At 42.8% G+C, this 72,089-nt stretch overlaps 1 protein-coding gene and 1 long non-coding RNA gene across 2 annotated transcripts; both read left to right on the forward strand.

Annotated features, from left to right (window-relative positions):
• Positions 1-11,143: 11,143 nt before the first annotated feature.
• On the forward strand, positions 11,144-58,525 carry LOC128490063 (hepatoma-derived growth factor-related protein 2-like). Its single transcript, XM_053461791.1, has 8 exons — positions 11,144-11,509; positions 15,561-15,649; positions 15,737-15,804; positions 15,888-15,958; positions 17,116-17,217; positions 55,373-55,504; positions 57,030-57,144; positions 58,278-58,525. The coding sequence occupies exons 1-6, from the start codon at positions 11,480-11,482 to the stop codon at positions 55,463-55,465; spliced, it is 453 nt and encodes a 150-aa protein (XP_053317766.1). The 5' UTR covers positions 11,144-11,479; the 3' UTR covers positions 55,466-55,504; positions 57,030-57,144; positions 58,278-58,525.
• LOC128490075 (uncharacterized) lies at positions 18,136-19,636 on the forward strand. The gene is made up of 2 exons (XR_008353909.1): positions 18,136-18,252; positions 19,389-19,636. It is a non-coding gene; the product is annotated as an uncharacterized LOC128490075 (long non-coding RNA).
• Positions 58,526-72,089: the final 13,564 nt, after the last annotated feature.

Genomic DNA, 72,089 nt, shown 5'->3' on the forward strand with positions numbered 1-72,089 from the left:
AAATGGGGGAGGGAATGATAGAAGAGGAAAATAAAGGAAGTTGTATGGAAGGAAAATGAAAGAAGAGGGAAATGGGGGGTGAAAGAAGAGGAAAATAAAAGAAGATGGAATGGAAAATGGAAGAAGAGGGAAATTAGGGGAGGGTAATGGGGGAGAATACAAGAAGAAGAAAATGGGGGGAGGGAATAGAAGAAGAGAGAAATGGGGACGGGATGCAAGAAGAAGAAAATGGGGAGGGAATGGAAGAAGAGAAAAATGGGGGAAGAAACGCCAGAAAAGGGAAATTGGGCTAGGGAAGATGAGGTGTAAATGGAAGGGAAGAATAGGTAAATGAAATGGAAAAAGAGTAAATAGGAGATTACTGAAATGGAAAAAGGGGACATAGGGTGGGGATCGGAAGAAGAGCAAAATGGGGAGGGAATGCAACAAGGGGAAAATGGAGGAAGGAATGCTAGAATAGGGAAATTGGGCAAGGGAAGATGGGGTGTAAATGCCAGGGAAGAAGAGGTAAATTAGGTGAAGTACCTGAAGAAGATGGAAATAAAGAGAGGGGATGAAAGAAGAGGGAAAGGGGGAATGAACTGAAGAAGATGAAAATGGGAGATGCAAGAAGAGGGAAATGGAGAAGAGAATGCAAGAAGAGGAAAATAGGTAAAATGCAAGAGGAGGGAAATGGGTGGAAGGACCTGAAGAAGATGAAAATTAGGGGAGTGAGTGCAAGAAGTAGAAAATGGGAATGCAAGAAGATTGATATGGGGGAGGGAATGACAGAAGAGGAAAATAAAGGAAGTTGAATGGAAGGGAAATGAAAGAAAAGGCAAATGGGGGGTGAAAGAAGAGGAAAATAAAATAAGATGGAATGGAAAATGGAAGAAGAGGGAAATTAGGGGAGGGAAATGGGGGAGAATACAAGAAGAAGAAAATGGGGTGAGGGAATGGAAGAAGAGGGAAATGGGGACGGGATGAAAGGGAAATATGGGTGGGAATTGGAAGAATATTGAAATGAGCAGGAAATACAAGAAAAGGGAAATAAAAGAAGATGGGGTGTAAGTGAAATGGAAGAAGAGGAAAATTGGGGTAGTTACTTGAAGATATCTGAAATGGAAGAGAAAGTGGGGCAGGAATTAGAAGAAAATGGAAGTGGGGAGGGAAATGGAAGAGGAGGGAAATGGGAGAGGGAATACAAGTAGAAGAAAATGGGGGGAGGGAATATAAGAAGAGGGAAATGGGGACCGGATGCAAGAAGAAGTAAATGGGGGTGCAAGAAGAAGGAAATAAGGAGGGAATAAAAGGGAAATGGAAAAAGGGACATATGGGTGGGAATTGGAAGAATATTGAAATGGGGAGGAAATACAAGAAAAGGGAAATTAGGCAAAGGAATGCCAGAAGAGGGAAATAAAATTAGATGGGGTATAAATGAAAGGGAAGAAGAGGAAAATTGGGGGAGTTACTTGAAGAAGAAGATGAAAATGAAGGATGCAAGAAGAGGGAAAAGGGATTAGGAGCTGGAAAGTAAGAAATGGAAATAGGAGATATCTGAAATGGAAGAGAAAGTGGGGCAGGAATTAGAAGAAAATGGAAATGGGGAAGCAAACGCAAGAAAGGGTAAAATGGTAATGCAAGAAAAGAGAAACGGAAAAAGGAATGCAAGAAGAGGAATATGGGTAAAATGCAAGAAGAAGGAATGGGGAGGGAATGCAAGAAGTGGGAAATTAGAGATAAAATGGAAGGGAAATGGAAGAAGAGAAATGGGTGGAAGGTCCCAACGAAGAAGATAAAAATTAGGGGAGGGAATGCAAGAAGAGGAAAATGGGGGGATGCAAGATGAAGAAGAATATGGGGAGAGGGAAATTGGGGGAGTTACTTGAAGAAGATGAAAATGAAAGATGCAAGAAGAGGGAAAAGAAGTAGAGAATGGGGAAGTTGTATGGAAGGAAAATGAAAGAAGAGGCAAATGGGGGGTGAAAGAAGAGGAAAATAAAAGAAGATGGAATTGAAAATGGAAGAAGAGGGAAATTAGGGGAGAGAAAATTGGGGAGAATACAAGAAGAAGAAAATGGGGGGAGGGAATAGAAGAATAGGGAAATGGGGACGGGATGCAAGAAGAAGTAAAAGGGGGTGCAAGAAGAGGGATATGGGGAGGGAATGAAAGGGAAATGGAAAAAGGGACATATGGGTGGGAGTTGGAAGAATATTGAAATGGGGAGGAAATACAAGAAGAGGGAAATTGGGCAAACGAATGCCAGAAGAGGGAAATAAAAGAAGATGGGGTGTAAATGAAAGGGAAGAAGAGGGAAATTGGGGGTTACTTGAAAAAGATGAAAATGAAAGATGCAAGAAGAGGGAAAAGGGGTTTAAGAAGAGGGAATGGGAAGGGAATGGAAAGAGAGGAAACTGGAAGAAGAAAGAATAGGAGCTGGAAAGGAAGAAAAGGAAATAGGAGATATCTAAAATGGAAGAGAAAGAGGGGCAGGAATTAGAAGAAAATAGAAATGGGGAGGGAAATGGAAGATGAGGGAAATGGGAGAGGAAATGCAAGAAGGGGAAAAGGGGGGATGCAAGAAAAGATTAACGGAGAAGGGAATGCAAGAAGAGGAATATGGGTAAAATGCAAGAAGAGGGAATGGGGAGGGAATGCAAGAAGTGGGAAATTAAAGAAGATAAAATGGAAGGGAAATGGAAGAAGAGAAATGGGTGGAAGGTCCCGACAAAGAAGATAAAAATTAGGGGAGGGAATGGAAGAAGAGGAAAATGGGGGGATGCAAGAAGAAGAAAATGGGGAGAGGGAAATTGGGGGAGTTACTTGAAAAAGATGAAAAAGAAAGATGCAAGAAGAGGGAAAAGAAGTAGAAAATGGGGGAATGCAAGAAGAGGGAAATGGGGGGAGGGAATGACAGAAGAGGAAAATAAAAGAAGTTGTATGGAAGGAAAATGAAAGAAGAGGCAAATGGGGGGTGAAAGAAGAGGAAAATAAAAGAAGATGGAATGGAAAATGGAAGAAGAGGGAAATTAGGGGAGAAAAAATGGGGGAGAATACAAGAAGAAGAAAATGGGGGGAGGGAATAGAAGAAGAGGGAAATGGGGACGGGATGTAAGAAGAAGTAAAAGGGGGTGCAAGAAGAGAGAAATGGGGAGGGAATGAAAGGGAAATGGAAAAAGGAACATATGGGTGGGAATTGGAAGAATATTCAAATGGAGAGGAATTACAAGAAAAGGGAAATTGCGCAAATGAATGCCAGAAGAGGGAAATTAAAGAAGACGGGGTGTAAATGAAAGAGAAGAAGAGGAAAATTGGGGGAGTTACTTGAAGAAGATGAAAATGAAGGATGCAAGAAGAGGGAAAGGGCATTGAAGAAGAGGGAATGGGAAGGGAATGGAAAGAGAGGATAATGGAATAAGAGGGAATAGGAGCTGGAAAGGAAGAAAAGGAAATAGTCGATATCTGAAATGGAAGAGAAAGTGGGGCAGGAATTAGAAGAAATGGAAATTGGGAGGGAAATGGAAGAGGAGGGAAATGGGAGAGGAAATGCAAGAAGGAGAAAAGGGGGGATGCAAGAAAAGAGAAACGGAGAAGGGAATGCAAGAAGAGGAATACGGGTAAAATGCAAGAAGAGGGAATGGGGAGGGAATGCAAGAAGTGGGAAATTAAAGAAGATAAAATGGAAGGGAAATGGAAGAAGAAAAATGGGTGGAAGGTCCTGACGAAGAAGATAAAAATTAGGGGAGGGAATGCAAGAAGAGAAAAATGGGGGGGTGCAAGAAGAAGAAAATGGGGAGAGGGAAATTGGGGGAGTTACTTGAAGAAGATGAAAATGAAAGCTGCAAGAAGAGGGAAAAGAAGTAGAAAATGGGGGAATGCTAGAAGAGGGAAATGGGGGAGGGAATGACAGCAGAGGAAAATAAAGGAAGTTGAATGGAAGGAAAAAGAAAAAAGAGGCAAATGCGGGGTGAAAGAAGAGGAAAATAAAAGAAGATGGAATGGAAAATGGAAGAAGAGGGAAATTAGGGGAGGGAAATGGGGGAGAATAGAAGAAGAAGAAAATGGGGGGAGGGAATGAGAGAAGAGTAAAATAAAGGAAGTTGAATGGAAGGAAAATGAAAGAAGAGGCAAATTGGCGTGCATGTGCCAGCCTGGAGGTCAATTACACTCTCATAAGCGCAGATCTATACATCCAAAGTGGGACCATACACCAGAAAGGAGTCTCATATGCAAGATAATTGCTCCATACATATTGAAATGGAACCAGCCTTGTGAGGAATTTTTAATAATTCAATAAATTATATTTTTACCCTAAAGATTTACACTGTTGCATCTTCATTTTTTTTCTCTTTTGTTACACTCTTCGTAGAGCCATAAACCTTAGGAGGCAAACATCAAACGAATCTCCCTAAGAACCTTTGTTGATTTTTTGGGACCAGTTCTCTTGGACAATTCCTATGAACTGAGTTAATATTAGATTGGACTTTGCTGAACTTAAATATCTTTGTATCTATTAATCAATAATTTATATCTTCTTTATTAAACCTTTCTATATATTTAATGCATATTTTGCACACAGTCACTTTTGATCATACATTATGTTTTTCCATAGATCTTGATATATATATATATATATATATATATATATATATATACATACAGATGTATGTATATAGACAGATAGATCAGCACAAATCTATTTGCACATATTTATATTTTTTTTTACATATATTTGCACACCTTGTTTATTGCCATATGTTTATATTACATTGATTGCATATTGCACTTTAAGCTAGAGCAGGACATATTTCTTTATTACGGTATATATTTGCCACCCTCCCTTCTCCCTATCGACCCCCTCTCCCTCCCTATCTAGGGAATTAAGAGTTTACTTCTTAGAATTTAGAGTTTGTATGACCTGCACTAAGGGGCACTAATATCAGCTTCTGCTCTAGTGATACATATATTGTACTTGCTTCAGCAAAAATGGAGTGGAGTAAACCAATATTTAAATGCAGTTGTTGTAATCCAAGAAAGTAACTACACAAACACTAGATAAAGAAGGTCAATAACTAGCACTGGAGGGTCATTACAGCACAGAGGACAAGTATGACCGACATATTCAATGTGCACCATCCAACCCTGTCCAGAACACATTTACAGAAAATGAATACCGGTACATAGAAAGTCCCCCACAATGGGGCACAGAAAGGATCCAGTCGTGCATGCCTGTCTGGAAGCGTCGCAAATGGAAAATGGGTTAGCAACAACCTATCTACCTCTTCTCACTCCCTATCTACCTCTTCTCACTTCCCACTACCCTCTCCCTCCTTTGAAGTTCACTTACCTTGTACATGTCCAGTGGTGCGATCGCGAGTCCTCCGTCTCCCTGTTCTGCCGCAGTGTGCGCGGCTTCACTGCTGAGCGCTGGATATGACATTATATTCTGGCGCTCAGCTTGAAATACTGGCACCGTGACCAAGGCAGAGGCCTCGCGTGGAACAGTGAGAGGTGCCGAACGGTTGCTGAAAACGTATTCATCAGCGACCGCTCGGCGCCTCTCTCTCCTCCGCCTCCAGGGAAAGGCTGGCAGCCTAAGGCCTGGGGGGCAAGTCTAGTCAACTGGCCCACTGCGCCATCAAAGCGACTGCGAGCGACATTGAAAGCGGCCTCTGTGCGGCAGTGACTCCACCAGCGCTTAATGAAATTAAAGCGGCCGGCGTGCACGCACTGCGCCGACCAATAGCCGTGCCTCAGCTCTTCATCCCACCCCTTTTAAGACGTGGGACGAAGAGCTGAGGCATGGCCATTGGGTCTGACTGCTGCATGATGCAGGGGCGTACCTAGAGTATTTGGCACCTGTGGCAGATCCTGTATGTGGCACCCCCCCACACACACACTTTAAAACTGCATAGTTTCTATGGTTAGGCAAACATTGATGGGGTACAGCATAATTGTTATCATTATATACTTAGGGATTATGCAGTACCACCGTCAATGTGTGCCTATACATTGAGCCAGACACTGACAATACTGCAGTACTACCCCTATCACTATATACTAAGCCAAACATTGATGTGAATTAGGCTTACGACTTTAGTGACTGGCATAGTATATAGTAGGGATGCACCGAAATGAAAATTCTGGACTGAAACTGAAAATTCAGCATTCACTTGGCCAAAACCCAAAAACAAACAAACAAAAAAAACAACAACTTTAAAATACTTTATTAAAAGTAACACCAAAATTAGACAAAAAAATCAATAACAATATTAATATATATATATATATATATATATATACATATATATAACAACAATCACAACCCTACCATGCCCAGGTTCTAGCATGTGCTGGCTGACTTAGCATGATAGGAGTGTGATTGCTGTTTGCAATTATATATATATATATATATATATATATATATATATATTAATAATGTTATTGAATTATTCTGTGCAATAAAAGTGTTAACACACCAAAGTTGGAGCAAAAAAATAATTAATGACAGCAATCACACTCCTATCATGCCTAGGCAGCCACTACATGCTGGAATCTGGGCATGAAAGGAATGTGATTACAGCCTCCCTATGCCATGCTATCCCCCCACACTTACACATCCATGCTATCTCAAACCCTCATTCACAAACATTCAACATAACATCACTCTCACACACTCACTAATCCACTCTCCCTGAATCTTGTCCTACCTTTCCTCTGTCACTGTCACCTTTCCTCCTCCTCTTCATCTTCTGTGCCCCGTCCTTCCGGTGCACTGAGCGCGGAAGTCGGTGGGCGTGGCTTCAGTGTTGTGCGCCAGAATTTGACATCAGGTCCCGACGCACAGCCACAGTTGCCGCGCGCATGGTTTCTGGAGGCGTGCCGGCGTGGTGGCACCCCTCAGATGAGCGGCAGCGGGGGTGGACCCCCCCCGTGTGCCCCCCAGTTGAAATGGCGTTTCAACTGGGGGGCACACGGGAGGGCCCCCTCTGCCCCCCCCTGCCGACGCTACTGCTACTTACACAAGGAGCTCATTACCATGTTTTTTTTTTTCTTCACTTGCCAGAAACCATCACTAACATGTCATTTGAAATATAAAGAACAGGTAAGGAGTTCTGGTTTTGGTAAAATACAATAGTAATGTAATATGTTTAACCCAAGCCCATTGCCTGCTGAACAAACCACTTGGTCATAAATGAAGAAGAAGGTAATATATTACAGGAGGTGTGGGAGGCAAATGACAGTTACATAGAGAGTAAAACTTCTTCTTTTAAAAAGTCTGTTTCTATTATGAAGCACATGGTGCTCAGTTAATGTGCAATACATTTTTGTGTATAGATAAAATGTCTATACAGGTCTATTTAAATTGATCTAAACCTTTTACCTTCTAAGACACCAATCCTGTGCACTACACAAGTAAAGAAGAATGCATAATTAGATATTTCTCCTCAGGATTTTAACCCAGAAAAAAACAAAACACAGAGGAAGACAGGACCTGGAGGAAGAAAAAGCAAGGTTTGAACTCATATGAGCGTTGGTTGGGGTGCATTGGGTCATTTCTATTTTCTTTTTCTTGCTAACACAAAGATATATTTACCCAGGCAGCCGTCAATTCTGGGTCTGACTCAAAATCTGACTCTGAAGATGAAGGGAAGGATGATGTGAAAATGCCATCATCATCGTCGTCTTCTGATTCTGAAAAACCTGTGAGGAAGGCTCCAAGAGGCTGTAAACCAGGTAGGTGCAGGAAGACTTTAGAAGAAGAGCAAATGCTATGAAAAATACCCATATCTTATATTAGAGGTTGTCTTATAATCAGACCTCAAATAGAGGTCCGACTACAAGACTAAGATCCAGATCCCACACAGAACTGCAGGGGACCTGGATCCTACTCTCTGCGATGCACGCAACCTCCACTGCTACCCGACACTTCCGCCGGGGCTTCTATGACGGAGCACCGCCGTGACCTTCTGATGCTCAGTCATAGAATCCCTGGCATGAGGCCCAGATAGCAGCGGAGGTTTTCATCGCGCAAGCGTCCACCTGCTGCCCCCACTTGACACCAGGGAGTCTGGAGCACAGGGGACAATAAAAAACAAAAACGGCATTTTTCTTAATCATAGTTTTTATTAAATCTGAAAAAATAGTTTGCATGTGAATTAATATTAACCAGCAAAACTTTTTTTCCTATGGGGTAGTCTTTTATTCTGGCTTTTTCTCTTTTTTCTAAATTAATATTCAAATTTTGGGGGGTCGTCTTATAATCGGGGTCGAGCAAATACAGTATATAAGGTACGTTTTTCAAAACCATACTTGTGCATCAGTGCATGTTTATCTCTGATATTATGACTCACAGGACTTCTGAAAAATCAAATCAAGCACAGTTAAGTAATTTATACCTAATTGCAAGAGTTGGTTGTATACCTCCCCTTTCCTACAGAGACCATATGTACTGTTCATGTTGTGCTCAGTAGCATACCTAGCGGGGGGGCGGGGGGGGCGGTCCGCACCGGATGCCGCTCATCAGGGGGGTGCCAACTTGCCGGCACCCGGCACCCCTCCAGAGACGGACAGCAATGTCCGCCGCTGAAGGAGAAGGCTCGCAAGGGAGCGGTATCGGAGGTCTTTAACCGGGTTAAAATCACTCAAGGGAGCCGGAGGTCTGTTAAAGACCTCCAATACCGCTCCCTCGCGATCTGCGCGGCAACTGCTGCTGTGCGCCGGGGTTTGTTGTCAGATCCCGGCGCACAACACTGAAGCCACGCCCACCGCCGTCCGTGCCCTCTGAACCAGGAAGAAGACAGAGAAGACAGAAGAAGAGGAGCGAAGAGAAAGAAAAGGAGCTGACTGCTGTAAGATGAAAAGAGGAAAGGTAGGAAATCATTCAGTGAGAGTGACAGTGAGAGTGGATTGGTATGTGTGGATTGGTATGTGTGGAATCTGTGGATTGGTATGTGTGGATTGGTAAATGTGAAATCTGTGGATTGGTAAATGTGGATTGGTATGTGTGGAATCTGTGGATTGGTATGTGTGGAATCTGTGGATTGCTATGTGTGGATTGGTATGTGTGGAATCTGTGGATTGGTAAATGTTGATTGGTATGTGTGGAATCTGTGGATTGGTATGTGTGGAATCTGTGGATTGGTATGTGTGGAATCTGTGGATTGGTATGTGTGGATTGGTAAATGTGAAATCTGTGGATTGGTAAATGTGGATTGGTATGTGTGGAATCTGTGGATTGGTATGTGTGGAATCTGTGGATTGCTATGTGTGGATTGGTATGTGTGGAATCTGTGGATTGGTAAATGTTGATTGGTATGTGTGGAATCTGTGGATTGGTATGTGTGGAATCTGTGGATTGGTATGTGTGGAATCTGTGGATTGGTATGTGTGGATTGGTAAATGTGAAATCTGTGGATTGGTAAATGTGGATTGGTATGTGTGGAATCTGTGGATTGGTATGTGTGGAATCTGTGGATTGGTATGTGTGGATTGGTATGTGTGGAATCTGTGGATTGGTAAGTGTGGATTGGTATGTGTGGTAAGTGTGGATTGGTATGTGTGGTAAGTGTGGATTGGTATATGTGGAATCTGTGGATTTGTATGTGTGGATTGGTAAGTGTGGATTGGTATGTGTGGAATCTGTGGATTGGTAAATGTGGATTGGTATGTGTGGAATGTGTGGATTGGTATGTGTGGTATGTGTGGATTGGTATGTGTGGTATGTGTGGATTGGTATGTGTGGATTGGTAAATGTGGATTGGGATGTGTGAATTGGTAAGTGTGGATTGGTATGTGTGGAATCTGTGGATTGGTATGTGTGGAATGTGTGGATTGGTATGTGTGGATTGGTATGTGTGGTATGTGTGGATTGGTATGTGTGGTATGTGTGGATTGGTAAATGTGGATTGGGATGTGTGGATTGGTATGTGTGGAATCTGTGGATTGGTATGTGTGGAATGTGTGGATTGGTATGTGTGGATTGGTATGTGTGGCATCTGGAATGGTAAGTGTGGATTGGTAAATGTAGATTGGTAAATGTGTGAGAGTGATGGGTGTTATGCTGTACCATTTCCAATGTCTTTTTCACTATATAATTATGCTCTAAAGTACATCATAACTCCCATCACTCTCACACATTTACCAATCCACACTTACCAATCCACACTTACCATTCTGTTCCATACAGTGGCAGAGCTGGGAGACAGAGGCCTTGCACCCCCACCCCAGGACTCCTGAAAGGTAAGTGAACTTCAAAGGGGGGAGAGGGTAGATAGTTAGGGGGGTAGATAGGGAGAAGGGAGTGAGACGGGGGGGATACGGGGTAGATAGGGAGAAGGGAGTGAGAAGGGGTAGATAGGGCAGAAGGGGGTGAGAATGGGTAGATAGGGAGAAAGGAGGGTAGCAAGAATATTGAAATAAAGAGTCAGAATGAGAGAGCGAAAATGAATGGATTAATGTGTGGATGAATTGTGTGAATGAGTGAGAGAATTAATGAATTTCTGAGAATGCATCAATGAATATGTGTAAATAATTTGTGTGAAAGAATAAATTATTGTGTGAATGAAAGTGAATTAGTGAGTGACTGTAAAAGTGTTTGTGTTAATCATAGGTGTACAGCTGATTTGTCAAAAAGGCAAAGATGGTATAAGCAGAGTGTTTATGGGACAAAAACGGCACAGGCAGGGTGTTTGTGGGACAAAGATGGCACAGGTAGCGTGTTTATGGGACAAAGATGGCGTACACTCTGCTGTTTGGGAACAATGCTGACTCATGCTGGGCTGTTTGGGGGCAAATATGGCACGTCCTATGTGTGTGTAATTTGGGTGCTGGTCAGGTTCTATGTGGGCAATGTGGACGCTGTTTTTTTGGAGGGTTATTAAAGAAAGCACTATTATATGTTCAGTAAATGTTATTTAAACGTATTTATTTTACTTATAAGTTATTAATTTATTTTTTCAGATTTCTTGTTGTTTACAGTTGACATACAGTTTACAAATTGGTGCAATAAATATTCTTGCCAACATAATTTTGTAGATGTCTTTACATTTGGGGGGGGGCACTTACAGGATCCGCCCCGGGTGCCAAATACTCTAGATACGCCCCTGGTTGTGCTCAGTTTGGAAATAAACTGCTGGTGACCTGACCTCGCTGCTCTATATTTATAGTGACAGTTCCCCAGACCGGGTTAGTGAATGGAAGAAGCGAGATGAGGAAAGGCGGAGTGCGCTGGAAGAGCGTAGGAGAAAGGAACAAGAGGAGCAGTTGCGCCGACTACGTGAGGAGGAAAAGGAGGAGGATGAGAGAAAAAAGAGAGAGAAGATAGAAAAGGGGGACAAAGGTAAAACTGACAGTGATAGCAGCCAAAGCGATGATGAAGATTTTAAGCAAGAAAAGAGATTTACATCTTCTGACTCTGAAAATGAGAAAAAATCCACAAATGAATCGAAAACTAGTCCAGGAGATGGGAAGAAAGCCCCAAAGAAGGAAAAAGACAGAATGGCCTCAGATTCAGACAGTGACAAGAAGGTGGGTGAAGTTATGTCTGTCATGCATGCCTGCAAATTTGTGGTGTAACTGTGGGTGGGTTTGGGCGCCCCTGGCAAATCTCAAGAAATCATGTAAACACACACAAATTTGGAGAAATGTTAAGTTTTGTTGCACAAATTTTAACTTGTTAATTAACATTTAATGCACAGTTTCTATATATTTGTTCAGTATGATTTAACAGATTTTTTTGTCGGGACTAAATTGGGTGATGGCAATTCCATAAAAAAAATCTTATTCTCTGAGCCTCTTAAACTGTTGGGATCATTCTCAATATCCAAGTGCTCCTTTAACCCTTTAATGACAATCCACATACGATATAGTGTGTTAGTGACCATGCCTGTACATGTACATGGTAGCATTATTTGCCGTTCATCATTCGGCGGCATCGCAGTTTTCCTGGAAGCCTCACAAGTGAGGCTATCCAGGCAAACAAAAAAAATGTTTTTCTGACCTTCCGATTGCCGTAATTCACGGCGATCAGCGGTTTAAACAGACCAGTGATGCAAATCACCGGTCTGTTAAACGCCCCTGAGCCAGATGAAAATCTGGTGAGGGGCATTCCAGGATGCATTTTCATTGAGGCAAGCCTGCAAGCCAGAGGGGGCTTCACAACCTCCTGATCGCCGTGAATCACAGTGAATTCAAAGATACCTCAAATAGCACATGGGGCAGTGACCAGATTTGGGGGGATAAAAGGTTATGAAATAGCAAAATGCTACCTGTACTTATTGCCCTGTAACGTGCAGAAAAAAGCAAACAAAAATATTGGGTATTTGTAAACTCAGGACAAGTAGTAGTATTTTTTATAGTCTTTTGTCCCAAAATGTACTACGAGTAAGAAAGTCTTGTCATTAAGGGGTTAAGTAGCTGAGGGTACAAAAATAAAGACCCTTGATTTGAACAGCATTTAAATAAGCCAGAGGTGATTTATAACCAAGGGAATGTTTAATAAAGAAATTGAGAAGTAGTTTGGGATGGATCTATCATGCTTTTGGGGTCATTTGGCAGGCAGTAGAAACTCGGGAACCTAATGTATAATAAAATAAGGCTTCAAAGTAGGGCTGCAACAACTAATCGATAAAATCGATAATAATCGATAATGAAAATCGTTGCCAACGAATTTCATTATCGATTAGTTGAATCGATTTTTTTGATTATAAAATGAGGGTTTTTTCAGAGCAAACGCTCTGAAAAATACCCCTCATTATATAATCCGTTTGAGTGACAGCAGCAGCTCCTACTTACCAGTCCCTCCCTGTAATCACTAGTGATGGGAAGTTCGGATCATTAAAGTGAATCGGATCATTTCGATTCGTTCACTGAAATGATCCGATTCATGATCCGGATCTTCGGATCACTCAGTGTGTCTGCACGGAGTTACTGTTTTCCAGTAACTCCGTGCAGGCACACTAACGATTGGCCCCGCCCCTTTTATTATGAATCCTCCCCCCTGCCTCCAGTGATGTCAATGAAGGCAGAGAGTCGTTCAAAGATTCGGATCTTACAGGGATCCGAATCTTACAGTGATCCGGATCACTGTAAGATCCAGATCATTGTAAGATCCGGATCATTGTAAGATCCGGATCTTTGAACGACTCTCTGCCTTCATTGGCATTCTAATCATTAAGAGAATGTCACCATACTGTTATAAATAAATATATTAATAATCACTGCCCCCAGGATTTACATTCCCCTTTACCTGCAACTGCACCTTAAGCTAACTTTATTAAATTAATTAAATTAACCCTCACCATTAAATTAACCCTAAACACCCCATCAACCATGACTGCCCTAAAATTAACCCTTAACACACCATCAACCATGACTGCCCCTAAAATTAACCCTTAACACCCCATTAAGCATAACTGCCCCAAATTAACCCTAAACACCCCATTAAGCATAACTGCCCCTAAATTAACCCTAAACACCCCGTTAAGCATAACTGCCCCCAAATTAACCCTAAACACCCCATTAAGCATAACTGCCCCCAAATTAACCCTAAACACCCCATTAAGCATAACTGCCCCCAAATTAACACTAAAGACCCCATTAAGCATAACTGCCCCTAAATTATCCTTAAACACCCCATTAAGCATAACTGCCCCCAAATTAACACTAAAGACCCCATCAACCATACCAATTTATTAGGTAATTTATCTGGAGTACATGCAATTAATTTAGGGGTAGTTATGGTTAATGGAGTATTTAGGGTTAATTTCAGGGGCCGTTATGGTTAATGGGGTCTTTAGGGTTAATTTCAGGGGCCGTTATGGTTAATGGGATCTTTACGGTTAATTCAGGGGCAGTTATGGTTGATGGGGTATAAGGGTTAATTTTATGCTGATGACTGAGGGTTAATTTAATTAATTTAATAAAGTTAACTGTAGGTGCAGTTATAGGTAAAGGGGGGCAAACTCAGGGGAATCTAAATCCTGGGGGCAGTGTGAACATTATTAATGTATTTATTTATAAAAGTATGGTATCAGTAATATTCTCTGAATGATTCGAATCTCTGTAAGATTCGGATCCTTGTAAGATCCGGATCCCTGTAAGATTCGAATCATTCGACTCTTCGGTTCATTCGACTCTTCGGTTCATTCGACTCTTCGGTTCATTCGACTCTTCGGTTCATTCGACTCTTCGGATCATTCGACTCTTTGAACGACTCTCTGACTCTATGAGTCATCGTTCCTATGAGAATTAATGAGCTGTAACCTGACCCCAGAGTGCTCTGCAGATGACTCACAGCTCTAGGATCAGGTTACAGCTGCATGATGATTCACAGACTGAACCGCTACAAACGAATCGTTCAGTCAAGTGAACCGACTCATCCGGATCACTAAAAAGAACCGGATCAAATGAACGATTCGTTCATGATCCGGACATCACTAGTAATTACTGTGACAACTGGCCCCGCCCCTTCCTTCTCCCAGAAGGCCAGAACCACATGGTTGTGACACTCATCTAACTGTAAGTATAAAATTAATATTTGGGCTGCTGAAAGTTAGGGGAGGTGGGGGTTAATTTAGGGGCAGCTATGGTTAATGGGGTGTTTAGGGGCAGCAATGGTTAATGGGGTGTTTAGGGGCAGCTATGGTTAATGGGGTGTTTAGGGTTAATTTAGGGGTAGTTATGGTTAATATGGTGTTTAGGGTTAATATAGGAGCAGCTGTGGTTAATGGGGTCTTTAGGGTTAATTTAGGGGATGCTGTGGTTAATGGGGTGTTTAGTGTTAATTTAGGGTAGTTGTGTTTGATGGGGTATTTCGAGTTAATTTAGGGGGTAGTTATGGTTAATTTAATTAATTTAATAAAGTTAACTTAAGGCGCAGTTAGAGGTAAAGGGGGGCAGACTAGGGGGAATCTAAATCATGGAGGCAGTGAAGATTAACCCAGTACTTATTTATAAAAGTATGGTGTCAGTGTGCTGTGAACAGGTCTGTGACTCTATGAGGGGACTATGAGATATCTGGGGGGGTATAAGGCATATCTGGGGAGGATGGAGTGACATATCTGGGGGTATAAGGAAAATACGGTATATAAGGCATATGTGGGGAGGGCAGCGTGGCATGTCTGAGGAGGATGGAGTGGTGTATCAGGGGGTATAAGGCATATCAGGCACAGTGGCATATGTGGGAGGCAGCGTGGAGTGGCATGTCTGGGAGGCAGCGTGGAGTGGCATGTCTGGGAGGCAGCGTGGAGTGGCATATGTGGGAGGCAGCGTGGCATGTCTGGGAGGCAGCGTGGAGTGACATGTCTGGGAGGCAGCGTGGCAATCCTGGGCTCAAATGCGCCTGGTTGGGAAATAAAGACAAGAAATGCATTTTATCAAAGTTTTTTTTTTTATTCTGCTGTTTATATTTAACATAATTTGTTTATTAAATTATTTTAATAAATGAAAAATGTACATTCATTTTTTTTATCCGATTAATCGAAAAAATAGTCGGCCAACTAATCGATTATGAAAATAATCGTTAGTTGCAGCCCTACTTCAAAGAAAACGAATGCTGGACACCTAGCAATATTTTAAGATTAAGAAGACTGTTAAAAAGACACCAGCTTCACAGTCTGCGAAAAAAACAACTGAGAAGGAAAAACGTGGAGACCGACCAAGAGGAAGGTAAGAAGAGAGTTATAGTAGTTGATAGAATGAACTTTTTGTGGATGTAGGTACAAGTTATTACATTAAAAAAACTCAATTTCCCAGGCCTCCCAAGACTGATAAGGGAAGAAAGAAACCAGAAACAATAAATGACCGGAAAACACAGAAGAAAGGTAAGTAATTTTATAGGCTGCGTGTATTATGTCTGAATATTGTGAAAAGGCAAATGAGGTGTCATGGTATAATCTTTCTACAGAGCCTACAGTAGAAGAAAAACTCCAGAAGCTCCACAGTGAGATCAAGTTTGCATTGAAAGTGGACAATCCTGTAAGTGAAACATTTACTCCGCACGCTGATAATTTCACTTAGACTGCATTTGCACCCGATGTCTCATTTTAACAGGCCATTAAAAAAAAAAATGTTGTGCCATGTACTTAAAACAGAGGATGATTATTGCAGCAACATGAAATGTATATTATGCTCTAGTTGGCACTACCGTTGTGACCTCTGTTTCAGCTCTAGATCTTGCTTATGATTTAGTTTAGGTTACTTTCAACTACATAATGTTTGAGGCATGTACTATAGGTGTAAGTCTCTGATAATGAGCAGCCACTACTAAGTCCTAGAGTTTCCCCACAGACCCAAAGGGATTGTCCTAGCACTCAAAATGCCGTCAGCATAGGTGTATACGCTGACTCACCTCGTACAAGGTACGCCGGGGTGCTTCTCCTGCTCTACACTCGGGTGCAAGATTTTCATACAAGAATTGTTATGCCCACTCCTACTTTTTCATTGTACTGTGAAAATTACACTATATGACCAAAAGTATGTGGCCACCCTCCTGATTGAACTTGGGTGTTTCAATCACATTCCTTGTTCACAGCTATTTAAAATCAAATGCATAGGCAAACATTGAAAGTAGAATAGCCCTGCTAGGTCTGCCCTGATCCACTGCAAGTGCTGTTATTGTGAGAATGGAAATAAAACACTGCCATTCTACACATCTACCCATTTAAGCACACACCTGCCCACGCATATACACATACACTGCCCCTACACACACCTGCCCATAAACACACATACACACACACACACACACACACACACACACAAACATACATTGCACTTATACCCCTTTCTCCCCATCTTTTGCCTTTCTCATCCTTCCTAAGGCCCTGTTTAGGAGTAACAACTTGACTGCTAAGGTGCGTAGCACATACACATAGCCGTTCCTCTATAGCATCAGTTCCTACAGTTCCAAACTGCCTCTGGAAGCAACATCTGTACAAGCACTGTATGTCAAGAGCTTCATAAAACGGGCCCAGTGGCTGCATACAAGCCAAAGATCACTATGTCCACATTCTTGTTGTCGTATAGTGTTTCCTTTGTGAATATTTATGTGTAGCACAGTGATAGTGATAAAAATCTTTCATAGCTTTTATTTGTACATCTCTTTAAAAAAAAACCAAATGTGTTTTACCTAGGACATACAGAAATGTCTGAATGCTCTGGAGGAGCTTGGTGGTCTCCAGGTGACTTCTCATATATTGCAGAAGAATACAGATTTGGTTGCCACGCTCAAAAAGGTGAGTTGCATATCTCTGCACCAGAGAGGACATCTGCACTTGCATCATGAATTTTTTTCTATTCACTCCCAATTCCACATTCTCGCTACCTCCTTCTCAGATACGTTAAGGGGGTTAAAAGGCATTTCATAGAGCACTCTGCCTCCAGAAATGCCTTATGCCCCCGTTTAACACTCCCCCCCCCCTCCTCCTAACTTACCGGTACTGAGTCCTCTGTCATGTAGCCGGTACTGAGTCCTCTGTCATGTAGCCGGTACTGAGTCCTCTGTCATGTAGCCGGGGCAGCGTGCTGCAGCCGGAAGGAGGCGTGGCTAGCAGCGGGGGCTGTCTGCGTCCATCGCGCAGACCTTCCGCGGCTGTCAGAGAACAGAGTTCCCCGTGCCGGTGCCGCACCAGTGCGGGGAACTCTGTTCTCTGACAGTCGGGGAAGGTCTGCGCGATGGACGCAGACAACCCCCGCTGCTAGCCACGACTCCTTCCTGCTGCAGCGGAAGTTGTCTACGCGAATCGCGTAGACATCTACCACGCTGCCCCAGCTACACACCGGGGACTCAGAAGCACCGGTAAGTGGGCCGGGGGGGGGGAGGCAGGAGGATCCAGGTCCCCTGCAGCTGCGGGGGATCTGGATCTTAGTAGTCTCATAGTCAGACCTATTTGAGGTCTGATTATAAGACGAGGGGTATTTTTCAGAGCATTTGCTCTGAAAAAAACCTTGTCTTATAATCAAGCAAATACGGTAATATTGGGTGCTATGGGCACTTAATGGAAAAATGTTTGAGAAACAGGATTGTAGATATCTGTGTGTTTTATTTATAGGTCTCATGGATTTTGTTGTGTCTAACCTTCATAGATTGGTCTTCAGATATGTATAGTATACGTAGAAATACCTATTTTTTATTATCCTAATTACCAAATTTTAGAAACGCCAGTGAATGGAGACTCTACATCCCAAGCAAATGAGGGTAGTGTTGATAAGGAAAGTGAAGAACGTAACCAAGAGTGTGAAACAAGTGATCATGGAAAGGAAGAAGACGGGTGAGAAGGATACCACTATTCCTAAGCTGTTATGAGTAGATGTACATAGTATACATTTGTAATGTACAATCTATTGTGTTTTCTTTATCCTTTCGCGCAATATATGGGGGTATACACACAAATTAATTGCGCTGGTTCATCAAACTTTCTTGCTTTAAAACCTAAGCACCAGCATGCAGCAAATCCTTTTGATTTCAAGATCTGTTATGTCAGATTAAACCTAATCGGCTGTAAGACTGTCCTTGCTATTGAAAGTTTTCTGCTTTCGTGACTGATGCACACCATAACTACTACTCTAAATTCACACTGGCAGTACTATTGGATGGTCTGACCGGTGAGTTTATACCAGACAAAATTGCAAGGAGCCTAATGATGTTGATGTGCTGATTTTGTTCTGTTGTGAACCACGTACAGTGGTAATGGTGAGGTTCTGGTGTATCCAACAGCAAGAGTCTCCAGTTTTTTAGCGTAGGTGACTCTTTTTCAGGACACTTCTGCTGAATTCCATTACAAGGATGAACAATGTTGAGGGAGATTGTAGACCCTGCCTTCTTTGAAAGAGGGTGGAATGTCTGTATCTGTGGTGTGACTGATGTCTGCAGGCTAGATTGGATCAACACTGAAAAATATCCAACTGCAGGAGTATGTGTGGCACAAATTGTAGCCCCCTTAGGGAAGAGCACATCTACAAATGTTCCACCTCTTGAAGCTCTAGCGGCTACCACAGAAGAGGCAAAATGACAAAAATGTAACTGTCCAGGGGAGATGCCTTAGAGGGGTCACAGGTTTTATATCGGTTGGGGATGTAACCGCATCCTACACATCCCCTGGAGCTTTTTAGGAGCAGTTAGGGCAGATGTAGCTTTCTTGTCTGGTAGCACAATGGTTTTGGTGGACTGTAGACTGTTATGTCAGTTTAACTCTGGTTACTAAAATATAGTCGATTTCTTGGCCACCATTACACATCAGGTTGACCTTTCTTATCACACACACACCACAAACTCTGGATTTACTTCTTATGTTATCTTTCAATGTAATGTATGATTTCTTGTGCCTCTTAAAATAATGCTGTTTTCTCAACTGGTGAAAATAAATTAGCTGTTCATTTTTGACAAAGTATGTTTTGTCTTTAACAGTACTAATCTCACAGACGAAACTAGTAATGCTGGCCTGATCCCTGCTGAGACTTCTGGAAGTTGAGGGGCTGTGACACATAGGATTCTACTCCATTATTGCTGAAGACTGTCTTTGTCAGAAGTCCATTTCAAGGGTTGCATCTACTGTGTCCCCCTATGCTCTTAGTGATGTTTGGTTATTTTTTGTTTTGTTTTTCCTAGTTTATTTCTTGTGACATGAAATGAGTATAAAAAGTTTTTATAGATAATCTGTGTATTTTGTCGTCTTTGGGGGGAGGGGTATCTTAATGCTGGGTTGTTTCTGTCCAAAGAACTGTATCTAGCCACATTCTCTAAAAATCAAATTGATTTAAGTAATCTGTATTCTTTTGGTGGGAATTTGAAATGGTTAAAACCAGATAGAGACTCAGAGCTTGGTGTTTCTTACAGCTCGTTTTGTTTGTTTAGAGTGGTCCAAAACATAACGTCCATTTTATCTAGAGTTTAAAAATTGTTGATATATTGTAGTATCTTTTAACACCCTACTTAGAAGATTTTAGGATATTTGTAATAATAATTAACAAAAAAATGTATGCCTATTTGTTGTGAGCCATACTAGTGTGGGTTATTTATGTAATTTTCTAGTTAGCAGACCCGGCTTCACCTTCTGTTCATTTAAATATAGTTTTTACTTATAAACCCCTATTGTAAACTGTTGTGGAATGTGTTTTGGCGCTATGTAAATAAAAGATGCCGTCGTAGCGCAAAACGTGGTGGACCATCTCTCACTTATGTTAGACGGGTATACGTTGGAAGTAAACCAAACCTTGGAAGTTCAGAAATGGAAAGCATTACGGAACGGCTGAAAGAGGCAGAATAAAGAATTATATGACAGGCAACTTCTCCTCCAAATCTACACAATGATATACCAAGTGAAACTGGAATAAACCTACAACATAATGACAAAATGAAAGATCTGGGAACGAGAAACTAATGCACGTTATAGGACTCTCACAAACCCACTCTAAAGGATATATGTGTATGTATAAGCGTGTATATTTATATATACATGTTTATTAGGAAGCCCATGTGTGTATGTGTATATGTGTGTGTACAAACAAATGTTTACAATGCTACTTGACCCACATAGGTAACTCAGTAATTTATTAGCTCTACAGGGGTGTGGAGATTTTTAAAACCTCCACTTGTCCAAGGGACTAAAATGGTAGTCCCAATCTACCTGTCCTTTATGACAATCTATTTGTGCCGATTCTAAAATGAGTTTTAATCAAAACTGTATTTATGGGAGGGTCTATGTATTGACACACCCTGCTCCCTGCCCATTTTCCCTTTAAATGGGGCTATTTCCTGCTGGCATCAGTGGGAACGCCCCCAACATCAGTGGGAACTCTCTCTGACGTCAGTGGGCAGTCCTGGCCGTGTCCCACAAGGGAAGGCTCCAGGTAGCCAGAGTGAAGAAGTTCACAGGTATGTCCGTCATAGAGCAGACGTTCAACTGGCAGCCAGAGAGGAGGATCCTGGTCCCCTGCAGCGCTGCAGTTGGACCTGGATCCTTGCCCTGCTGCTTGCCCACATCATGGCTAAATGGGGGAAAAAACCACCTGCCCAGCGCCCGGAACTGCATGTCCCAGGCGTCGGGCGATACAGGTTGTGCATCCCTGCATTACATTTTTAGGATATATAATTAGGTAAAAAAACTCCTGTTTATTTAACATCAATATTTGTTGTACTATTCACTAATTTAAATATTAATTCTAATTTATTGCAATATTACTAAGTTCAAAATTTGTTAAGCTATTATAATCAGGTCTCTTCTATAATTGTGGTTCTTAAATGTAACTGTTTCTTAGATTACTAATTAATTCTAATTAGTCATGTTCACTGCCTTACTTAAACTATTCCTCCATAGATTTATACTTTCTTTGCTAATCTGTTTTTAACATATTTGTCATTCTCGTGTTTTGTCTGTTTATCTCTATCTGTATTATGAATTGAGCTTATTTATTTAATTAGTAACTAATAGGTGAGCTTATACTGTTAAAAGTCTATATAAATTATAGTTAGTGAAACAAATGGTTGATTGATCTTTTTATTAGCACTTTAATTACTGAGTCATTTACATTTTGTGCCATACGCCTGAGGAAGCCCTATTGGTGAAATGCATTTGGTGGACGGAGTTACGCCACATACGTTGTGACGTATAGACTGAGACCTGCTATTGCTTGCGTGACCTGGTCTTGCTGAGAGCCTGCTTGTTGGTTGGATGTGCCAGCCAGGGTGAACTGCTCTGCATCCTCTAGCCAGCAAATGCAGAAACACACGTGCATGCGCCAGCCTGGAGGTCAATTACATTCTCATAAGCGCAGATCTATACATCCAAAGTGGGACCATACACCAGAAAGGAGTCTCATACGCAAGATAATTGCTCCATACATATTGAAGCGGAGCCAGCCTTGTGAGGAATATTTAATAATTCAATAAATAATATTTTTACCCTACGGATTTACACTGTTGCATCTTCATTTTTTCTCTTTTGTTACTCCCTTCGTAGAGCCATTAACCGTAAGAGGGAAACATCAAACGAATCTCCCTAAGAACCTTCGTTGATTTTTTTGGGACCAGTTCTCTTGGACAATTCCTATGAACTGAGTTAATATTAGATTGGACTTTGCTGAACTAAAGTATCTTTGTATCTATTAATCAATAATTTAGATCTTCTTTATAAACCATTCTATACATTCAATGCATATTTTGCACACGGTCACTTTTGATATCATACATTATGTTTTTCCATAGATCTTTGATATATATATATATATATATATATATATATATATATATATATATATATATATATGTATGTATGTATATAGACAGATAGATCAGCACAAATCTATTTGCACATATTTATAATGTTTTTATATAAGTTATTTGCACACCTTGTTTATTGCCATATGTTTATATTACATTGATTGCATATTGCACTTTAAGCTAGAGCAGGACATATTTCTTTATTACGGTATATATATTTAAGAGTTAGACTTTTGGTGGATCTCCTGTCTTTGCTACTTACACAAGGAGCTCATTACTATATATTTTTTTTTTTTTTTGCACTTGCCAGAACCCATCACTAACATGTCATTTGAAATTTAAAGGTAAACAGGTATGGAGTAACAGATCGTTTTGGTAAAATATAATAGTAATGTAATATGTTTAACCCAAGCCCATTAACACCCTAGCCTGCTGAACAGACCGCTTGGCCATAAATGAAGAAGGTAATGTATTACAGGAGGTGTGGGGAGGCAAATGACAGTTACATAGAGAGTAAAACTTCAGTTATACCCAGAAACTGACTCGGGTAATTGAGGCAAACTGTCATATTTGTGGAAAAATACCAGCAGAAAATATGGGACTACACCTTTAAAATCATCTAGGACAGTTAGCATCGGTATTGAGGCAATGCTGTTATGTCACAATGGCATGCACTGGTAACTGATGCAACATTTCATCAACCCCAAGACACATCTGAGACTTCACCGGCACGAAGACCTGGAGCTTTAATGCAGCCTCTCAATCCAGAAGTTAAAGGTAAGATATTCTTATAAACTATGTGTTTGCCTCTTAACCCCTTAATGACAAGACTGTTTGTAACTGGTAGTACACTTTGGGACACAGGCTTTTTAAACATTTTTCCAGTGTTGCTGTTTAGCTGTAATTTTATTCAATCTCATTTAGTGCACCCACACACATTATATATTGTAATTCTTTTTCAGGACAAGCAGGGCTTCCTTTAGATACCATTTTTTTTTATCATATCGTCTAATTTACTATAAAAAATGTATAAAATATGGTTTTCTAAGTCTTATTTGAAAAATCTTTTACTCATCTGCAAAATCTAATGAAAAAACCCTGCTAAATAGATTCTACTATTGTCCTGAGTTTACAAAATACCCAATGTTTTTAGGTTTTTGGGGTTTTTTTTGCAAGTTATTAGACCATAATTGCAAGTAGCCTTTTGCTATTTTAAAACCATTTTTTCCTCAAATCTGGTCATTCTGCAGTGCTTGGGGCATCTTTGAAGCCGGCCAATTCAATTTACCCCATCGAAACCATATATTTTTGAAACCTGGATACCTCAGGGTATTTCAAATGCTGGTATTTTAACTCTTTCCATGCACTAATTCTACCACCAGCCTTTGTCAAACTTTATGGTAGTCATTTTTTTTCTCACATACATTGTACTTCAGGTATGAATTTACCGCTCCTGGTATATGCCGCAGCCAAACACCCCCCAATATGTGTTCAGCAACATCTCCTGAGCACAGTGCATGTGTTTGTTGGTCTGACTAAAAGGCCACATTTGGGCGGTATGCATTTTTCAAATTCGAATTTTCACATGTTAAAAATTCTGCCCTCATATCCTATTTGGGATATCTTTGAACCCGGCCCATTCAAGTTACCCATCAAATCATATATTTTTGAAAAATATGCACCCCTGGCAATTTCAAATGCTGGTATTTCACTAGTAATAGAGGGAAATGGAAGAAGATGGAATAGGAGGTGGGAATTGGAAGAAGAGGAAAATGAGGGAGTGCAAGAAAATGGGAAAAGGGAAATGGGAAGAGGGAATGCAAGAAGAGGAAAATGGAGGAAAGGAATGACAGAAAATGGAAAGACAAAGTAAATGAAATGGAAGTGAAATAAAGGAAAATGGAGCTGAAGAATATATAAATGGGGATAGGGAATAGAAGAAGAGGAAACTGGGGAAGGGAATAAAAGAAGAGAGAAACAGGAAGAATAATGGAAGAAGAAGAAAATGGGGGGTGTAAGAAATAGGACTAGGGGAAACAAGAAGAGCAGGATAAAATGGAGGAAGGAATGCCACAAGAGGGAAATTGGGCAAGGGAATGACACAAGAGGGAAACAAAAAATAAGTGACTGAAAGGGAAGAAGAGGAACATACCTGAAGAAGATGGAAATGTAAGAATAAGGACATGAGGGGAGGTAATAGAAGACGAGGGAAATGGGAGGACTGAATTAAAGAACAGGAAAATAAAAGAAGATGGAATGGAAGAGAAAATGAGGAAGAGGGAAACGGGGATGGGATGCAAGAAGAGGTAAATGGGGGTGCAAGAAGAGGGAAATGGGGAGGGAATGAAAGGGAAATGGAAAAAGGGACATATGGTGGGAATTGGAAGAATAGTGAAATGGGGAGGAAATGCAAGAAAAGGGAAACTGGGCAAAGGAATGCAAGAACGGGGAAAAGGGATTGAATAAGAGGGAATGGGAAGGGAATGGACACAGAGGAAAATGGAAGAAGAGGGAATAGGAGCTGGAAAGGAAGAAAAGGAAATAGGAGATATCTGAAATGGAAGAGAAAGTGGGGTAGGAATTAGAAGAAAATGGAAATGGGGAGGGAAAGGGAAGAGGAGGGAAATGGGAGAGGAAATGCAAGAAGAGGGAAATAGGGGGGAGGGAATGACAGAAGAGGAAAATAAAGGAAGTTGAATGGAAGGAAAATGAAAGAAGAGGCAAATGGGGCGTGAAAGAAGAGGAAAATAAAAGAAGATGGAATGGAAAATGGAAGAAGAGGGAAATTAGGGGAGTTAAATGGGGGAGAATACAAGAAGAAGAAAATGGTGGGAGGGAATAGAAGAAGAGGGAAATGGGGACGGGATGCAAGAAGGAGTATATGGGGGTGCAAGAAGATGGAAATGGGGAGGGAATGAAAGGGAAATGGAAAAAGGGACATATGGGTGGGAATTGGAAGAATATTGAAATGGGGAGGAAATACAAGAAAAGGGAAATTGGGCAAAGGAATGCCAGAAGAGGGAAGTAAAAGAAGATGGGGTGTAAATGAAAGGGAAGAAGAGGGAAATTGGGGGGTTACTTGAAGAAGATGAAAATGAAAGATGCAAGAAGAGGGAAAAGGGGTTTAAGAAGAGGGAATGGGAAGGGAATGGAAAGAGAGGAAAAAGGAAGAAGAGGGAATAGGAGCTGGAAAGGAAGAAAAGGAAATAGGAGATATCTGAAATGTAAGAGAAAGTGGGGCAGGAATTAGAAGAAAATGCAAATGGGGAGGGAAAGGGAAGAGGATGGAAATGGGAGAGGAAATGCAAGAAGAGGGAAATAGGGGAGAGGGAATGACAGAAGAGGAAAATAAAGGAAGTTGGATGGAAGGAAAATGAAAGAAGAGGCAAATGGGGGGTGAAAGAAGAGGAAAATAAAAGAAGATGGAATGGAAAATGGAAGAAGAGGGAAATTAGGGGAGTTAAATGGGGGAGAATACAAGAAGAAGAAAATGGTGGGAGGGAATAGAAGAAGAGGAAAATGGGGACGGGATGCAAGAAGGAGTAAATGGGGGTGCAAGAAAAGGGAAACGGGGAGGGAATGAAAGGGAAATGGAAAAAGGGACATATGGGTGGGAATTGGAAGAATATTGACATGGGGAGGAAATACAAGAAGAGGGAAATTGGGCAAAGGAATGTCAGAAGAGGGAAATAAAAGAAGATGGGGTGTAAATGAAAGGTAGGAAGAGGGAAATTGGGGGGGTTACTTGAAGTATATGAAAATGAAAGATGCAAGAAGAGGGAAAAGGGGTTTAAGAAGAGGGAATGGGAAGGGAATGGAAAGAGAGGAAAATGGAAGAAGAGTGAATAGGAGCTAGAAAGGAAGAAAAGGAAATAGGAGATATCTGAAATGGAAGAGAAAGTGGGGCAGGAATTAGAAGAAAATGGAAATGGGGAGGGAAATGGAAGATGAGGGAAATGGGAGAGGAAATGCAAGAAGGGGAAAAGGGGGGATGCAAGAAAAAAGAAACGGAGAAGGGAATGCAAGAAGAGAAATATGGGTAAAATGCAAGAAGAGGGAATGGGGAGGGAATGCAAGAAGTGGGAAATTAAAGAAGATAAAATGGAAGGGAAATGGAAGAAGAGAAATGGTTGGAAGCTCCCGACAAAGAAGATACAAATTAGGGGAGGGAATGAAAGAAGAGGATAATGGGGGATGCAAGAAGAAGAAAATGGGGAGAGGGAAATTGGGGGAGTTACTTGAAGAAGATGAAAATAAAAGATGCAAGAAGAGGGAAAAGAAGTAGAAAATTGGGGAATGCAAGAAGAGGGAAATGGGGGAGGGAATGACAGAATAAAAGATGCAAGAAGAGGGAAAAGAAGTGGAAAATGGGGGAATGCAAGAAGAGGGAAATGGGGAGGGAATGACAGAAGAAGAAAATAAAGGAAGTTGAATGGAAGGAAAATGAAAGAAGAGGCAAATGGAGGGTGAAAGAAGAGGAAAATAAAAGAAGATGGAATGGAAAATGGAAGAAGAGGGAAATTAGGGGAGGGAAATGGGGAGAATGCAAGAAGAAGAAAATGGGGGGGAGGGAAAAGAAGAAGAGGGAAATGGGGACGGGATGCAAGAAGACGTAAATGGGGGTGTAAGAAGACGGAAATGGGGAGGGAATGAAAGGGAAATGGAAAAAGGGACATACGGGTGGGAATAGGAAGAATATTGAAATGGGGAGGAAATACAAGAAAAAGGGAAATTGGGCAAAGGAATGTCAGAAGAGGGAAATAAAAGAAGATGGGGTGTAAATGAAAGGTAGGAAGAGGGAAATTGGGGGGGGTTACTTGAAGTATATGAAAATGAAAGATGCAAGAAGAGGGAAAAGGGGTTTAAGAAGAGGGAATGGGAAGGGAATGGAAAGAGAGGAAAATGGAAGAAGAGTGAATAGGAGCTAGAAAGGAAGAAAAGGAAATAGGAGATATCTGAAATGGAAGAGAAAGTGGGGCAGGAATTAGAAGAAAATGGAAATGGGGAGGGAAATGGAAGATGAGGGAAATGGGAGAGGAAATGCAAGAAGGGGAAAAGGGGGGATGCAAGAAAAAAGAAACGGAGAAGGGAATGCAAGAAGAGAAATATGGGTAAAATGCAAGAAGAGGGAATGGGGAGGGAATGCAAGAAGTGGGAAATTAAAGAAGATAAAATGGAAGGGAAATGGAAGAAGAGAAATGGTTAGAAGCTCCCGACAAAGAAGATACAAATTAGGGGAGGGAATGAAAGAAGAGGATAATGGGGGATGCAAGAAGAAGAAAATGGGGAGAGGGAAATTGGGGGAGTTACTTGAAGAAGATGAAAATAAAAGATGCAAGAAGAGGGAAAAGAAGTAGAAAATTGGGGAATGCAAGAAGAGGGAAATGGGGGAGGGAATGACAGAATAAAAGATGCAAGAAGAGGGAAAAGAAGTGGAAAATGGGGGAATGCAAGAAGAGGGGATGGGAAGGGAATGCAAGAAGTGGGAAATTAAAGAAGATAAAATGGAAGGGAAATGGAAGAAGAGAAATGGTTGGAAGCTCCCGACAAAGAAGATACAAATTAGGGGAGGGAATGAAAGAAGAGGATAATGGGGGATGCAAGAAGAAGAAAATGGGGAGAGGGAAATTGGGGGAGATACTTGAAGAAGATGAAAATAAAAGATGCAAGAAGAGGGAAAAGAAGTAGAAAATTGGGGAATGCAAGAAGAGGGAAATGGGGGAGGGAATGACAGAATAAAAGATGCAAGAAGAGGGAAAAGAAGTGGAAAATGGGGGAATGCAAGAAGAGGGAAATGGGGAGGGAATGACAGAAGAGGAAAATAAAGGAAGTTGAATGGAAGGAAAATGAAAGAAGAGGCAAATGGAGGGTGAAAGAAGAGGAAAATAAAAGAAGATGGAATGGAAAATGGAAGAAGAGGGAAATTAGGGGAGGGAAATGGGAGAGAATACAAGAAGAAGAAAATGGGGGGGAGGGAAAAGAAGAAGAGGGAAATGGGGACGGGATGCAAGAAGACGTAAATGGGGGTGTAAGAAGACGGAAATGGGGAGGGAATGAAAGGGAAATGGAAAAAGGGACATACGGGTGGGAATAGGAAGAATATTGAAATGGGGAGGAAATACAAGAAAAAGGGAAATTGGACAAAGGAATGCCAGAAGAGGGAAATAAAAGAAGATGGGGTGTAAATGAAAGGGAAGAAGAGGGAAATTGGGGGGTTACATGAAGAAGATGAAAATGAAAGATGCAAGAAGAGGGAAAAGGGGTTTAAGAAGAGGGAATGGGAAGGGAATGGAAAGAGAGGAAAAAGGAAGAAGAGGGAATAGGAGCTGGAAAGGAAGAAAAGGAAATAGGAGATATCTGAAATGTAAGAGAAAGTGGGGCAGGAATTAGAAGAAAATGCAAATGGGGAGGGAAATGGAAGAGGAAATGCAAGAAGGGGAAAAGGGGGGATGCAAGAAAAGAGAAACGGAGAAGGGAATGCAAGAAGAGGAATATGGGTAAAATGCAAGAAGAGGGAACGGGGAGGGAATGCAAGAAGTGGGAAATTAAAGAAGATAAAATGGAAGGGAAATGGAAGAAGAGAAATGGGTAGAAGGTCCAGACAATAAAGATAAAAATTAGGGGAGGGAATGGAAGAAGAGGAAAATGGGGGGATGCAAGAAGAAGAAAATGGGGAGAGGGAAATTGGGGGAGTTAATTGAAGAAGATGAAAACGAAAGATGCAAGAAGAGGGAAAAGAAGTAGAAAATGGGGGAATGCAAGAAGAGGGAAATGGGGGGAGGGAATGATAGAAGAGGAAAATAAAGGAAGTTGAATGGAAGGAAAATGAAAGAAGAGGCAAATGGGGGGTGAAAGAAGAGGAAAATAAAAGAAGATGGAATGGAATATGGAAGAAGAGGGAAATTAGGGGAGGGAAATGGGGGAGAATACAAGAAGAAGAAAATGGGGGAGGGAATAGAAGAAGAGGGAAATGGGGACGGGATGCATGAAGATATAAATGGGGGTGCAAGAAGAGGGGAATGGGGAGGGAATGAAAGGGAAACATGGGTGGGAATTGGAAGAATATTGAAATGGGGAGGAAATACAAGAAAAGGTAAATAAAAGAAGATGGGGCGTAAATGAAAGGGAAGAAGAGGAAAATTGGGGGAGTTACTTGAGGAAGATGAAAATGAAGTATGCAAGAAGAGGGAAAATGGATTGAAAAAGAGGGAATGGGAAGGGAATGGAAGAGGAGGGAAATGGGAGAAGAAATGCAAGAAGGGGAAAAGGGGGATGCAAGAAAAGAGAAACGGAGAAGAGAATGCAAGAAGAGGAATATGGTTAAAATGCAAGAAGAGGGGATGGGAAGGGAATGCAAGAAGTGGGAAATTAAAGAAGATAAAATGGAAGGGAAATGGAAGAAGAGAAATAGGTGGAAGGTCCCGACAAAGAAGAGAAAAATTAGGGGAGGGAATGCAAGAAGAGAAAAATGGGGGGATGCAAGAAGAAGAAAAATGGGGAGAGGGAAATTGGGGGAGTTACTTGAAGAAGATGAAAATGAAAGATGCAGGAAGAGGGAAAAGAAGTAGAAAATGGGGGAATGCAAGAAGTGGGAAATGGGGGAGGGAATGATAGAAGAGGAAAATAAAGGAAGTTGAATAGAAGGAAAATGAAAGAAGAGGCAAATGGGGGGTGAAAGAAGAGGAAAATAAAAGAAGATGGAATGGAAAATGGAAGAAGAGGGAAATTAGGGGAGAAAAAAATGGGGGAGAATACAAGAAGAAGAAAATGGGGGGAGGGAATAGAAGAAGACGGAAATGGGGACGGGATGCAAGAAGAAGTAAAAGGGGGTGCAAGAAGAGGGATATGGGGAGGGAATGAAAGGGAAATGGAAAAAGGAACATATGGGTGGGAATTGGAAGAATATTGAAATGGGGAGGAAATACAAGAAGAGGGAAATTGGGCAAAGGAATGCCAGAAGAGGGAAATAAAAGAAGATGGGGTGTAAATGAAAGGGAAGAAGAGGGAAATTGGGGGAGTTACTTGAAAAAGATGAAAATGAAAGATGCAAGAAGAGGGAAAAGGGGTTTAAGAAGAGGGAATGGGAAGGGAGTGGAAAGAGAGGAAAATGGAAGAAGAGTGAATAGGAGTAGGGAAGGAAGAAAAGGAAAAAGGAGATATCTGAAATGGAAGAGAAAGTGGGGCAGGAATTAGAAGAAAATGGAAATGGGGAGAGAAATGGAAGAGGAGGGAAATGGGAGAAGAAATGGAAGAAGGGGAAAAGGGGGGATGCAAGAAAAGAGAAACTGAGAAGGGAATGCAAGAAGAGGAATATGGGTAAAATGCAAGAAGAGGGAACGGGGAGGGAAGAATGAAAGGGAAATGGAAAAAGGAACATATGGGTGGGAATTGGAAGAATATTGAAATGGGGAGGAAATACAAGAAGAGGGAAATTGGGCAAAGGAATGCCAGAAGAGGGAAATAAAAGAAGATGGGGTGTAAATGAAAGGGAAGAAGAGGGAAATTGGGGGAGTTACTTGAAAAAGATGAAAATGAAAGATGCAAGAAGAGGGAAAAGGGGTTTAAGAAGAGGGAATGGGAAGGGAGTGGAAAGAGAGGAAAATGGAAGAAGAGTGAATAGGAGTAGGGAAGGAAGAAAAGGAAAAAGGAGATATCTGAAATGGAAGAGAAAGTGGGGCAGGAATTAGAAGAAAATGGAAATGGGGAGAGAAATGGAAGAGGAGGGAAATGGGAGAAGAAATGGAAGAAGGGGAAAAGGGGGGATGCAAGAAAAGAGAAACTGAGAAGGGAATGCAAGAAGAGGAATATGGGTAAAATGCAAGAAGAGGGAACGGGGAGGGAATGCAAGAAGTGGGAAATTAAAGAAGATAAAATGGAATGGAAATGGAAGAAGAGAAATGGGTGGAAGGTCCCAACGAAGAAGATAAAAATTAGGGGAGGGAATGCAAGAAGAGGAAAATGGGGGGATGCAAGAAGAAGAAAATGGGGAGAGGGAAATTGGGGGAGTTACTTGAAGAAGATGAAAATGAAAGATGCACGAAGAGCGAAAAGAAGTAGAAAATGGGAGAATGCAAGAAGAGGGAAATGGGGGGAGGGAATGACAGAAGAGTAAAATAAAGGAAGTTGAATGGAAGGAAAATGAAAGAAGAGGCAAATTGGGGGTGAAAGAAGAGGAAAATAAAAGAAGATGGAATGGAATATGGAAGAAAAGGGAAATTAGGGGAGGGAAATGGGGAGAATACAAGAAGAAGAAAATGGGGGGAGGGAATAGAAGAAGAGGGAAATGGGGACGAGATGCAAGAAGAAGTAAATGGGGGTGCAAGAAGAGGGAAAGGGGGAATGAACTGAAGAAAATGAAAATGGGAGATGCAAGAAGAGGGAAATGGAGAAGAGAATGCAAGAAGAGGAAAACAGGTAAAATGCAAGAAGAGGGAAATGGGTGGAAGGACCTGAAGAAGATGAAAATTAGGGGAGTGAGTGCAAGAAGTAGAAAATGGGAATGCAAGAAGATTGATATGGGGGGAGGGAATAACAGAAGAGGAAAATAAAGGAAGTTGAATGGAAGGGAAATGAAGGAAGAGGCAAATGGGGGGTGAAAGAAGAGGAAAATAAAATAAGATGGAATGGAAAATGGAAGAAGAGGGAAATTAGGGGAGGGAAATGGGGGAGAATACAAGAAGAAGAAAATGGGGTGAGGGAATGGAAGAAGAGGGAAATGGGGACGGGATGAAAGGGAAATATGGGTGGGAATTGGAAGAATATTGAAATGAGGAGGAAATACAAGAAAATGGAAATAAAAGAAGATGGGGTGTAAGTGAAATGGAAGAAGAGGAAAATTGGGGGAGTTACTTGAAGATATCTGAAATGGAAGAGAAAATGGGGCAGGAATTAGAAGAAAATGGAAATGGGGAGGGAAATGGAAGAGGAGGGAAATGGGAGAGGGAATACAAGAAGAAGAAAATGGGGGGAGGGAATAGAAGAAGAGGGAAATGGGGACGGGATGAAAGCGAAAAATGGGTGGGAATTGGAAGAATATTGAAATGAGGAGGAAATACAAGAAAAGGGAAATAAAAGAAGATGGGGTGTAAGTGAAATGGAAGAAGAGGAAAATTGGGGGAGTTACTTGAAGATATCTGAAATGGAAGAGAAAGTGGGGCAGGAATTAGAAGAAAATGGAAGTGGGGAGGGAAATCGAAGAGGAGGGAAATGGGAGAGGGAATACAAGAAGAAGAAAATGGGGGGAGGGAATAGAAGAAGAGGAAAATGGGGACGGGATGCAAGAAGAAGTAAATGGGGGTGCAAGAAGAGGGAAATGAGGAGGGAATAAAAGGGAAATGGAAATAGGGACATATGGGTGGGAATTGGAAGAATATTAAAATGGGGAGGAAATACAAGAAAAGGGAAATTAGGCAAAGGAATGCCAGAAGAGGGAAATAAAAGAAGATGGGGTATAAATGAAATGGAAGAAGAGGAAAATTGGGGGAGTTACTTGAAGAAGAAGATGAAAATGAAGGATGCAAGAAGAGGGAAAGGGGATTAGGAGCTGGAAAGTAAGAAATGGAAATAGGAGATATCTGAAATGGAAGAGAAAGTGGGGCAGGAATTAGAAGAAAATGGAAATGGGGAAGCAAACGCAAGAAAGGGTAAAATGGGGATGCAAGAAAAGAGAAACGGAAAAAGGAATGCAAGAAGAGGAATATGGGTAAAATGCAAGAAGAGGGAATGGGGAGGGAATGCAAGAAGTGGGAAATTAGAGATAAAATGGAAGGGAAATGGAAGAAGAGAAATGGGTGGAAGGTCCCAACGAAGAAGATAAAAATTAGGGGAGGGAATGCAAGAAGAGGAAAATGGGGGGATGCAAGATGAAGAATATGGGGAGAGGGAAATTGGGGGAGTTACTTGAAGAAGATGAAAATGAAAGATGCAAGAAGAGGGAAAAGAAGTAGAAAATGGGGAATGCAAGAAGAGGGAAATGGGGGGAGGGAATGACAGAAGAGGAAAATAAAGGAAGTTGTATGGAAGGAAAATGAAAGAAGAGGCAAATGGGGGGTGAAAGAAGAGGAAAATAAAAGAAGATGGAATGGAAAATGGAAGAAGAGGGAAATTAGGGGAGAGAAAATGGGGGAGAATACAAGAAGAAGAAAATGGGGGGAAGGAATAGAAGAAGAGGGAAATGGGGACGGGATGCAAGAAGAAGTAACAGGGGGTGCAAGAAGAGGGATATGGGGAGGGAATGAAAGGGAAATGGAAAAAGGGACATATGGGTGGGAGTTGGAAGAATATTGAAATGGGGAGGAAATACAATAAGAAGGAAATTGGGCAAATGAATGCCAGAAGAGGGAAATAAAAGAAGATGGGGTGTAAATGAAAGAGAAGAAGAGGAAAATTGGGGGAGTTACTTGAAGAAGATGAAAATGAAAGATGCAAGAAGAGGGAAAATGGATTGAAGAAGAGGGAATGGGAAGGGAATGGAAAGAGAGGAAAATGGAAGAAGAGGGAATAGGAGCTGGAAAGGAAGAAAAGGAAATAGTCAAAATCTGAAATGGAAGAGAAAGTGGGGCAGGAATTAGAAAAAAATTAAAATGGGGAGAGAAATGGAAGAGGAAGGAAATGGGAGAGGAAATGCAAGAAGGGGAAAAGGGGGATTCAAGAAAAAAGAAACTGAGAAGGGAATGCAAGAAGAGGAATATGGTTAAAATGGAAGAAGAGGGAATGGGGAGGGAATGCAAGAAGTGGGAAATTAAAGACGATAAATGGAAGGAAAATGGAAGAATAGAAATGGTTGGAAGGTCCTGACGACGAAGATAAAAAATAGGGGAGGGAATGCAAGAAGAGGAAAATGGGGGAATGAAAGAAGAAGAAAATGGGGAGAGGGAAATTGGGGGAGTTACTTGAAGAAGATGAAAATGAAAGATGTAAGAAAAGGGAAAAGAAGTAGAAAATGGGGGAATGCAAGAAGAGGGAAATGGGGGAGGGAATGACAGAAGAGGAAAATAAAGGAAGTTGAATGGAAGGAAAATGAAAGAAGAGGCAAATGGGGGTGAAAGAAGAGGAAAATAAAGGAAGATGGAATGGAAAATGGAAGAAGAGTGAAATTAGGGGAGGGAAATGGGGGAGAATACAAGAAGAAGAAAATGGGGGGAGGGAATAGAAGAAGATGGAAATGGGGACGGGATGCAAGAAGAAGTAAATGGGGGTGCAAGAAGAGGGAAATGGGGAGGGAATGAAAGGGAAATGGAAAAAGGAACATATGGGTGGGAATTGGAAGAATATTGAAATGGGGAGGAAATACAAGAAGAGGGAAATTGGGCAAAGGAATGCCAGAAGAGGGAAATAAAAGAAGATGGGGTGTAAATGAAAGGGAAGAAGAGGGAAATTGGGGAGAGTTACTTGAAAAAGATGAAAATAAAAGATGCAAGAAGAGGGAAAAGGGGTTTAAGAAGAGGGAATGGGAAGGGAATGGAAAGAGAGGAAAATGGAAGAAGAGTGAATAGGAGTTGGAAAGGAAGAAAAGGAAAAAAGAGATATCTGAAATGGAAGAGAAAGTGGGACAGGAATTAGAAGAAAATGGAAATGGGGAGGGAAATGGAAGAGGAGGGAAATGGGAGAAGAAATGCAAGAAGGGGAAAAGGGGGGATGCAAGAAAAGAGAAACTGAGAAGGGAATGCAAGAAGAGGAATATGGTTAAAATGCAAGAAGAGGGGATGGGAAGGGAATGCAAGAAGTGGGAAATTAAAGAAGGTAAAATGGAATAGAAATGGAAGAAGAGAAATGGGTGGAAGGTCCCAACGAAGAAGATAAAAATTAGGAGAGGGAATGCAAGAAGAGGAAAATGGGGGATGCAAGAAGAAGAAAATGGGGAGAGGGAAATTGGGGGAGTTACTTGAAGAAGATGAAAATGAAAGATGCACGAAGAGCGAAAAGTAGTAGAAAATGGGAGAATGCAAGAAGAGGGAAATGGGGGGAGGGAATGACAGAAGAGTAAAATAAAGGAAGTTGAATGGAAGGAAAATGAAAGAAGAGGTAAATTGGGGGTGAAAGAAGAGAAAAATAAAAGAAGATGGAATGAAAAATGGAAGAAAAGGGAAATTAGGGGAGGGAAATGGGGAGAATACAAGAAGAAGAAAATGGGGGGAGGGAATAGAAGAAGAGGGAAATGGGGACGGGATGCAAGAAGAAATAAATGGGGGTGCAAGAAGAGGGAAAGGGGGAATGAACTGAAGAAAATAAAAATGGGAGATGCAAGAAGAGGGAAATGGAGACGAGAATGGAAGAAGAGGAAAATAGTTAAAATGCAAGAAGAGGGAAATGGGTGGAAGGACCTGAAGAAGATGAAAATTAGGGGAGTGAGTGCAAGAAGTAGAAAATGGGAATGCAAGAAGATTGATATGGGGGGAGGGAATAACAGAAGAGGAAAATAAAGGAAGTTGAATGGAAGGGAAATGAAAGAAGAGGCAAATGGGGGGTGAAAGAAGAGGAAAATAAAATAAGATGGAATGGAAAATGGAAGAAGAGGGAAATTAGGGGAGGGAAATGGGGGAGAATACAAGAAGAAGAAAATGGGGTGAGGGAATGGAAGAAGAGGGAAATGGGGACGGGATGAAAGGGAAATATGGGTGGGAATTGGAAGAATATTGAAATGAGGAGGAAATACAAGAAAATGGAAATAAAAGAAGATGAGGTGTAAGTGAAATGGAAGAAGAGGAAAATTGGGGGAGTTACTTGAAGATATCTGAAATGGAAGAGAAAGTGGGGCAGGAATTAGAAGAAAATGGAAATGGGGAGGGAAATGGAAGATGAGGGAAATGGGAGAGGGAATATAAGAAGAAGAAAATGGGGGGAGGGAATAGAAGAAGAGGGAAATGGGGACGGGATGAAAGCGAAATATGGGTGGGAATTGGAAGAATATTGAAATGAGGAGGAAATACAAGAAAAGGGAAATAAAAGAAGATGGGGTGTAAGTGAAATGGAAGAAGAGGAAACTTGGGGGAGTTACTTCAAGATATCTGAAATGGAAGAGAAAGTGGGCAGGAATTAGAAGAAAATGGAAGTGGGGAGGGAAATGGAAGAGGAGGGAAATGGGAGAGGGAATACAAGAAGAAGAAAATGGGGGGAGAGAATAGAAGAAGAGGGAAATGGGGACAGGATGCAAGAAGAAGTAAATGGGGGTGCAAGAAGAGGGAAATGAGGAGGGAGTAAAAGGGAAATGGAAAAAGGGACATATGGGTGGGAATTGGAAGAATATTGAAATGGGGAGGAAATACAAGAAAAGGGAAATTAGGCAAAGGAATGCCAGAAGAGGGAAATAAAAGAAGATGGGGTATAAATGAAAGGGAAGAAGATGAAAATTGGGGGAGTTACTTGAAGAAGAAGATGAAAATGAAGGATGCAAGAAGAGGGAAAGGGGATTAGGAGCTGGGAAGTAAGAAATGGAAATAGGAGATATCTGAAATGGAAGAGAAAGTGGGGCAGGAATTAGAAGAAAATGGAAATGGGGAAGCAAACGCAAGAAAGGGTAAAATGGGGATGCAAGAAAAGAGAAACGGAGAAGGGAATGCAATAAGAGGAATATGGGTAAAATGCAAGAAGAAGAAATGGGGAGGGAATGCAAGAAGAGGAAAATTAAAGAAGATAAAATGGAAGGGAAATGGAAGAAGAGAAATGGGTGGAAGGTCCCAACGAAGAAGATAAAAATTAGGGGAGGCAATGCAAGAAGAGGAAAATGGGGGGATGCAAGAAGAAGAATATGGGGAGAGGGAAATTGGGGGAGTTACTTGAAGAAGATGAAAATGAAAGATGCAAGAAGAGGGAAAAGAAGTAGAAAATGGGGAATGTAAGAAGAAGAAAATAAAGGAAGTTGTATGGAAGGAAAATGAAAGAAGAGGCAAATGGGGGGTGAAAGAAGAGGAAAATAAAAGAAGATGGAATGGAAAATGGAAGAAGAGGGAAATTAGGGGAGAGAAAATGGGGGAGAATACAAGAAGAAGAAAATGGGGGGAAGGAATAGAAGAAGAGGGAAATGGGGACGGGATGCAAGAAGAAGTAAAAGGGGGTGCAAGAAGAGGGATATGGGGAGGGAATGAATGGGAAATGGAAAAAGGGACACATGGGTGGGAGTTGGAAGAATATTGAAATGGGGAGGAAATACAAGAAGAGGGAAATTGGGAAAATGAATGCCAGAAGAGGGAAATAAAAGAAGATGGGGTGTAAATGAAAGGGAAGAAGAGGAAAATTGGGGGAGTTACTTGAAAAAGATGAAAATGAAAGATGCAAGAAGAGGGAAAAGGGGTTTAAGAAGAGGGAATGGGAAGGGAATGGAAAGAGAGGAAAATGGAAGAAGAGTGAATAGGAGTTGGAAAGGAAGAAAAGGAAAAAGGAGATATCTGAAATGGAAGAGAAAGTGGGGCAGGAATTAGAAGAAAATGGAAATGGGGAGGGAAATGGAAGAGGAGGGAAATGGGAGAAGAAATGCAAGAAGGGGAAAAGGGGGGATGCAAGAAAAGAGAAACGGAGAAGAGAATGCAAGAAGAGGAATATGGTTAAAATGCAAGAAGAGGGGATGGGAAGGGAATGCAAGAAGTGGGAAATTAAAGAAGATAAAATGGAATGGAAATGGAAGAAGAGAAATGGGTGGAAGGTCCCAACGAAGAAGATAAAAATTGGGGGAGGGAATGCAAGAAGAGAAAAATGGGGGGTGCAAGAAGAAGAAAATGGGGAGAGGGAAATTGGGGGAGTTACTTGAAGAAGATGAAAATGAAAGATGCAAGAAGAGGGAAAAGAAGTAGAAAATGGGGGAATGCAAGAAGAGGGAAATGGGGGAGGGAATGACAGCAGAGGAAAATAAAGGAAGTTGAATGGAAGGAAAAAGAAAGAAGAGGCAAATTGGCGTGCATGCGCCAGCCTGGAGGTCAATTACACTCTCATAAGCGCAGATCTATACATCCAAAGTGGGACCATACACCAGAAAGGAGTCTCATATGCAAGATAATTGCTCCATACATATTGAAATGGAACCAGCCTTGTGAGGAATTTTTAATAATTCAATAAATTATATTTTTACCCTAAAGATTTACACTGTTGCATCTTCATTTTTTTCTCTTTTGTTACACTCTTCGTAGAGCCATAAACCTTAGGAGGCAACATCAAGCGAATCTCCCTAAGAACCTTTGTTGATTTTTTGGGACCAGTTCTCTTGGACAATTCCTATGAACTGAGTTAATATTAGATTGGACTTTGCTGAACTTAAGTATCTTTGTATCTATTAATCAATAATTTATATCTTCTTTATTAAACCTTTCTATATATTTAATGCATATTTTGCACACAGTCACTTTTGATCATACATTATGTTTTTCCATAGATCTTGATATATATATATATATATATATATATATATACATATGTATGTATATAGACAGATAGATCAGCACAAATCTATTTGCACATATTTATAATTTTTTTATATAACTTATTTGCACACCTTGTTTATTGCCATATGTTTATATTATATTGATTGCATATTGCACTTTAAGCTAGAGAAGGACATATTTCTTTATTACGGTATATATTTAAGAGTTAGACTTTTGGTGGATCTCCTGTCTTTGCTACTTACCAGTGGCGTCTCCGGCTTTCATATTTAGGGGGGGCACATGGGGGGCCAGGGTCCAAAGTAGGAGGTCCGATTATAAAACAGTACATATACACTATATATATAAAATATAATATATATATACACACGCACACGTTAGACGTGCATTTTTAACTACATAATATGTACTTAGTTATTTTTCATTCTTTAATATTAGCCCGTGTTGACAATATATATATATATATACAGGCCCGGCCCAAGGCAAAATGCCGCCTGTGGCGAATTTTAAAATTAGCCCCTACTGCCGATATATATTACTAGTCCCTGCAGCCAATATATTCAAATATTAGCCCCTGCAGCCAATATATATTAATATTAGCCCCTGCAGCCAATATATATTAATATTAGCCCCTGCTGCTGATATATATATAAATATTAGCCCCTGCTGCCAATATGAATATAAATACTAGGCCCTGCTGCAAATAAATATTATTAGCCCCTACTGCCAATATATGTTAATATTAGCTCCTGCTGCCTAATTATTTATATATATATATATATTAGCCCCTGCTGCCGATATATATTAATATTATCACCTGCTGCCGATATATATTAATATTGTCACCTGCTGCCAATACATAAAATGCTGCCAATATATATAAATATTAGACCCTGTTGCATGCAATCACTCCCTCCGCTACCACACCAAAAAAAAAATATTTGCCAAAGTGACTGCAGATCAGGGGAAGACTGTGAGAGTCAGTCCTCCACCGAGAGGTCCTCTCCCCTGTAATCATCCCCAGAGTCCCTTTGTCCCCTCATTCACTAAACCATACCGCTCTTTTACTTACACCCTGTAGTTCAGGTATAGATCAAATAAACAACACATGGAAACAGCACATGCAACTAAATAAGATTAAAAAAAAATTGTATTTGCAGGTATACATAATGTATGGAAACATAGCATTGCAGGTATAAACCAACAGAACACACAAACCCAGCATTGCAGGTATAGATCAACTGGAAATCACATGTACACTCAGCACTGAAGGTATAAATCAAAAAAACAACACATGGAAATAGCACTCAAGGTATTGATCAACTGAATAAGACATACAAATCCTATATTTGCAGGCAAACATAAATAATGTATGGAAACATAGCCGATACAGATCAACAGAATAACACAAAACCCAGCTTTGCAGGTATAGATCAATTGGAAATTACATATAAACTCTGCATTAAAGGTATAGCTAAAACCCACCTAAATTACAGGCATAGATCACTGGTCGCACACCCCAAAGACAACCCTGGCGTCCACATTGCCCACATAGAACCTGACCAGGACCTAAATTACACACACATAGGACGTGCCATCTTTGACGCCAAACAGCCCAGCATGAGTCAACATTGTCCACAAACAGCTGAACGTACGTCATGTTTGTCCCATGAACACACTACCTGTGCCATCTTTGTCCCCAGTGCTTAAACACCCTGCTTATACCATCTTTGCTTTTTTGACAAATCAATAATACACCTATGATTCACACAAACACTTTTACAGTCACTCACTAATTCACTTTCATTCAATCATTTATTCTTTCACACAAATTATTTACACATATTCATTAATGCATCCACACATTAATCCATTCATTCTCTCTCTCCTTCTGACTCTTTATTTCAATATTCTTGCCACCCTCCCTTCTCCCTATCTACCCCCTCTCCCTCCCTATCGACCCCCTCTCCCTCCCTATCTAGGGAATTTAGAGAAGGCTCACAAGGGAACGGTATCGGAGGTCTTTAACCGGCTTAAAATCACTCAAGGGAGCCGAAGGTCTGTTAAAGACCTCCGATACCGCTCCCTCGCGATCTGCGCGGCAACTGCTGCTGTGCGCCGGGGTTTGTTGTCAGATCCCGGCGCACAACACTGAAGCCGCGCCCACCGCCCTCCGTGCCCTCTGAACCAGGAAGAAGACAGAGAAGACAGAAGAAGAGGAGCGAAGAGAAAGAAAAGGAGCTGACTGCTGTAAGAAGAAAAGAGGAAAGGTAGGAAATCATTCAGTGAGAGTGACAGTGAGAGTGGATTGGTATGTGTGGATTGGTATGTGTGGAATCTGTGGATTGGAATGTGTGGATTGGTAAATGTGAAATCTGTGGATTGGTAAATGTGGATTGGTATGTGTGGAATCTGTGGATTGGTATGTGTGGAATCTGTGGATTGGTATGTGTGGATTGGTATGTGTGGAATCTGTGGATTGGTAAGTGTGGATTGGTATGTGTGGAATCTGTGGATTGGTATGTGTGGATTGGTAAATGTGGATTGGTATGTGTGGAATCTGTGGATTGGTATGTGTGGATTGGTATGTGTGGAATCTGTGGATTGGTAAGTGTGGATTGGTATGTGTGGAATCTGTGGATTTGTATGTGTGGATTGGTAAGTGTGGATTGGTATGTGTGGAATCTGTGGATTGGTAAATGTGGATTGGTATGTGTGGAATCTGTGGATTGGTATGTGTGGTATGTGTGGATTGGTATGTGTGGATTGGTATGTGTGGATTGGTATGTGTGGATTGGTATGTGTGGATTGGTAAATGTGGATTGGGATGTGTGAATTGGTAAGTGTGGATTGGTATGTGTGGAATCTGTGGATTGGTATGTGTGGAATGTGTGGATTGGTATGTGTGGATTGGTATGTGTGGCATCTGGAATGGTAAGTGTGGATTGCTAAGTGTGGATTGGTAAATGTGTGAGAGTGATGGGTGTTATGCTGTACCATTTCCAATGTCTTTTTCATTATATGATTATGCTCTAAAGTACATCATAACTCCCATCACTCTCACACATTTACCAATCCACACTTACCAATCCACACTTACCATGCTGTTCCATACAGTGGCAGAGCTGGGAGACAGAGGCCTTGCACCCCCACCCCAGGACTCCTGAAAGGTAAGTGAACTTCAAAGTGGGGAGAGGGTAGATAGTTAGGGGGGTAGATAGGGAGAAGGGAGGGAGACGGGGGGGATAGGGGGTAGATAGGGAGAAGGGAGTGAGAAGGGCTAGATAGGGCAGAAGGGGGTGAGAATGGGTAGATAGGGAGAAAGGAGGGTAGCAAGAATATTGAAATAAAGAGTCAGAATGAGAGAGCGAAAATGAATGGATTAATGTGTGGATGAATTGTGTGAATGAGTGAGAGAATTAATGAATTTGTGAGAATGCATCAATGAATATGTGTAAATAATTTGTGTGAAAGAATAAATTATTGTGTGAATGAAAGTGAATTAGTGAGTGACTGTAAAAGTGTTTGTGTTAATCATAGGTGTATAGTTGATTTGTCAAAAAGGCAAAGATGGTATAAGCAGGGTGTTTATGGGACAAAAATGGCACAGGCAGGGTGTTTGTGGGACAAAGATGGCACAGGTAGCGTGTTTATGGGACAAAGATGGCGTACACTCTGCTGTTTGGGAACAATGCTGACTCATGCTGGGCTGTTTGGGGGCAAATATGGCACGTCCTATGTGTGTGTAATTTGGGTGCTGGTCAGGTTCTATGTGGGCAATGTGGACGCTGTTTTTTTGGAGGGTTATTAAAGAAAGCACTATTATAAGTTCAGTAAATGTTATTTAAACGTGTTTATTTTACTTATAAGTTATTAATTTATTTTTTCAGATTTCTTGTTGTTTACAGTTGACATGCAGTTTACAAATTGGTGCAATAAATATTCTTGCCAACATAATTTTGTAGATGTCTTTACATTTTGGGGGGGGGCACTTACAGGATCCGCCCCGGGTGGCAAATACTCTAGGTACGCCCCTGGTTGTGCTCAGTTTGGAAATAAACTGCTGGTGACCTGACCTCGCTGTCCTATATTTATAGTGACAGTTCCCCAGACCGGGTTAGTGAATAGAAGAAGCTAGATGAGGAAAGGCGGAGTGCGCTGGAAGAGCGGAGGAGAAAGGAACAAGAGGAGCAGTTGCGCCGACTACGTGAGGAGGAAAAGGAGGAGGATGGGAGAAAAAAGAGAGAGAAGATAGAAAAGGGGGACAAAGGTAAAACTGACAGTGACAGCAGCCAAAGCGATGATGAAGATTTTAAGCAAGAAAAGAGATTTACATCTTCTGACTCTGAAAATGAGAAAAAATCCACAAAGGAATCGAAAACTAGTCCAGGAGATGGGAAGAAAGCCCCAAAGAAGGAAAAAGACAGAATGGCCTCAGATTCAGACAGTGACAAGAAGGTGGGTGAAGTTATGTCTATCATGCATGCCTGCAAATTTGTGGTGTAACTGTGGGTGGGTTTGGGCACCCCTGGCAAATCTCAAGAAATCATGTAAACACACACAAATTCGGAGAAATGTTAAGTTTTGTTGCACAAATTTTAACTTGTTAATTAACATTTAATGCACAGTTCCTATATATTTGTTCAGTATGATTTAACAGATTTTTTTGTCGGGACTAAATTGGGTGATGGCAATTCCATTAAAAAAATATTATTCTCTGAGCCTCTTAATTCAAATCTCCGTTTATTAAAGGTAAGCATGAAGACAAGGTACAGAATGTACATATAACAATGTTGAGGGAGCACACCAGGGTCCAGAGGACACAAAAGACAATATGTGTACATCGCGTAACGAGGAGAAATGAGAAAATACAGAACAATTCGCACACATGCAAGTCAGTACCGTATGACAAGAACACATGAGCATGTATAAGATGTCAGGCATGAGCACAATGAAACAAAATAGAAATAAAAAACAAATGAAATACATAACTCGAACAAACAACTCCAGGATGTCTGTGTAGCTAAGTCAGAGTGTGTATGAGTAAGTGAAGGCTAACGAGTGATACCTCCCAGTGAGAGGCCATGAGACTGCCTATACCTATCCCGAGCCCGGCTCGTCACCGGTCCCGGGGGGGAAAATACCTAAAAATCTAGGAGAGGCCACAAACATGGACCAAGGAAGCCACTTGAGGCCATTCTTATATTCTTGCCCCTTAGAAGACGCCACCAAATCTTCCAGTTGTGCAATAAAGTTAACTCTAGACACCCAAGCCCTGATAGGAGGGGGCCCCACTTTCCTCCAGTACCTTGGGATAACAGTTTTTGCCGCCTGGATGAGATGGATCAACAACGATCTTTTGTAGGAGCCCAGAGAGGATTGCGTATGATGCAGCAAGAGCGCCTCCGGCGAGGCCACAAAATCCGGCTCAACCGCCTCCTTGATCACCCCAATCACCGTCTGCCAGAACGCTTGAATATCACAACAGTCCCACCACAGATGGAGGTAGGAGCCCTCCCCCATCCCGCACCTCCAGCACAACGGCGAGATTTGTGGGAGATAATTGTGTAGCTCCACTGGTACCTTGTACCAACGGGAGAGCAACTTAAAGGAGCATTCCTGTACTCTGGCGGAAATAGAGCCCTTATGTGTGAGGCATATCATCTTATCCCATTCGGGGTCTGTGAAGGTCGAGGTTAGATCCCTTTCCCAAAGACTAAGATAAAACGGCTTGGTTGGGCTTTGAGCATCAGTCAACAGGGCATAGAGCCAAGAGAGGAGGTGGGCAGGTTCCGAATTAGCAACACATAGCCGCTCAAATTTAGTAAGCGGTCTACTAAGATGCGAGTCCGGTAACATAGTGTCTAAATAATGCTTAAGGCGATGATATAGAAAAACCAGCCGAAAGGGGTGGTTCCCCTGCGGAGGAGTCACCAAATCATCCAGAGGCCGAAAATCAGTACCCCGAAGAACCCGGCAAACTCGGACGATCTCCGAGGGCTCAGACGCTAACGACCGGAGAAGGGCAGCGGGGATGTGGGAAGTGAGATCCGGGTTATGTGACAACGGAAAAAGCGGGCCTGGAATAGAAGTTAAAACCCGTTTATTGGCCAACCTGCGCAGAACCTTCATTGAGGCAGATATAGTAGGGTGAGGACCGTCAAACAATTTCCCATAACGGGGAGGCAACCAGGGGGCCGTCGCTATGTGATAGCGGAAAAAGGAACCCTCAAGGCGAACCCATTGCTTAGGCGCCCCAATTGACCACTCCACCACCCTACGAAGGTGGGAAGCCATCCAGTACCCCTCAAGACTAGGTAAGCCCAAACCCCCCCTATTTTTATGTCTGATAAGGTGTTGGTAAGCAAGTCTCGGGGCACGAGCCCCCCAAACATATGCCGTGAAAAGTCTACGACAGGCGGCAAAATAAGAACGAGGCAGAAAAATGGGTAAGGACTGAAAAAGATAGAGGAACCTAGGGAGAACGTTCATTTTGAGAACCCCCACACGGCCAAACCAGGAGACATGAGGCATCGCCCACCTACGAAGATCAGCGGTCACGGAGGACAAAAGCGTATCATAATTCAACGAGGCAAGTTTGGAGAGATCCGCAGGAATCCACAAGCCGAGATATTTAATGGCCTGCGTTTGCCACCGAAATGGGAAAGCACCAGTAATCAGTGCCCTCAAGCGCGCTGGTATATTCACCCCCAAAATTTCTGATTTTTGGATGTTTATTGTAAAGTTAGAGAGGTCACCAAAAGCCCCCAATTCTCTAGTAACATGATGGAGGGAGTGAAAAGGATTCGTGAGTACAAAAAGTAAATCGTCAGCATAAGCTGCCAGCTTATGAGTAACCCGCGAGACCTCACAACCTGTGATGTCCTCATTGGCCCGAATCGCATTGGCAAGCGGTTCCAACGCTATGATAAAGAGGAGGGGGGACAGGGGGCAACCTTGACGGGTACCGTTTTCAAGACAAAACGGATCCGAGAGGATCCCATTCACCCTGACCTGAGCAGAGGGGTTAGCATAAAGGGCCTTAATTTGATTCAGGAAGTTACCCCCAATGCCCACGGCCTCCAAGACCCGAAACAGATAAGGCCAGGCCACCCTATCAAACGCCTTTTCGGCATCCATGGAGACAAGCGTCAAGGGGAGTTTATGATTGCGGGCATACGTCAATAAATTAAGGATCCGAATTGTGTTATCCCGGGCCTCCCTGCCGGGGACAAAACCAACCTGATCCCCATGGATCAACGAGGGGATGTAAATCTGAAGGCGCATGGCCATGACCTTCGCCAAAAGCTTAACATCCGAATTAATCAGGGAAATCGGACGGTAACTGGAACATTGTTCCGGATCTTTTCCAGGTTTGGGAAGGACCGTGATATAGGCCAGATTAGATTGCGGGGCCAGTCCCGTATCCGAAGCCAGGGAATTAAAAAGTGACACCAATTGTGGACTCAAAACAGGCAACAAACGCTTATAATAACCAACGGTGAAGCCGTCTGGTCCCGGGGACTTGCCGCTTGGGGTAAGTTTAAGAGCATTTGCAACGTCCTCCTCAGAGACAGGAGCATTTAACAACTCCCTAGCCTCCGGAGTCAGCCGCCGCGGAGCGTGTTTCGTTAAATACGCCTCTAAAGCATCACGATACATGGGGGTGGCCTGCTCAGGCGGGGGGAGATTGTACAGGGACTTATAATAGGCATGGAAACACTTGGCAATCTGTCTAGACTCATAGTGAACTGAGCCAGCCTGGTCCCTCACTTTGGGAATATAGGTGGCCGCCCGTTGTGCCCTAAGAGCTCTGGCCAGCATTTTACCGGGTTTATCGCCCATCTCATAAAACGCCTTCCTGGTCAATAAGAAATGGCGTTTCGTAGTGGAGTCCAAAAGCGAGGCTAGCCGCTCCCGAAGGGAGTGCAGCTGTTCTAGCACTGCTGGGGCCAAAGAGGATTTATGGGTTTGTTCCAACTGATGAATCTGCCTGGTCAGCGAAACGACCTCAGCCAGACGTAAGTTCTTAAGTACGGACCCCATCTTTATTAGGTGACCCCTGATGACCGCTTTGTGGGCTTCCCAGACCGTAGGGAACGGAACTTCCTCCGAAATGTTTTCCGTGAAATAGTTACGTATGTGTTGCGATAAATCTGACAAGCAGGAGGGATTGTCTAAGATATTTTCATTAAGTCGCCAACACCACGGTCGGGGCGGGGAGGAGGCGAGTTTCAACGTGAAGTGCACCGGAGCATGGTCGCTTAACGATTGAATGCCTATGGCCGAGGAGTGTAAATGCAACAAGTGATGGTGTGAGAGGAATAAAGCATCAATCCTGGTATATCTAGCATGTAAGTGAGAATAAAAAGTATAATCCCTAACCGTCGGGTGTTGCGACCTCCAAACATCAACCAACTGGTTGAGATGTAGCCATTTCCTAACCTTCTTGATTTTGGTAAAGGGGATGTGGGAAGACCGCGCTGACGAATCTCTCACGGGATCAAGTATCATGTTAAGATCCCCACCAAAGACCGTCAACCCTTCACGGAAATCAGCGAGCTTGGCCAACACACCACACAGAAAGGCAGATTGGTTACAGTTTGGAGAGTAAACATTGCCGAGAGTAACCTTTTGGTTACCTATATAACCCTTCAGAAAAATAGCCCGTCCCTCCGAATCCCTCCAGATGTCCAGGGGACGAAAGGGAATCGATTTGTGAAGGAGGATAGCGACGCCTTTAGTTTTGGAGTTGGGGGAGCTGGAAAAAAAGGCGTGCGTATAGTACTTGTTAGTGAGTTTAAATTCCTTGGAATGTATAAAGTGCGTTTCTTGCAAAAAGGCAATATGTGTGTGGAGGGACTGCAAAGTGTATAGGACTTTAGAACGGTGTTGGGGCTTATTTAAGCCTCTAACATTCAGAGAGGTCACTCGAATCAAATCAGGTGTCATGTAACGGACATCCGGAGAAACTCGCCACAACTCAGACCATCCCGGAGAAACAACAATCCACACAAAAACAACTGAAAATTGAAAACATGTAAACAAAACAAAAGTAAGGACACTGGATGCCTAGGCATCGAATAATGAGCCAAGGACCTCAGAGAGGTCCGAAAACTACAACTTCACCCCTCAAAGAGAGGGAAGTGAGTGGGCTCCGGGGGCGTTATGCAAACTAGAAACACACAGAGTTGTGCAACAGAAAAATAGAGGATGACTAAAATGAACATGGAGCTAACGGTGAATGCCAGGGGACCACACACCCCACCCGTAGCAATGAGGAAAGGTCACCAACCCAACGCTCTGCAACCCATCTGCGGTCATTACAAGCCCAGTAGAGGCATAGCAACTTGACTAAAAGACCCCACCGACCATAGCGGAGCAATATAAAACAAAAACAAAACCGCCTCCCCGACACAAATAACGTAAAACCGACGCATATCTCCAACCTTCGGCGCAAAAAAGAAAAAATAAGAAGAAAAAACAAATGACGAACGTGTCCGTGTAATCCAAAGGCAGCTGAGACGTCCGTAACGCGGCAGGCAGCTTGTCAGACGAACGGAGGCAAGACGGCACCAAGGTCCCAGGTAAGTCCTCACGTCTCCCAGGACACGCGCAGGCACCGTCCAAGAAGCAGGAGGAGTGAAGCGGTCCAGGTAACCCACAGGGAGCACGTAGACGCAGGAGCCTCACTAGGAGAAGGCCTTTGTGGAGTGAAAGCCTATGTACTTGCGTCGCCCCGTTGTCGATTCCGCTTACGCCGCTGCGGTCTCGGGGTCCAATCACCGGAAGGATCAGTCGCTAGGACCGGAGCAAGAAATGCAGGTTCCCAGTCCTCCACCGTGCAGGTCGGAAGCTCCAGCGCTTCGAGAAAGGGCTGAACATCGCTCAGATGTCGAATGACGTGAGAATTAGGGCCCTGTCTCACTATTAGTGCGAATGGAAAACCCCACTGGTAGGGGATATGTGCCGCACGTAGAGCCAAAGTGACGGGCCGCAGGAAGCGTCGGGCCCGTAAAGTCGCAGGTGAGAGGTCCTGGAAGATAGCAATATCGTGGGAGTCCCATTTAAGCGCAGCGTTACCTCGACACTGGCGAAGAATATCTTCCTTTTGAGAGTAACGGGTAAGACAGCAGACCACATCTCTCGGCGGGGCCGTTCCCGTCGGTTTTTGACGTAAAGCCCTGTGGGCCCTGTCAAATTCGATGATGGCGTCAGGAGGTCGTTGCAGAATCTGGTTAAAGATCTCTCGCAAGGTCGGGATAAGATCAGCGTGCGGGAGAGATTCCGGGAGGCCTCGAATTCTCAGATTATTGCGTCTGCCCCTGTTGTCGAGATCCTCAACCTTTCGGGAGAGTTGGGTCAGCATAGTAGATTGGTCCCGTAGCTGCGTAGAGAGGGCATCTACATGCCGGCTAAGTTTCGGCTGTTCGTCTTCTAATGCGGCCACGCGGTCGCCAACATGGCGGATGTCCGCCTGGATAGCGGTAAGACTGGAACGGATACCTTGCGTGGCGCGATCAATAATAGCTGATATGTCCTCCTTCGTAGGGAGCAAATCCAACTTCTTCCGCCACGAGTGCTCCGTAGGGGCCAAGGCAGCAGCATTCAAAGCCCGCGTGTCATCACTCGTCACCACGCTGCCCGGGCTGGCCGGAGGTGAAGTAGGCCGAGAAAGAGAGTCCCGAGAGTCCTGGTCAGAAGACGCCTGAAAAAACGCCCGTACCGAGGTGAGTGACCTCTCTTTCGATCCAGCAGGTTTTGGTGTTGCAGGTAGCTTGTTATGTTTGCCCATGTTGGTGGAGTACAGTACAACCGAAGCGTTTTTTCGGGCAGGGTGCACGGGAGCTCGACACTCACACGTCCATGTTGGTTGGAGTCCGACCACGCCCCCCTTCTCTGAGCCTCTTACACTGTTGGGATCATTCTCAATATCCATGTGCTCCTTTAACCCTTTAATGACAATCCACATACGATACAGTGTTAGTGACCATGCCCGTACATGTACATGGTAGCATTATTTGCCGTTCATCATTCGGCGGCATCGCAGTTTTCCTGGAAGCCTCACAAGTGAGGCTATCCAGGCAAACAAAAAAATGTTTTTCTGACCTTCCGATTGCCATAATTCACGGCCATCAGCGGTTTAAACAGACCAGTGATGCAAATCACTGGTCTGTTAAACACGCCCCTGAGCCAGATGCAAATCTGGTGAGGGGCATTCCAGGATGCCTTTTCATTGAGGCAAGCCTGCAAGCCAGAGGGGGCTTCACAACCTCCTGATCGCCGTGAATCACAGTGAATTCAAAGATACCTCAAATAGCACATGGGGCAGTGACCAGATTTGGGGGGATAAAAGGTTATGAAATAGCAAAATGCTACCTGTACTTATTGCCCTGTAACGTGCAGAAAAAAGCAAAAAAAAAATATTGGGTATTTGTAAACTCAGGACAAGTAGTAGTATTTTTTATAGTCTTTTGTCCCAAAATGTACTACGAGTAAGAAAGTCTTGTCATTAAGGGGTTAAGTAGCTGAGGGTACAAAAATAAAGACCCTTGATTTGAACAAAGCAAGAGGAATGCTATAATAAGCTATCTAAACACCTCCTGTCTGCAAGGTTCAACATGTAATTTAGGGAATTCAAAGGGGAACTTTTGAAAGACCTCAGGACTGTTTGTGGACTTGTTGGGAATGCAGAGCAAAACCGTTATCCTTAAAGAAGGATGGTTAGGCGAGTACAGGAGTAGTGGTGCACCAGTCCACCTCTGAAGTATACATCACAGCATTTAAATAAGCCAGAGGTTATTTATAACCAAAGGAATGTTTAAGAAAGAAATTGAGAAGTAGTTTGGGATGGATCTATCATGCTTTTGGGGTCATTTGGCAGGCAGTAGAAACTCGGGAACCTAATGTATAATAAAGTAAGGCTTCAAAGTAGGGCTGCAACAACTAATCAATAATATCGATAATAATCGATAATGAAAATCGTTGCCAACGAATTTCATTATCGATTAGTTGAATCGATTTTGATTTGCTCTGAAAAATACCCCTCATATAATCCATTTAGTCTGACTTAGTGATGTCCGGATCATGAACGAATCGTTCATTTGATCCGGTTCTTTTTAGTGATCCGGATGAATCGGTTCACTAGACTGAACTATTCATTTGTAGCGGTTCAGTCTGTGAATCATGCAGCTGTAACCTGATCCTAGAGCTGTGAGTCATCTGCAGAGCACTCAGACACAGACTCTGGGGTCAGGTTACAGCTCATTAATTCACACAGGAACGATGACTCATAGAGTCAGAGAGTCGTTCAAAGAGTTGAATGATCCGAAGAGTCAAATGATCCGAAGAGTCGAATGATTCAAATGATTCGAATCTTACAGGGATCCGGATCTTACAAGGATCCGAATCTTACAGAGATTCGAATCATTCAGAGAATATTACTGATACCATACTTTTATAAATAAATACATTAATAATGTTCACACTGCCCCCAGGATTTAGATTCCCCTGAGTTTGCCCCCCTTTACCTATAACTGCACCTACAGTTAACTTTAATTAACCCTCAGTCATCAGCATAAAATTAACCCTTATACCCCATCAACCATAACTGCCCCTGAAATTAACCGTAAAGATCCCATTAACCATAACGGCCCATGAAATTAACCCTAAAGACCCCATTAACCATAACGGCCCCTGAAATTAACCCTAAATACTCCATTAACCATAACTGCCCCTAAATTAATTGCATGTACTCCAGATAAATTACCTAATAAATTGGTATGGTTGATGGGGTGTTAATTTAGGGGCAGTTATGCTTAATGGGGTGTTTAGGGATAATTTAGGGGCAGTTATGCTTAATGGGGTCTTTAGTGTTAATTTAGGGGCAGTTATGCTTAATGAGGTGTTTAGGGTTAATTTGGGGGCAGTTATGCTTAATGGGGTCTTTAGTGTTAATTTAGGGGCAGTTATGCTTAATGAGGTGTTTAGGGTTAATTTGGGGGCAGTTATGCTTAATGGGGTCTTTAGTGTTAATTTAGGGGCAGTTATGCTTAATGAGGTGTTTAGTGTTAATTTGGGGGCAGTTATGCTTAATGGGGTCTTTAGTGTTGATTTAGGGGCATTTATGCTTAATGAGGTGTTTAGGGTTAATTTGGGGGCAGTTATGCTTAATGGGGTGTTTAGGGTTAATTTGGGGGCAGTTATGCTTAATGAGGTCTTTAGTGTTAATTTGGGGGCAGTTATGCTTAATGGGGTGTTTAGGGTTAATTTGGGGGCAGTTATGTTTAATGGGGTGTTTAGGGTTAATTTGGGGGCAGTTATGGTTAATGGGGTGTTAAGGGTTAATTTTAGGGGCAGTCATGGTTCATGGGGTGTTAAGGGTTAATTTTAGGGGCAGTCATGGTTGATGGGGTGTTTAGGGTTAATTTAATGGTGAGGGTTGATTTAATTAATTTAATAAAGTTAGCTTAAGGTGCAGTTGCAGGTAAAGGGGAATGTAAATCCTGGGGGCAGTGATTATTAATGTATTATTTATAACAGTATGGTGATATTCTCTGAATGATTAGAATGCCAATGAAGGCAGAGAGTCGTTCAAAGATCCGGATCTTACAGTGATCCGGAACTTACAGTGATCCGGAACTTACAGTGATCCGGATCACTGTAAGATTTGGATCCCTGTAAGATCCGAATCTTTGAACTACTCTCTGCCTTCATTGACATCACTGGAGGCAGGGGGGAGGATTCATAATGAAAGGGGCGGGGCCAATCGTTAGTGTGCCTGCACGGAGTTACTGGAAAACAGTAACTCCTGTGAGTCACACTGAGTGATCCGAAGATTCGGATCATGAATCGGATCATTTCAGTGAACGAATCGAAATGATCCGATTCACTTTAATGATCCGAACTTCCCATCACTAGTCTGACTCACAGCAGCAGCTCTTACTTACCAGTCCCTCCCTGTAATCACTGTGACAACTGGCCCCGCCCCTTCCTTCTCCCAGAAGGCCAGAACCACATGGCTGTGACACTCATCTAACTGTAAGTATAAAATTAATATTTGGGCTGCTGAAAGTTAGGGGAGGTGGGGGTTAATTTAGGGGCAGCTATGGTTAATGGGGTGTTTAAGGTTAATTTAGGGGTAGTTATGGTTAATATGGTGTTTAGGGTTAATATAGGAGCAGCTGGTGTCAGTGTGCTGTGAACAGGTCTGTGACTCTATGAGGGGACTATGAGATATCTGGGGGGGGGTATAAGGCATATCTGGGGAGGATGGAGTGACATATCTGGGGGTATAAGGCATATACGGTATATAAGGCATATGTGGGGAGGGCAGCATGGCATGTCTGGGGAGGATGGAGTGGTGTATCAGGGGGGTATAAGGCATATCAGGCACAGTGGCATATGTGGGAGGCAGCGTGGCATATGTGGGAGGCAGCGTGGAGTGGCATATGTGGGAGGCAGCGTGGAGTGGCAGATGTGGGAGGCAGCGTGGAGTGGCATGTCTGGGAGGCAGCGTGGCAAGCCTGGGCTCAAATGTGCATAAATTGGGGCGCCTGGTTGGGAAATAAAGACAAGAAATGCATTTTATCAAAGCTTTTTTTTATTCTGCTGTTTGTATTTAACATAATTTGTTTATTAAATTATTTTAATAAGTGAAAAATGTACATTCATTTTTTTTTATCCGATTAATCGAAAAAATAATCGGCCAACTAATCGATTATGAAAATAATCATTAGTTGCAGCCCTACTTCAAAGAAAAAAAATGAATGCTGGACACCTAGCAATTGCCTTTACAGTCCCTGAAATTGAAAAATATTCAAAATCTCAAACATATTGTGTCTGTAAGATGACCTAGGGATGTCTCTACTAGAAGCATCTTGCAAGGAAGAATTGGAAAAAACCTAAACTAAAAGAAATACATTTAGCCGACAACAGATGCTGTCACTTCTGCATACAAATATTATTTGTAAAGCAAATGTTTCACTGTGTGGCATTATTACACGCAAATAGACTGACATGGTATTATTATGCTATTAATATTTTTAGATTAAGAAGACTGTTAAAAAGACACCAGCTTCACAGTCTGCGAAAAAAACAACTGAGAAGGAAAAACATGGAGACCGACCAAGAGGAAGGTAAGAAGAGAGTTATAGTAGTTGACAGAATGAACTTTTTGTGGATGTAGGTACAAGTTATTACATTAAAAAAAACTCAATTTTCCAGGCCTCCCAAGACTGATAAGGGAAGAAAGAAACCAGAAACAATAAATGGCCGGAAAACACAGAAGAAAGGTAAGTAATTTTATAGGCTGCGTGTATTATGTCTGAATATTGTGAAAAGGCAAATGAGGTGTCATGGTATAATCTTTCTACAGAGCCTACAGTAGAAGAAAAACTCCAGAAGCTCCACACTGAGATCAAGTTTGAAAGTGGACAATCCTGTAAGTGAAACATTTACTCCGCACGCTGATAATTTCACTTAGACTGCATTTGCACCCGATGTCTCATTTTAACAGGCCATTAAAAAAAAATGTTGTGCCATGTACTTAAAACAAACAGAGAATGGTTATTGCAGCAACATGAAATGTATATTATGCTCTAGTTGGCACTACCGTTGTGACCTCTGTTTCAGCTCTAGATCTTGCTTATGATCTATATGTTACCCACTATTCTACCTGTATGAGTTTAGGTTCCTTTCAACTACATAATGTTTGAGGCATGTACTATAGGTGTAAGTCTCTGATAATGAGCAGCCACTACTAAGTCCTAGAGTTTCCCCACAGACCCAAAGGGATTGTCCTAGCACTTAAAATGCCGACAGCATAGGTGTATACGCTGACTCACCTCGTGCAAGGTACGCCGGGGTGCTTCTCCGGCTCTACACTCGGGTGCAAGATTTTCATACAAGAATTGTTATCCCCACTCCTACTTTTTCATTGTACTGTGAAAATTACACTATATGACCAAAAGTATGTGGCCACCCTCCTGATTGAGCTTAGGTGTTTCAATCACACTCCTTGTTCACAGCTGCTTAAAATCAAATGCATAGGCAAACATTGAAAGTAGAATAGCCCTGCTAGGTCTGCCCTGATCCACTGCAAGTGCTGTTATTGTGAGAATGGAAATAACACACTGCCTTTCTACACATCTACCCATTTAAGCACACAACTGCCCACGCATATACACATACACTGCCCCTACACACACCTGCCCATAAACACACATACACACACAAACCTACATTGCACTTATACCCCTTTCTCCCCATCTCTTACCTTTCTCATCCTTCCTAAGGCCCTGTTTAGGAGTAACAACTTGACTGCTAAGGTGCGTAGCGCATACACATAGCCGTTCCTCTATAGCATCAGTTCCTACAGTTCCAAACTGCCTCTGGAAGCAACATCCGTACAAGCACTGTATGTCAAGAGCTTCATAAAACGGGCCCAGTGGCTGCATACAAGCCAAAGATCACTATGTCCGCATTCTTGTTGTCGTATAGTGTTTCCTTTGTGAATATTTATGTGTAGCACAGTGATAGTGATAAAAAGCTTTCAAAGCTTTTATTTGTACATCTCTTTAAAAAAAAAACAAATGTGTTTTACCTAGGACATACAGAAATGTCTGAATGCTCTGGAGGAGCTTGGTGGTCTCCAGGTGACTTCTCATATACTGCAGAAGAATACAGATTTAGTTGCCACGCTCAAAAAGGTGAGTTGCATATCTCTGCACCAGAGAAGACATCTGCACTTGCATCATGAATTTTTCTATTCACTCCAATTCCACATTCTCGCTACCTCCTTCTCAGATACGCCGGTACAAGGCCAATCAATCTGTAATGGACAAGGCTACAGTCGAATCAAGGCTCGTATTCTGGGTCCCAAATCTGAGTCTCAACTGAAAGACAGCCAGAAAGATAGCATCGGGGAAAAAGATAAAGGTGAGGCAATGCATAGCAAGGGACCTATAATCAGTAAGCTCCCATAGGATAGTATGGGTACTAGTTGATCTCAGAAATTTCAAAACCTATTACATTTAAAACTTTAATAGTATTTTGCAGCAGACTGTTATGATGGCATCCTTCATTAAGAAATTTTTACTCTAAGGGTAAATTGTTAATACCGTATTTGCTCGATTATAAGACGACCCCCCAAATCTGAATATTAATTTAAGAAAAAAAAGAAAAAGCCTGAATATAAGACGACCCTATAGGAAAAAAGTTTTACCAGTAAATGTTAATTCATGTAATCTATTTTTTTAATAAAAGCTATGATTGAGAAAAATATTTTGGTTTTATTTCCTTCTATTTTCCAACCTGCCCCCAGTTATGCACATCTGCCCCAGAAATACCTTATACCCCCTATATGCCACTGTGCCCCATGATATGCCTTTTAACCCTCTAAATGCCACTGTGCCCCATGATATGCCTTTTGACCCTATATGCCACTGTGCCCCCTGATATGCTTTTTGACCCCCTATGTGCCACTCTGCCTCCAGAATTGCCTTATGCCCCTATATGTCACTCTGGCATTTAGAGGGTTAAAAGGCATATTATGGGGAAGAGTGGCATATAGGGAGGTTTAAGGCATTTCAAGAGGCAGAGTGGCGTATAGAGGGTTAAAAAGGCATTTCTGGAGGCAGAATGGCATTAAGGGGGTTAAAAGGCATTTCATAGAGCACTCTGCCTCCAGAAATGCCTTATGCCCCCGTTTAACACTCCCCCCCCTCCTCCTAACTTACCGGTACTTAAGTCCTCCGTCATGTAGCCGGTACTGAGTCCTCTGTCATGTAGCCGGTACTGAGTCCTCTGTCATGTAGCCGGGGCAGCGTGCTGCAGCCGGAAGGAGGCGTGGCTAGCAGCGGGGGCTGTCTGCGTCCATCGCGCAGACCTTCCGCGGCTGTCAGAGAAAAGAGTTCCCCGTGCCGGTGCCGCACCAGTGCGGGGAACTCTGTTCTCTGACAGTCGGGGAAGGTCTGCGCGATGGACGCAGACAACCCCCGCTGCTAGCCACGACTCCTTCCTGCTGCAGCGGAAGTTGTCTACGCGAATCGCGTAGACATCTACCACGCTGCCCCAGCTACACACCGGGGACTCAGAAGCACCGTTAAGTGGGCCGGGGGGGGGGGGGAGGCAGGAGGATCCAGGTCCCCTGCAGCTGCGGGGGATCTGGATCTTAGTAGTCTCATAGTCAGACCTATTTGAGGTCTGATTATAAGACGAGGGGTATTTTTCAGAGCATTTGCTCTGAAAAAAACCTTGTCTTATAATCAAGCAAATACGGTAATATTGGGTGCTATGGGCACTTAATGGAAAAATGTTTGAGAAACAGGATTGTAGATATCTGTGTGTTTTATTTATAGGTCTCATGGATTTTGTTGTGTCTAACATTCATAGATTGGTCTTCAGATATGTATAGTATACGTAGAAATACCTATTTTTTATTATCCTAATTACCAAATTTTAGAAACGCCAGTGAATGGAGACTCTACATCCCAAGCAAATGAGGGTAGTGTTGATAAGGAAAGTGAACAACGTAACCAAGAGTGTGAAACAAGTGATCATGGAAAGGAAGAAGACGGGTGAGAAGGATACCACTATTCCTAAGCTGTTATGAGTAGATGTACATAGTATACATTTGTAATGTACAATCTATTGTGTTTTCTTTATCCTTTCGCGCAATATATGGGGGTATACACACAAATTAATTGCCCTGGTTCATCAAACTTTCTTGCTTTAAAACCTAAGCACCAGCATGCAGTAAATCCTTTTGATTTCAAGATCTGTTATGTCAGATTAAACCTAATCGGCTGTAAAACTGTCTTTGCTATTGAAAGTTTTCTGCTTTCGTGACTGATGCACACCATAACTACTACTCTAAATTCACACTGGCAGTACTATTGGATGGTCTGACCGGTGAGTTTATACCAGACAAAATTGCAAGGAGCCTAATGATGTTGATGTGCAGATTTTGTTCTGTTGTGAATCACGTACAGTGGTAATGGTGAGGTTCTGGTGTATCCAACAGCAAGAGTATCCATTTTTTAGCGTAGGTGACTCTTTTTCAGGACACTTCTGCTGAATTCCATTACAAGGATGAACAATGTTGAGGGAGATTGTGGACCCTGCCTTCTTTGAAAGAGGGTGGAATGTCTATATCTGTGGTGTGACTGATGTCTGCAGGCTAGATTGGATCAACACTGAAAAATATCCAACTGCAGGAGTATGTGTGGCACAAATTGTAGCCCCCTTAGGGAAGAGCACATCTACAAATGTTCCACCTCTTGAAGCTCTAGCGGCTACCACAGAAGAGGCAAAATGACAAAAATGTAACTGTCCAGGGGAGATGCCTTAGAGGGGTCACAGGCTTTATATCGGTTGGGGATGTAACCGCATCCTACACATCCTCTGGAGCTTTTTAGGAGCAGTTAGGGCTGATGTAGCTTTCTTGTCTGGTAGCACAATGGTTTTGGTGGACTGTAGACTGTTATGTCAGTTTAACTCTGGTTACTAAAATATACTCGATTTCTTGGCCACCATTACACATCAGGTTGACCTTTCTTATCACACACACCACAAACTCTGGAGTTACTTCTTATGTTATCTTTCAATGTAATGTATGATTTCTTGTGCCTCTTAAAATAATGCTGTTTTCTCAACTGGTGAAAATAAATTAGCTGTTCATTTTTGACAAAGTATGTTTTGTCTTTAACAGTACTAATCTCACAGACGAAACTAGTAATGCTGGCCTGATCCCTGCTGAGACTTCTGGAAGTTGAGGGGCTGTGACACATAGGATTCTACTCCATTATTGCTGAAGACTGTCTTTGTCAGAAGTCCATTTCAAGGGTTGCATCTACTGTGTCCCCCTATGCTCTTAGTGATGTTTGGTTATTTTTTGTTTTGTTTTTCCTAGTTTATTTCTTGTGACATGAAATGAGTATAAAAAGTTTTTATAGATAATCTGTGTATTTTGTCGTCTTTGGGGGGGAGGGGTATCTTAATGCTGGGTTGTTTCTGTCCAAAGAACTGTATCTAGCCACATTCTCTAAAAATCAAATTGATTTAAGTAATCTGTATTCTTTTGGTGGGAATTTGAAATGGTTAAAACCAGATAGAGACTCAGAGCTTGGTGTTTCTTACAGCTCGTTTTGTTTGTTTAGAGTGGTCCAAAACATAACGTCCATTTTATCTAGAGTTTAAAAATTGTTGATATATTGTGGTATCTTTTAACACCCTACTTAGAAGATTTTAGGATATTTGTAATAATAATTAAAAAAAAATGAATGCCTATTTGTTGTGAGCCATACTAGTGTGGGTTATTTATGTAATTTTCTAGTTAGCAGACCCGGCTTCACCTTCTGTTCATTTAAATATAGTTTTTACTTATAAACCCCTATTGTAAACTGTTGTGGAATGTGTTTTGGCGCTATGTAAATAAAATATGCCGTCGTAGCGCAAAACGTGGTGGACCATCTCTCACTTATGTTAGACGGGTATACGTTGGAAGTAAACCAAACCTTGGAAGCTCAGAAATGGAAAGCATTACGGAACGGCTGAAAGAGGCAGAATAAAGAATTATATGACAGGCAACTTCTCCACCAAATCTACACAATGATATTCCAAGTGAAACTGGAATAAACCTGCAACATAATGACAAAATGAAAGATCTGGGAACGAGAAACTAATGCACCTTATAGGCCTCTCACAAACCCACTCTAAAGGATATATGTGTATGTATAAGTGTGTATATTTATATATACATGTTTATTAGGAAGCCCATGTGTGTATATGTAATGTGTGTGTACAAACAAATGTTTACAATGCTACCTGACCCACATAGGTAACTCAGTAATTTATTAGCTCTACAGGGGTGTGGAGATTTTTAAAACCTCCACTTGTCCAAGGGACTAAAATGGTAGTCCCAATCTACCTGTCCTTTATGACAATCTATTTGTGCCGATACAAAAATCAGTTTTAATCAAAACTGTATTTATGGGAGGGTCTATGTATTGACACACCCTGCTCCCTGCCCATTTTCCCTTTAAATGGGGGTATTTCCTGCTGGCATCAGTGGGAACGCCCCCAACATCAGTGGGAACTCTCTCTGACGTCAGTGGGCAGTTCTGGCCGTGTCCCACAAGGGAAGGCTCCAGGTAGCCAGAGTGAAGAAGTTCCCAGGTATGTCCGTCATAGAGCAGACGTTCAACTGGCTGCCAGAGAGGAGGATCCTGGTCCCCTGCAGCGCTGCAGTTGGACCTGGATCCTTGCCCTGCTGCTTGCCCACAGCATGGCTAAATGGGGAAAAAAAACACCTGCCCAGCGCCCGGAACTGCATGTCCCAGACGTCGGGCGATACAGGTTGTGCATCCCTGCATTACATTTTTAGGATATATAATTAGGTAAAAAAAACTCCTGTTTATTTAACATCACTATTTGTTGTACTATTCACTAATTTAAATATTAATTCTAATTTATTGCTATATTACTAAGTTCAAAATTTGTTAAGCTATTATAATCAGGTCTCTTCTATAATTGTGGTTCTTAAATGTAACTATGTTTCTTAGATTACTAATTAATTCTAATTAGTCATGTTCACTGCCTTACTTAAACTATTCCTCCATAGATTTATACTTTCTTTGCTAATCTGTTTTTAACATATTTGTCATTCTCGTGTTTTGTCTGTTTATCTCTATCTGTATTATGAATTGAGCTTATTTATTTAATTAGTAACTAATAGGTGAGCTTATACTGTTAAAAGTCTATATAAATTATAATTATTGAAACAAATGGTTGATTGATCTTTTTATTAGCACTTTAAATACTGAGTCATTTACATTTGGTGCCATACGCCTGAGGAAGCCCTATTGGTGAAATGCATTTGGTGGACGGAGTTACGCCACATACGTTGTGACGTAGAGACTGAGACCTGCTATTGCTTGCGTGACCTGGTCTTGCTGAGAGCCTGCTTGTTGGTTGGATGTGCCAGCCAGGGTGAACTGCTCTGCATCCTCTAGCCAGCAAATGCAGAAACACACGTGCATGCGCCAGCCTGGAGGTCAATTACATTCTCATAAGCGCAGATCTATACATCCAAAGTGGGACCATACACAAGAAAGGAGTCTCATACGCAAGATAATTGCTCCATACATATTGAAGCGGAGCCAGCCTTGTGAGGAATATTTAATAATTCAATAAATAATATTTTTACCCTACGGATTTACACTGTTGCATCTTCATTTTTTCTCTTTTGTTACTCCCTTCGTAGAGCCATTAACCGTAAGAGGGAAACATCAAACGAATCTCCCTAAGAACCTTCGTTGATTTTTTTGGGACCAGTTCTCTTGGACAATTCCTATGAACTGAGTTAATATTAGATTGTACTTTGCTGAACTTAAATATCTTTGTATCTATGTCACGCGCGCCGCTGTACCTACCTCTGACGCCAGGGCTGCCTCGCCTGGTCCCGACTCCTCCGTCGCTGCGGTTCCCGCCGTGCGCACACGGCGGTGTCGCGGTCCCGCATCTTCTACCTCTGCTGGGACCGCGTCTGCTCGCCGTGGGCGCGTCAGTGCGTCTCCCTCGCGTACCGAAGGGGACGCGGGTATGACGCGGCGCAGGTCCGCATCGGGCGTACCGCTGCGTACACTGCGTACGCGGCGTACGCAATCTACGCAGCGTACGCAGTCTACGCAGCGTACGCAATCTATGCAGCGTACTCAGCCTGTGCAGCGTACGCGACGTACGCAACGTACGTAGCGTACGCTACACAGCTGTTTGCAATTACTCTCCTATTTAAACGCCACTTTTCTCTCCTGTCTTCACCCGTTCAAAGTGTAATACTTTTTGGGTGTGCTGATTGCGTTATATTATCTTGAATTCCTTGTGTACCGACCTTTGCCTGTTTTTTGACTACGATTCTCGCTACCTGCCTACGACCTCGGATCTGTTTACCCGTTTTGCTCCTATTCTGCCTGCCTCGACCTCGGACACGTTTGACCTCGCTGCCTGCCTTTGCCCTTTTGATTACGGACTGTATACTGGACTTCTCTACAGTACTTATCTGCATAGTAGGATCCTTCCTCTCTCCCTGACCCCGTGACAGTTTTGAACGGGTCATAACATGGATCCCGCGGATATGGCGCGGTTGCAAGCCCGCCAAGACCTACAGGACCAGCGTCTGGCGGCGCAAGCCACCCAGCTACAGTCCCTGGAACAGAAGGTGGATGCCATGACGGACTTGTTGCGTTCTTTGACGTCTCTCCCAACTGTGGGAACACCCCATCACAGAGACGCTCATCACGAGGACACAGGTGCTGTTGCCAGGCTCCCTCTGCCAGACAAATATTCTGGAGATCCGAAGGAATGCCGTGGCTTCCTTAATCAATGCATGCTCCACTTCCGAAATCACCCCCAGGCGTTCCAGACATCCTCCAAGAGGGTCTCGTTCATCATTTCGCTGCTCAAAGGTGATGCCTTACTGTGGGCTTCTCCCCTCGTGGAGCAAGATTCCTATCTCCTCGAGGACTGCCCCGCTTTCATGGAAGCCGTACGGACTGTTTTCGATGCGCCAGGTCGTAAAGAAACAGCGGAGTCTTCACTGCTTGACATCCAACAAGGCCGCAAAACCTTGGCTCAGTATACGGTGGAATTCCGCACCCTGGCCCATGAAACCAACTGGGAAGAGGGCGCTCTCAAAGCAGCCTTCCGACGAGGCCTCAATGAGAAGATCAAAGACGCCCTCGTCTTCCATGATACCCCTGCGGATCTTGAGGATCTCATAGCCCTTTGTCTCAGAGTGGATAAACGTATCCAAGAAAGGGCGAACGAACACTCCCGTGGGAAAAGACCAGTACCGCTCGCCTCCGGCTACACAAGGCCTTCGGCTGCCACATCTTCCTCCTTCGTGGTCGACGAACCCATGGAAATAGGGACAGTGCGCCACCTCACTGAGGCCGAAAAGAAACACAGACGGACACAGGGGCTCTGTCTATACTGCGGCCGAGCTGATCACCTGTTGTCCTCCTGTCCCAGCAAACCAGTAAAAGACAACGCTTAGGTTGCACCGGAGAAGGCAACCTAAGCACACGTCCTTTTTCTTCTCCTCCCACTACACGCCTGACGGTGCCCGTCTCCATCCGTTGGGAGGAACACGTTGTAGCCACCCGCGCATTCATAGATTCCGGGGCTGCGGGCATATTCATGGATCACCAGTGGGCGAAGGAGCAGCACATACCGCTTCGTACCAAGACAGCTCCCTCACTGGTCGCTTCCGTTGATGGCTCACTTCTGGGATCAGGACTCGTGACACAGGAAACCGTACCTCTGACCCTACTGGTAGGGGTAACCCACCAGGAACAGCTCACGTTTGAGATAATCAAGTCTCCTCATGCCCCTCTAATCTTGGGACATCCCTGGCTGCGACAGCACAACCCACACATTGATTGGGTAAAAGGAGACATACTAGCGTGGAGCAATTACTGTCAAGAGTCCTGTGTCATGCCTTGTCGACGACTCAATCTCGTCCTCGAGATCACACCCACAGATCCCAAAACCATAGTACCTAGACACTACTGGGATTATCTGGATGTATTCTCCAAAAAAGATGCGGAGAGGCTACCACCACACCGTTCCTACGATTGTGCTATCGATCTGTTGCCTGGAACCGATCCGCCACGGGGACGTACTTATCCCCTCTCCGAACCGGAGAACAAAGCTCTGGAACGTTATATCCAAGAAAGCCTGGACAAAGGCTTCATCCGCCCATCCTCTTCTCCTGCTGGAGCTGGATTTTTCTTCGTGGCCAAGAAAGAGGGTTCCCTACGGCCATGCATCGATTATAGGGGGTTAAACCGTATCACCATAAAAAACCGGTACCCCCTTCCTCTCATCACAGAGATTTACGACCTCCTGAAAGGAGCCAAATACTTCACAAAGCTAGACCTCAGGGGTGCTTACAATCTGATCCGTATCAAGTCCGGGCATGAATGGAAAACGGCCTTCAACACCCGCTTCGGGCACTATGAATATAAAGTCATGCCCTTCGGGTTATGCAACGCTCCTGCAGTATTTCAGTCCTTCATAAATGACGTCTTCAGGGACATGCTCTTATCTCATGTCATCGTGTATTTGGACGATATTCTCGTTTATTCTCCAACACTCGAAAAACATCGACACCACCTACGAGCTGTTCTACAAAGGCTAAGGGAGAACGGGTTGTATGCCAAGGCTGAAAAATGCTTATTCGAGAAGACACGTCTACCCTTCCTTGGCTATATCGTCTCCTCCGAAGGACTTCACATGGATCCTGCCAAACTCGAGGCCATCACAGCCTGGCCCCTCCCTAGAACACTCAAAGCCGTCCAAAGGTTCCTGGGCTTTGCTAATTATTACAGGCGATTCATCAGAAACTACGCTACCATAGCAGCCCCTATTACCGCCTTGACGAAAAAAGGAGCCGATCCGTCTCAGTGGTCCACACACGCCCGACAGGCGTTCGAACGGCTAAAACAAGCTTTTGTCTCAGCTCCCCTGTTACGTCGGCCGGATCCTACCAAACAGTTTCTCCTGGAAGTAGATGCATCCGAAACCGGAGCAGGGGCTGTCCTATCGCAACGCCATGATCAAACCACAAAATATCATCCATGTGCCTTCTTTTCTAAGGGTTTCTCCGCAGCCGAACGGAATTACGACGTCGGTAACCGTGAACTCCTAGCCATCAAAATGGCACTTGAGGAGTGGCGCCATCTTCTAGAGGGTACAGAACAACCCGTGATCATCCTAACAGACCACAAGAACCTGCTGTATATCGAGAACGCCAAGAGATTAAGCCCTCGACAAGCACGGTGGTCGCTATTTTTCAACCGGTTCAATTACTATATCACCTACAGACCAGGCTCCAAAAACATCAAAGCTGATGCCCTCTCTAGACAACACGATAACCACAGGGATCAGCACATCAACGAACCCATCATTCCATCCACACGTCTTGTTGCCAGTCTGTCCATACGCACGATGAGCAGGATCCGTATGTCCCAAAGGGCCATCCCGCCTTCTGAACGTCCTCCTCCGGGACGCCTCTACGTTCCTCCCGGTCTTCGTACGGATGTTCTTCACTGGGGACATAAATCCTTCCTCGCTGGTCATTCTGGGTTCCGGAAGACAGAATACCGCATCCGCAGGTCATTCTGGTGGCCATCACTCACCAGAGACGTCCGAACATATCTGGCCGCCTGTCACACCTGTGCATGCCAGAAGACCTCTCGGAGTCGACCTCAAGGTCTCCTGCATCCTCTTCCCGTTCCCACGGCTCCCTGGACACACGTGTCGATGGACTTTATCGTGGATCTCCCCAAATCACAGGGTAACACGACTGTCTTGGTGGTCGTCGACCGTTTTTCCAAGCAAGCTCATTTCGTCGCCTTACCACGCCTGCCATCCTCTTCACAACTTGCCGATGTTTTTATCAATCACATCGTCCGTCTTCACGGTCTTCCGCTCCACATGGTGTCCGATCGCGGTACACAATTCATATCCCGCTATTGGAGACACCTCTGCCAGAGACTCGGAATACAACTCCACTTATCGACTGCTTATCATCCGCAGACCAATGGACAAACCGAAAAGACTAACCAAACACTCAAACAATACTTGCGAATGTTCAGCAACGATAGCCAGGACAATTGGTCGTCTCTCCTGCCGCTCGCAGAGATGACCTATAATGGCTCTCTGCATGAGTCCATTGGATGTACCCCATTTTTTGCTGCCCTGGGCTATCACCCTGTCATACTGCCTCCTCCGTCTTCTCGTTCCTCGTCCATGGTACCCGCGGTAGACAAGCGTGTATCTGACATGGACGCTCACTGGAAGAAACTCCGGGAGGTTCTCCTGAAAGCCCAACTTCGCTATAAACGCTTTGCTGATGCCAAGAGGACTCCACCTCCGGACTATCAAGTGGGCGACCGTGTCTGGTTATCTACGCGACACATCCGTTTGCGGCAACCTTCCCGGACCCTGGGGCCTCGTTTTATTGGGCCTTTCCGCGTTCGTGCCAAGCTCAACGACGTGACGGTGTCCCTTGCCTTGCCACCTACCATGCGGATTCCGCGGTCCTTCCATGTCTCCCTGCTGAAACCCTATGTATCCAATCAGTTTACCGTTCCTTTCAAGCCTCCAGCCCCGCTTGCCGTCCATGGTCATGAGGAATACGTCGTCGACAGAATCCTTGATTCACGTAGGGTTCGTAACGGCCTTCAGTATCTCGTGGCTTGGAAGGGGTACGGTCCTGAGGAACGGACGTGGGTGCCCGCTCGCTTCGTTCATGCTCCCCTTCGCGTCGCTCGGTTTCATGCGCTCCACCCTCTTCGTCCGGCTCCGTCTCGCTCGGGACGCGCTCCTGGAGGGGGGGGTACTGTCACGCGCGCCGCTGTACCTACCTCTGACGCCAGGGCTGCCTCGCCTGGTCCCGACTCCTCCGTCGCTGCGGTTCCCGCCGTGCGCACACGGCGGTGTCGCGGTCCCGCATCTTCTACCTCTGCTGGGACCGCGTCTGCTCGCCGTGGGCGCGTCAGTGCGTCTCCCTCGCGTACCGAAGGGGACGCGGGTATGACGCGGCGCAGGTCCGCATCGGGCGTACCGCTGCGTACACTGCGTACGCGGCGTACGCAATCTACGCAGCGTACGCAGTCTACGCAGCGTACGCAATCTATGCAGCGTACTCAGCCTGTGCAGCGTACGCGACGTACGCAACGTACGTAGCGTACGCTACACAGCTGTTTGCAATTACTCTCCTATTTAAACGCCACTTTTCTCTCCTGTCTTCACCCGTTCAAAGTGTAATACTTTTTGGGTGTGCTGATTGCGTTATATTATCTTGAATTCCTTGTGTACCGACCTTTGCCTGTTTTTTGACTACGATTCTCGCTACCTGCCTACGACCTCGGATCTGTTTACCCGTTTTGCTCCTATTCTGCCTGCCTCGACCTCGGACACGTTTGACCTCGCTGCCTGCCTTTGCCCTTTTGATTACGGACTGTATACTGGACTTCTCTACAGTACTTATCTGCATAGTAGGATCCTTCCTCTCTCCCTGACCCCGTGACAATCTATTAATCAATAATTTAGATCTTCTTTATAAACCATTCTATATATTCAATGCATATTTTGCACACGGTCACTTTTGATATCATACATTATGTTTTTCCATAGATCTTGATATATATATATATATATATATATATATATATATATATATATATATATGTATATATGTATATAGACAGATAGATCAGCACAAATCTATTTGCACATATTTTTAATGTTTTTATATAAGTTATTTGCACACCTTGTTTATTGCCATATGTTTATATTACATTGATTGCATATTGCACTTTAAGCTAGAGCAGGACATATTTCTTTATTACGGTATATATATTTAAGAGTTAGACTTTTGGTGGATCTCCTGTCTTTGCTACTTACACAAGGAGCTCATTACTATATTTTTTTTTTTTTTTTGCACTTGCCAGAACCCATCACTAACATGTCATTTGAAATTTAAAGGTAAACAGGTATGGAGTAACAGATCGTTTTGGTAAAATATAATAGTAATGTAATATGTTTAACCCAAGCCCATTAACACCCTAGCCTGCTGAACAGACCGCTTGGCCATAAATGAAGAAGGTAATGTATTACAGGAGGTGTGGGGAGGCAAATGACAGTTACATAGAGAGTAAAACTTCAGTTATACCCAGAAACTGACTCGGGTAATTGAGGCAAACTGTCATATTTGTGGAAAAATACCAGCAGCAAATATGGGACTACACCTTTAAAATCATCTAGGACAGTTAGCATCGGTATTGAGGCAATGCTGTTATGTCACAATGGCATGCACTGGTAACTGATGCAACATTTCATCAACCCCAAGACACATCTGAGACTTCACCAGCACGAAGACCTGGAGCTTTAATGCAGCCTCTCAATCCAGAAGTTAAAGGTAAGATATTCTTAAAAACTATGTGTTTGCCTCTTAACCCCTTAATGACAAGACTGTTTGTAACTCGTAGTACACTTTGGGACACAGGCTTTTTAAACATTTTTCCAGTGTTGCTGTTTAGCTGTAATTTTATTCAATCTCATTTAGTGCACCCACACACATTATATATTGTAATTCTTTTTCAGGACAAGCAGGGCTTCCTTTAGATACCATTTTTTTTTATCATATCATCTAATTTACTATAAAAAATGTATAAAATATGGTTTTCTAAGTCTTATTTGAAAAATCTTTTACTCATCTGCAAAATCTAATGAAAAAAATCTGCTAAATAGATTCTACTATTTGTCCTGAGTTTAGAAATACCCAATGTTTTTAGGTTTTTGGTTTTTTTTTTTGCAAGTTATTAGACCATAATTGCAAGTAGCCTTTTGCTATTTTAAAACCATTTTTTCCCCAAATCTGGTCATTCTGCAGTGCTTGGGGCATCTTTGAAGCCAGCCAATTCAATTTACCCCATCGAAAGCATATATTTGTGAGACCTGGATACCTCAGGGTATTTCAAATGCTGGTATTTTAACTCTTTCCATGCACTAATTCTACCACCAGCCTTTGTCAAACTTTATGGTAGTCATTTTTTTTCTCACATCCATTGTACTTCAGGTATGAATTTACCGCTCCTGGTATATGCCGCAGCCAAACACCCCCCAATATGTGTTCAGCAACATCTCCTGAGCACAGTGCATGTGGTTCTTGGTCTGACTAAAAGGCCACATTTGGGAGGTATGCATTTTTCAAATTCGAATTTTCACATGTTAAAAATTCTGCCCTCATATCCTATTTGGGATATCTTTGAACCCGGCCCATTCAAGTTACCCATCAAATCATATATTTTTGAAAAATATGCACCCCTGGCAATTTCAAATGCTGGTATTTCACTGGTAATAGAGGGAAATGGAAGAAGATGGAATAGGAGGTGGGAATTGGAAGAAGAGGAAAATGAGGGAGTGCAAGAAAATGGGAAAAGGGAAACGGAAGAGGGAATGCAAGAAGAGGAAAATGGAGGAAAGGAATGACAGAAAATGGAAAAACAAAGTAAATGAAATGGAAGTGAAATGAAGGAAAATGGAGCTGAAGAATATATAAATGGGGATAGGGAATAGAAGAAGAGGAAACTGGGGAAGGGAATAAAAGAAAAGAGAGAAACAGGAAGAATAATGGAAGAAGAAGAAAATGGGGGGGTGTAAGAAATAGGACTAGGGGAAACAAGAAGAGCAGGATAAAATGGAGGAAGGAATGCCACAAGAGGGAAATTGGGCAAGGGAATGACACAAGAGGGAAACAAAAAATAAGTGACTGAAAGGGAAGAAGAGGAACATACCTGAAGAAGATGGAAATGTAAGAATAAGGACATGAGGGGAGGTAATAGAAGACGAGGGAAATGGGAGGACTGAATTAAAGAACAGGAAAATAAAAGAAGATGGAATGGAAGAGAAAATGAGGAAGAGGGAAACGGGGATGGGATGCAAGAAGAGGTAAATGGGGGTGCAAGAAGAGGGAAATGGGGAGGGAATGAAAGGGAAATGGAAAAAGGGACATATGGGTGGGAATTGGAAGAATAGTGAAATGGGGAGGAAATGCAAGAAAAGGGAAACTGGGCAAAGGAATGCAAGAACGGGGAAAAGGGATTGAATAAGAGGGAATGGGAAGGGAATGGACACAGAGGAAAATGGAAGAAGAGGGAATAGGAGCTGGAAAGGAAGAAAAGGAAATAGGAGATATCTGAAATGGAAGAGAAAGTGGGGTAGGAATTAGAAGAAAATGGAAATGGGGAGGGAAAGGGAAGAGGAGGGAAAAGAGAGAGGAAATGCAAGAAGAGGGAAATAGGGGGGAGGGAATGACAGAAGAGGAAAATAAAGGAAGTTGAATGGAAGGAAAATGAAAGAAGAGGCAAATGGGGCGTGAAAAAAAGAGGAAAATAAAAGAAGATGGAATGGAAAATGGAAGAAGAGGGAAATTAGGGGAGTTAAATGGGGGAGAATACAAGAAGAAGAAAATGGTGGGAGGGAATAGAAGAAGAGGGAAATGGGGACGGGATGCAAGAAGGAGTATATGGGGGTGCAAGAAGATGGAAATGGGGAGGGAATGAAAGGGAAATGGAAAAAGGGACATATGGGTGGGAATTGGAAGAATATTGAAATGGGGAGGAAATACAAGAAAAGGGAAATTGGGCAAAGAAATGCCAGAAGAGGGAAGTAAAATAAGATGGGGTGTAAATGAAAGGGAAGAAGAGGGAAATGGGGGGGGTTACTTGAAGAAGATAAAAATGAAAGATGCAAGAAGAGGGAAAAGGGGTTTAAGAAGAGGGAATGGGAAGGGAATGGAAAGAGAGGAAAATGAAAGAAGAGTGAATAGGATCTGGAAAGGAAGAAAAAGAAATAGGAGATATCTGAAATGGAACAGAAAGTGGGGAAGGAATTAGAAGAAAGTGGAAATGGGGAGGGAAATGGAAGAGGAAATGAATGAAGGGGAAAAGGGGGGATGCAAGAAAATAGAAACGGAGAAGGGAATACAAGAAGAGTAATATGGGTAAATTGCAAGAAGAGGGAATGGGGAGGGAATGCAAGAAGTGGGAAATTAAAGAAGATAAAATGGAAGGAAAATGGAAGAAGAGAAATGGGTAGAAGGTCCAGACAATAAAGATAAAAATTAGGGGAGGGAATGCAAGAATAGGAAAATGGGGGGATGCAAGAAGAAGAAAATGGGGAGAGGGAAATTTGGGGAGTTAATTGAAGAAGATGAAAATGAAAGATGCAAGAAGAGGGAAAAGAAGTAGAAAATGGGGGAATGCAAGAAGAGGAAAATGGGGGGAGGGAATGACAGAAGAGAAAAATAAAGGAAGTTGAATGGAAGGAAAATGAAAGAAGAGGCAAATGGGGGTGAAAGAAGAGGAAAATAAAAGAAGATGGAATGGAAAATGGAAGAAGAGGGAAATTAGGGGAGGGAAATGGGGGAGAATACAAGAAGAAGAAAATGGGGGAGGGAATAGAAGAAGAGGGAAATGGGGACGGGATGCAAGAAGAAGTAAATGGGGGTGCAAGAAAAGGGAAATGGGGAGGGAATGAAAGGGAAATGGAAAAAGGGACATATGGGCGGGAATTGGAAGAATATTGACATGGGGAGGAAATACAAGAAGAGGGAAATTGGGCAAAGGAATGCCAGAAGAGGGAAATAAAAGAAGATGGGGTGTAAATGAAAGGTAGGAAGAGGGAGATTGGGGGGGTTACTTGAAGTATATGAAAATGAAAGATGCAAGAAGAGGGAAAAGGGGTTTAAGAAGAGGGAATGGGAAGGGAATGGAAAGAGAGGAAAATGGAAGAAGAGTGAATAGGAGCTGGAAAGGAAGAAAAGGAAATAGGAGATATCTGAAATGGAAGAGAAAGTGGGGCAGGAATTAGAAGAAAATGGAAATGGGGAGGAAAATGGAAGATGAGGGAAATGGGAGAGGAAATGCAAGAAGGGGAAAAGGGGGATGCAAGAAAAGAGAAACGGAGAAGGGAATGCAAGAAGAGGAATATGGGTAAAATCCAAGAAGAGGGAATGGGGAGGGAATGCAAGAAGTGGGAAATTAAAGAAGATAAAATGGAAGGGAAATGGAAGAAGAGAAATGGGTAGAAGGTCCAGACCAAGAAGATAAAAATTAGGGGAGGGAATGCAAGAAGAGGAAAATGGGGGGATGCAAGAAGAAGAAAATGGGGAGAGGGAAATTGGGGGAGTTACTTGAAGAAGATGAAAATGAAAGATGCAAGAAGAGGGAAAAGAAGTAGAAAATGGGGGAATGCAATAAGAGGGAAATGGGGGAGGAAATGACAGAATGAAAGATGCAAGAAGAAAGAAAAGAAGTAGAAAATGGGGGAATGCAAGAAGAGGGAAATGGGGGAGGGAATGACAGAAGAGGAAAATAACGGAGGTTGAATAGAAGGAAAATGAAAGAAGAGGCAAATGGGGGGTGAAAGAAGAGGAAAATAAAAGAAGATGGAAAATGGAAGAAGAGGGAAATTAGGGGAGGAAAATGGGGAGAATGCAAGAAGAAGAAAATGGGGGGAGGGAAAAGAAGAAGAGGGAAATGGGGACGGGATGCAAGAAGAAGTAAATGGGGGTGCAAGAAGAGGGAAATGGGGAGGGAATGAAAGGGAAATGGAAAAAGGGACATATGGTTGGGAATTGGAAGAATATTGAAATGGGAAGGAAATACAAGAAGAGGGAAATTGGGCAAAGGAATGTCAGAAGAGGGAAATAAAAGAAGATGGGGTGTAAATGAAAGGTAGGAAGAGGGAAATTGGGGGGGTTACTTGAAGTATATGAAAATGAAAGATGCAAGAAGAAGGAAAAGGGGTTTAAGAAGAGGGAATGGGAAGGGAATGGAAAGAGAGGAAAATGGAAGAAGAGTGAATAGGAGCTAGAAAGGAAGAAAAGGAAATAGGAGATATCTGAAATGGAAGAGAAAGTGGGGCAGGAATTAGAAGAAAATGGAAATGG

The sequence above is a fragment of the Spea bombifrons genome, chromosome 1, assembly GCF_027358695.1.
Source record: "Spea bombifrons isolate aSpeBom1 chromosome 1, aSpeBom1.2.pri, whole genome shotgun sequence".
In the NCBI taxonomy this organism is placed as follows: Eukaryota; Metazoa; Chordata; class Amphibia; order Anura; family Pelobatidae; genus Spea; species Spea bombifrons.

Excerpts from the sequence above, each read along its gene's own strand:
- LOC128490063 (XM_053461791.1), top strand. The coding sequence starts at position 11,480 with ATGGCCTCAGATTCAGACAGTGACAAGAAG. Across the intron at positions 15,805-15,887 it reads CCGGAAAACACAGAAGAAAG|AGCCTACAGTAGAAGAAAAA; the intron begins GTAAGTAATTTT and ends ATCTTTCTACAG. Across the intron at positions 15,959-17,115 it reads CATTGAAAGTGGACAATCCT|GACATACAGAAATGTCTGAA; the intron begins GTAAGTGAAACA and ends TGTTTTACCTAG.